The 72,089-nt window shown below is 42.0% G+C and overlaps 1 long non-coding RNA gene and 2 pseudogenes across 1 annotated transcript; 1 reads left to right on the top strand and 2 right to left on the bottom strand.

Annotated features, from left to right (window-relative positions):
- Positions 1–3,181: 3,181 nt before the first annotated feature.
- On the top strand, positions 3,182–4,543 carry LOC139006324 (integrator complex subunit 12 pseudogene; annotated as a pseudogene).
- A 13,883-nt stretch (positions 4,544–18,426) lies between these two features.
- Positions 18,427–65,401, bottom strand: LOC139005294 (uncharacterized). Its single transcript, XR_011470658.1, has 3 exons — positions 65,343–65,401; positions 59,344–59,462; positions 18,427–18,439 (listed from the first exon to the last, which is right to left on the bottom strand). It is a non-coding gene; the product is annotated as an uncharacterized lncRNA (long non-coding RNA).
- LOC139005196 (protein tyrosine phosphatase type IVA 1 pseudogene) lies at positions 50,799–51,811 on the bottom strand (annotated as a pseudogene).
- Positions 65,402–72,089: the final 6,688 nt, after the last annotated feature.

The raw sequence follows: 72,089 nt of genomic DNA, 5'->3' as shown, positions 1-72,089 counted from the left end.
AGGGTAATATGCCTCCCAGCACCGGGATCAGCGGAGCCGAGAGGTCTCCTGGCACCAGATCAGCGTGACAGGGTGCAGCACCCAAACCCCCTGATTGCCCTGCGGCTCTGTGTGTGACAGGGTGTGGCATCCCAACCCCCTGATCGGCCCTGCTCTGTGTGTGACAGGGTGCAGTGCCCTAAGCCCCTGATTGGCCCTGCTCTGTGGGTGATAGAGGGCGGCACCCCAACCCCTCCCCCCCACCACGGGCCCTGCTCTGTGTGTGACAGGGTAGAGCCATAACCTCCCCATCGGCCCTGCCCTGAGTGTGACAGTGGTGGCGCCCCAACCCCCTGATCCGCCCTGCTCTGTGTGTGACAGGAGGCGGTGCCCTAACTCCCCTATCGGCCCTACTCTGTGCATGACGGGGGAGCTCCCCAACCCCCTGATGGGCCCTGCTCTGTGCGTGAAGGGGGGGGTGGGGGGAGCAGTGCTCCAACCCCCTGATTGGCCCTGCTCTGTGCGTGACAGGGGGTGGTGCCGCAACCTCCCCATTGACCCTGCCTTGAGTGTGATAGGGGGCGGTGCCTCAACCCCCCAATCAGCCCTACCCTGAGCGTGACTGAGGGTGGCATCACAACCTCCCAATCCGCCCTGCTCTGTGCATGACAGGGGGCGGTGCCCCAACTCCCCAATCAGCCCTGCTCTGAGCCCGACCAGGGGCTGCACCTAGGGATTGGGCCTGCCCTCTGCCACCCAGGAGCAGGCCTAAGCCAGCAGGTCGTTATCTCCTGAGGGGTCCCAGACTATGAGAGGGCACAGGCTGGGCTGAGGGACCCCCTCCTTCCCCCCCGAGTGCACAAATTTTTGTGCACCGGGCCTCTAGTAGTAATATAAAATTAAAATACAAAATATTTTAATGTCGTTATTTGCCCTTTCTCTATAATAGAAGTGTCAGAGATGAAAGAAAATTAGTAAAATGTATATGAAAATAATATATAAACTAGAGGCCTGGTGCACGAAATTTGTGCACGGGGAGGGCCCCTAGGCCTGGCCAGCAATCAGGGCCGATCAGGGCCTTCCAGCTACCAGCCAGGGCCTTCCTTCATTTTGCATCGCCCCCTGGTGGTCAGTGCACGTCATAGCAGGCTATCGAACTCCTAGTCGAACTCCTGTGGGGACACTTTGCATATTAGCTTTTTATATAGAGAGATTGATTAATAAATAAACAATAACAACATGATATAAAAACAATGAAAACATGATACAAAAACGTTGATAAAAACAATGACTGATAAATTGATTAAACTTATTCTAATATCTCCCTGTACACCACATTAAGAGTAAAAACACTTTCAGAGTGCTTGACTAATTTCCCTTGTGATGAACTATTTACAACTTTAACTTTAATGTCACACGTTCTTTGAACTCAAGAGAAAGCAACATATAACTGACCATGTAGGAAAATGGGTTCAGGTAGGAATATTGTAGAGTTTGTCCATGTGATTTATTAATAGTCATCACAAATGCTGGCATCATGGGAAACTGTCTTCAAATTAATTTAAATGGGAGGCAAGTGTCAGGCAGGGAGAAATCAATTCTTGGAATCAGAACAACCTCTCCTTCCGCAGATCCTGTTAATACTTCAGTTTTTGATCATGTTAGATTATGTTAGCTCACAATCTTTTGATAATGAATCTAGTACCATTACAAAGACCCCAATTACTATTAAGATTTCTCAGTAGCATGACAATTGCACCTACTTTCAATTTTAATTTATGACACAGCATTCCAGAAGGAGTAATACAATTAAGAAATTCGCTGGGAAAATTTTCCTTGCATGAGTCAACGTTTATTTTAAATTGCCAGTGTGTATCATATGTACTGGCTGGTCAGCCACACGGAAGGATGGTTGGTCACTTGGCCTTTTTTATATATATACTAGAGGCCTGGTGCACTAAATTCATGCATAAGGGGGTCCCTCAGCCCATCTGCACCCTCTCCAATCCGGGACTTCTCAGACATCCCTCTTGCAATCCGGGACCGATGGCTCCTAACCACTCAACTGCCTGCCTGCCTAATCACCCCTAACCCCTCTGCCTGCCTGCCTCATCGCCCTTAACTGCTTCTGCCTATCTACCTGATCACCCCTAACTGCCTCTTCCTGCCTGCCTGATGCCCCTAACTGCTCTTCTGCCAGCCTGATCGCCCCTAATCACTCTGCCTGCCTGCCTGATTGCCCATAACTGCCTCTGCCTTGACCCCCGCCACTGTGGCTTTGTCCAAAAGGACCTCTGGAAGACGTCTGGTCTATCCAGTCTAATTACATATTACCCTTTTATTAGTATAGATAGATGTTGAAGGGTATTCTTTAAGAAGAGGAAGAAGAAGAAAAACAAAAAATATGAACAACAAAATGGCAACAAATACATACCTATCAACAATTGAATTTAAAAATCAAAATAAACAAATAAGAAACCTAATAAACAGAATAAACTGGTGAATAAAATAGAATCAGAGGCATAGAAATGGAATAGACTGACGATCTCAGAAGGAATAGGGGTGGGGGACCAGGAAGAGATTAAACAGAGATCTTATATGCATATATGCATTACCTATGGACACAGACAATAGGGTGGCGAAGGGCTGGGGCAGGGCGGAAACCGGGTGAAGGGGGACAATGGGGAGGGGGGGAGAGGGACATCTATAATAATCTCAACAATAACGATTTTTTTTAAAAGCAGTTTTAAAATTCACCACCCCCCCCAAAAAAAATAAAAAATAAATGGAAATATAGGCCATGCTCATGTGGAACAACCTAACAATTGTAAAGATTTTAATTTTCTCCAAAGTAATCTATAATTTTATATTAATACAATTCCTACCAAAATTGTAGTAAAATTTGGAGGTAAGGGAGTATTTGCTCAGTTTACATGATAAAAATGTTTTTTATTTGTTTGTTTTTATATTTTAGGGGAAAAAAAAGAACAAAGTCTAAGGGGAACAGGAATTCCCCTACCATATATTAAGACATATTATAAAACCAATGTAATTTAAAAACAATAATTTGTTAGTTGCACAATAAAACAATGGGATAACTAGAGTCCAGAAATAGACTCCTGGATCTTGATCTGTGAAAGAGGTATCATCAAAACTTAGTAGGCACGGGGAAAGGACGGAGTAGCAGGACAGAGTGGTGTTTGCAATGGCTGCCACCATGAACTTGGAACTTGATCCCATTTTTTTGAAAGCACTAGGCTTCTTACATTCAAAGAGTAAGGATTCTGCTGAAAAGCTAAAAGCCTTACTTGATGAATCTTTGGCTCGGGGCATTGACTCAAGTTATCGTCCATCTCAAAAGGATGTAGAGCCACCCAAAATTGCAAGCACAAAAACTATTTCCAGTAAGCAAGAGCCCAAAACATCATCCAGTCTTCCTTCTGGCAGTAATAATGGCAAGGTTCTCACAACTGAAAAGGTAAAGAAGGAAGCTGAGAAGAGACCTGCTGATAAAATGAAATCAGACACCACTGAAGGAGTTGACATTCCAAAGAAACCTAGATTGGAGAAACCAGAGACACGGTCCTCTCCCATTACCGTGCAAACCAGCAAGGATTTAGCTATGGTTGACCTTTCCAGTTTTGAGGAGACCAGTGCAGATGATTTTGCCATGGAGATGGGATTGGCTTGTGTTGTTTGCAGGCAAATGACAGTGGCATCTGGTAATCAATTAGTAGAATGTCAAGAGTGCCATAACCTCTACCACCAAGATTGCCATGAGCCCTAAGTGACAGACAAGGAAGTGAATGACCCTCGCCTTGTGTGGTATTGTGCCCGATGTACCAGACATATGAAAAGAATGGCTCAAAAAACTCAGAAACCACCACAGAAACCAGCTCCCACAGTTGTTTCTGTAGCGCCCGCTGTCAAAGATCCATTGGTTAAAAAACCAGAAACTAAACTCAAACAAGAGACAACTTTTCTAGCATTTAAGAGAACAGAAGTCAAGACATCTGGGGTTATTTCAGGAAATTCTTCTAGCACCAGTGTTTCCTCTTCAGTAACTAGTGGCCTAACTGGATGGGCAGCGTTTGCAGCCAAAACTACTTCTGCTGGTCCATCAACAGCAAAATTGAGTTCAACAACCCAAAACAACAGTGGGAAACCTGCTACCTCAGCAGCTAACCAGAAGCCTGTGGGTTTGACTGGTCTGGCAACATCATCCAAAGGCGGAATAGGTCCCAAACCATTGAAACCACCTCCACCTCTAACTTTGGGCAAAACTGGCCTTAGTTGCTCAGTTAGTTGTGACAATGTTAGCAAAGTAGGTCTTCCTAGTCCAAGTAGTTTAGTTCCGGGAAGCAGCAGCCAACTAAGTGGAAATGGAAATAGTGGGACAACGGGGCCTAGCGGAATTACCACCAGCAAAACCACTTCAGAATCAAGCAGCTCTACCTCGGCACCCCTTAAAGGTCCAACTTCACATGAATCCCAGCTCAATGCCATGAAGCGATTACAGATGGTCACGAAGAAAGCTGCTCAAAAGAAACTCAAGAAATACTGAGGCCAAGTAGATTTCAATACCACATTACCCTAAAGATTAAAATCTTGTTATTAGGACATAAACTTGTGCTATACTGTAATTTAATAAAAATTTTCATAATGAAAAAAAAAAACTTAGTAGGGAGAAGAGAAGTTGTTCGGTAAATAATGTGGAGAAAATTGGCCCATCCTATGGAGGATAAGAATTAGAACTCTAACACACACACATGCATAGCAAAAGACGGGCAATGGTCTGTGTTTCTGGTTGGAATTGATCTGGGGCTTCTGATCCAGAGCCAAATCACAGAGAAGGAACAAACCCTTCTCAGCAGGTTGGCTCCCCGCATGAGCACTTGAGATTTACCACCTACCTCCTTTAATGACTTTCTCCTGGCCTTGTAATTCATGGAAATGTCTCTGAGGCACTCACAATGGGCCAGCCCTTGTAGATAGTCCCAGGATACCGCATTATGAGTCTCCAATATATTTTTGTCTCCGTAAGTATTTTATTGTAAAGTTGGAGAAAGCCTCATTAAGAGCTGCTGACCAGACGCAGGTAAAACTACACTCAACTTTTTGATTTTTGAGTCTGACACATTAGTACTTTTTCTAACTTTCTGTGGTCTACATATTTGATTTTGAGATCTCTGTTTTCATTATATTCACAATAAAAATATTTGAATTTGTCAGGGTCATGGACAAAGGTTTCAGAAAAATAAGAGATTTTCCACAAAGCTGATATGTGGCCATTGATTAATAACAATGTTTGGGTAAGGCACTTCCTGATTCCCTGTCTTGTATCTCTGTCCTCTCTATAGCTGAGGCTACTTGACGTCCATCTATGAGCTTCCCCTCCCCGTTATTTCTAGAACAATCTTAGGAATTTGAAATCTCCAGACCAAAACTGGAGAACTCAGCATTGGGTCATGTTTCCTTCTAGTAAACTACTGGCCCTCATCCAAGGTGCAACAGCTAGGCTTCTGCCATGTGGCCTATTCTTAAATTACTGTCTCAAGGACCTGCTTTCTAACCCCTGTTATTCTATTATTAGAGTGCTTCCATTTTTAAAAAGTAGTTAAACTTGCAGTCTTTTCATCTTTTTCTCCTAAATCCCCATACGAGAACCACCACCCCCCCCCCCCCCCCGCCCCGCCCATTAAACTCCAATACAAAAATGAAAGCCTATAACCTATCAATTTTTCTGTGGTGCCAACTCTTACCTGCCTAGGTTTCCAATTATAATTTGCACCTGATTCTCAATACACTGTCCGTCTTTTAATATGCCTCACCATTTGTACTGGACATTTGTCAACATCTTTCATGCTACTTACTTACCAGTACCATCACCTGTTTGTTATGTAACATAGTGCCTTAAAATGCCATAATCTGCCAACTAATCCATCTTATCTTTCTCTAGAAACTTGCCTTTCTCTAACATTGTATCTTCTCCCCAATATTTTTCTAATCTTTTTGACCAAAATATTATAAGCAATTTAATCTGATGTTTGCTGAAATCAAATATTTAATGTCCACGACTTTCTCTGATATCTACTTGTTCTATACAAAAAGAAATAATTTTAGCTTGGCACACTTGGTGTTATGGAATCCAAAGAAGATCCTACTATTCAGTATTTCTTTTTCTAGATGCTGGCAAATGAATGTTGTTTCAAACTCTGAAATGACTTTTATCTGGATATGGAGACTTGAATGTCAGTCCCCAGCAAAATTCTGGACAAAAAGCCACCATTATAAACAATAAGGAACATTTACTACCTCATTCAGCAAGAAATCCTGGGATAGGTTGGTTCCAGGTTTGTTGATTCAATGGTTCAATAATATTATCAAAGACCCATATTCTTTCCATATCTATGCTCTGCCATCATTACTAACTATATCGCCTTGTCCTTGGCTGGCTCCCTTCATGAATGCAAGGGAGCTCCCAGAGCTCCAAGTATCATGCTCAGCCAAAACTCAGGACTGTTTTTGTTTTGTTTTTGTTTTATAACTCCTCTTTTACAACCTTTTCCAGAAGCTCCCTCTCGCTGACCTCTCATTATATTTTATTGTGCAGAACTGGGTCACCTGCCAAACCCATCACTGGCAAGCTCAGACTGATTAGAATTTAATCCTGAGACACACAGGAAATGGATGGCAACTCTCAAATGGGTTCTTTACTGTTGGGAGAAAATGAGCAAAGGCTCTTGGTCAGGCAACTATACTGTCTGCTCCAGACAGAATGAATTACTCCCTAATTTGGAGGGCAGGGATTTTTGAAGGCAGTTACTGATGAAGAGCCATTAAAATAGCTTTTTATCTGTTCAAAATAGTCTAGAGCAGGATTGTGTCCAAAACAAAGGGTAGATTAAGTTATCTCTAACATTCCTTGCCAGCTATTTAACGCTGTGATCCTGCTCTCATTGTTTTCACTGGGGAAACTGCTTTGCAACTTGGAATTGTTCACATCAGCAATGTCTGTGCTGCCAGCATACGGGCATAGTTGCTGATCCGTGAGCATTTCCCCTGTTAGCACATTTGCGGAAAACTGAGTCACAGGGATTCGAGAAACTGTTACTCCACTGTCTGGAGAGTTTTCTGAATGCTTTATGTCTCAGACCCTGGCAGCTTCCCTGTAAATACACGAACTATCATGAACTCATTGACATATAATGTGAGGTTGGGCAAAGCAAATAGGTTTAGCTAACTGTTTTTCCCCCAATGATGTTCCTTTTTATCTATTTTGGGCTGAAACAAGGGTTTGTGTTATATAAGGCAACAAATTAGATGTGAATGTTAGTGCTGCAATGGAAGAAAACTCGAGGAAAAGTTGACCTGACTCATTTAGTCACGTGCAGAGAACATTACTGTGTGACATGGTGAGCCATTCAAATGATGTACAGCCCATATGACTTCCACCTGTGCAGCACAGGTCCTTCCAGAGCTGACTGGGGGAGGGAGGCAGGGGAGAAACTGGGTGGAGAAGAAAGTTATTTCTGTGACAGTCAAGGTATGATTACTTATAGATCCATAAATTTTCAGCCAAGGCCCTCTTCTATCTGGCAGTAAGAATAGAGGAGTGACTGGATGTAGTGGCACTACAAGGGTAGAGAGAGTCTTCCAGGCTCAGCAACTGATTGGATTTGGGAGGAAGAAAGAAGAGGTGAAGATAATGTTGCACTTTCTTTTTGGAAGATTTTGCTAATATTATCCAGCAATTACTGCATGATGGAAACTATACTAAGTGCTTAATATAATTATTATGCCTCTTACTTACCCAACTGAGGAGGAAACTGGTCTTGCAAGGTGTGTCAGGCGATAAAAACTGTGAACAATGCACTGCCCTGGGGGGCGGGGGGTGAGGGTGGGGGGAAGGTCATTATTGCTGGCCCCAGGACAGATCATCAACACCTGGGGGCCTTCCTGTAAGGCCAAGAAATGGGGCGGGACCATATCTGCAAGACAAAGACCCCAGAAGGTTATAAAAAGTGAAGCCTCTGCGTGTTACTTCACTCTGATTAGGTCTGATTAGGAAATTATTCCCAGAGTCCACTAGTGTTAATAAACGGGGTCCCTCCCTTTCTCTAGGAAGTGTGCTTGGTATTTCTTTGGTCTTCTGTAACACAACAATTCTATTAAGTAAGTCCTATTAAATTATTTCTATTTTATAGTGAAAGAAACCCAGGTTTCATGGACTTCATTTAGTAAATAGCAGAGATAAGATTAAAATCTAGATTCCAATTCTGAATTCTTTGCTACAGTCTGCTTTTCTGAGTGGGGAGGAGGAAAATGAGGAGTTTCCATTTAGACAAACTGAGTTTTCGGTATTGGCAGGGTATTTGATTACAGATGTCAGCAGGCTACAGGAAATGTGAAACTAAGTTTAGGAACAGATTTGGGATGGAAGATAGATTTGGCAGTCATTCGCTGAGAGATACAAGTTAAAGTCATAAGCATGCCCCAGAGATAGGCTCTGAGCTTGCCCTGGGGTCTACCTGCTCTGTATTGCTGTGTGGATATCTTTATGCACCTCAACCATCAGGAATTAAAAGAAAAATTGATTGATCCATGAGCTCATCTTATTGGTCTGACTAGCCCACCGACTGCCTATGTGATTTTTGTGCAACTCACTTAACCATCTGAGCCTCTGTAAAATGAAGTCTCTTCCAGCTCTGAAATTCTAGACAAGTGAGGGCCTGCACTACAGCATTTGCAGTGAGAAGGAAAAAGCAGATGAATGCAAGTTACTGCAGAGACAATTGACTGTCAAAATGTGAGAGAGAAGCAACAGAAGATGGAGAGAACTTTTCCCATGTAAAGTTTAGGAGAATCAGCTCCATTAACCAAGGTAAAAAGGTGGGAGTAACAAAGATTTTTGGAAGAATGATAATGAACTTTTTTTGGATATAAAGAATTTGGGTGTAGTCCATATGGTATTTCTTGGGTGTTGGTATGTAAATTGCTGGACTAGAAATATACACAGAACATAGATTGGAAGGTAAGAGGGTGGAGTCAAGTGACATTAAATAACCTACGAGATCTCTTCTGTTTCTCTGCCTCTCTGACATTAGTCTCCATAGCAACGTGACTCACAGTCCACGCTGGATTACCTCACAGTGGATTAGCTGGTTTTCCCCTGTCGGACAAAGGACAAAGCATCCTCAATATTTTATGAATCAGTGGCAATGCAGTTCAGGGTATTTCAGATATTTTTTCATACCTTAGTTTATTGCTTCTTCCCTTTCTCTTTATACTCCTTTCTAATAATCCCCACTTTTACACATCTAGACCTCACTCCCCTTAATTTTTCTCTTTCTACGTACTTGTCCCTTCAGTAGGCAGCTCTTGACAATTTAATTAATCTTTTCCCCCCATTGCTTCCCAGTCTCATTCATACCCTTTGTTATGCCCCATGAAAAGCCTCCTGCCTCCTTAATTACCAACCAACCATAATTCCTCCCTTTGATCTCTTGCATCCTTATACTACCTTGAGTTCTTATCATCGTCATTAATAGCTAATTTGACCTAGGCCTTGAATTCTACATGCATTAGCTGAGTGCATTAGCTCATTTAATTGTTACAAAAATCCCATGTGATAGGAGGTACTCTCAGTCCTGCAAAAAAGGGAAGAAACAGGTTTGAAATGATTATAGTACTTGCCTGAGTCCCACAGTGAGTGGGGAGCAAGGAATGAACTCGAGATTGCTTAATATCAAAGCCATAGCTCTACCCACCACCTATCACTGCCTTCTCCAGCCAAACTAGTATTTTGTCTTTCTTACTTTTGATCAATTTAATTCCATTTTTCTAAAGAGTTCAGTATTTTTATTGAGTACAACAATTATTTAAGCAACTAATCTTTAACTACAGTTCTATAGAAAGCCCTTTTAGCTTTGCATTATCACTACCAAACCAACTAGACCCACACATCATATTCTTTCAAACATATGTATACACAGAACATTCACCTGCTTTTTTTTTTTTTAAATCATTTTCTTTCCTGCTCACCTCAATCTGATGAGGGTAACAAGGAAGTAGATTTTCCACATTGGGGGAGGGGGAGTTTTACAAAACAAGATGAGGCAGAGCCCCAATTTTGTTTAAAATAACCCCAACAATTTAGACACACATAGAGCAGTTAAATAATCTACAGTGAATGAATAGGTGTCCCACAGAAAAATACAAGCAGTAAACACTGCAGGAACCCATGGGAAAGGAACACCTTGAGGATGAGTGGGATTTGGTAGGCGGAGGACAGAAACAGAGTGAAGGCAGAAATCAGCATCTTTATCACTGACAACTATTTGTTAAGTACCTCAATGTGCTGGACATCAAAGTTATTGGAATAAAAAGATGTATAAGCTATTGTCTTTCTCCCAAATACTTGGTTTTATGGGAAGGGCTTAACTTATAAAAAGTGAAATAAACAGCAATCTGAAGAGGCACTTAATACACAGAGCGAGAGTTTCAGCAATTCTGAAAATGAAGGGAACTTAACCGCAACAGGAGTGATGAGCCCAGGGACAGAAGGTGAGTGTTTGGGTGGAGCAAAGGGCTCATTCATCATGAGGAAAGCCTTCTAAAAGCCATGCATGCAATGCAATGGGCCTGAAGAACACAAAGTCAACAGGAGGAACCAGAACTCTAGTGTAATGTGTTATGAGGGAAGGGCCCAGTCAGAGGCATCAGAGAGGGCTTCCTGGTGGAGGAAGTAGGAGTAAGAGTCACATGGAGCTATAATGGGCAGGCAGGATGGTCAGAGGACACTTCTGAGCACAAGCACAGGTTTGAAGATGCACTTGGTATGTCAGGAGAAAGAATGGAACCCATAAGCTGCTGTGAAACCATGAAATACGAGGCCAGGAGTGGTGAGATAACATGGAAGAGCTGATAGGTAGAGGATGGATTGAAAGGGCCCTGATGACCACATAAGGAAGCCTGGGCTTGATCTTGAACCATGGCCATGTTTTTGTTTGTTTGTTTGTTTGTTTAATGGTAGTTTTTTTTCTTTATTGATAAGGTATTACATATATGTCCTCATCCCCCCATTGCCCCCCCCACCCCCTCACTCATGCCCTCATCCCCCTGGTGTCTGTGTCCATTGGTTAGGCTTATATGCATGCATACAAGTCCTTTGGTTGATCTCTCCCCCTTATCACCACCTTCCCCTACCTTCCCTCTGAGGTTTGATGGTCTGATCAATGTTTCTCTATCTCTGGATCTGTTTTTGTTCATCAGTTTATGTTGTTCATTATATTCCACAAATGAGTGAGATTATGTGATATTTATCTTTCTCTGACTGGCTTATTTCGTTTCATATAATGCTTTCCAGTTCCATCCATGCTGTTGCAAATGATAAGAATTCCTTCTTTTTCACAGCAATGTACTATTCTAATGTGTAGATGTACCGCATTTTTTAACCCACTCATCTACTGATGGGCACTTAGGCTGTTTTCAAATCTTAGCTATGGTAAATTGTGCTGCTATGAACATAGGGGTGTATATATCCTTTCTGATTGGTGTTTCTAGTTTCTTGGGATATATTCCTAGAAGTGGGATCACTGGGTCAAATGGGAGTTCCATTTTTACTGTTTTGAGGAAACGCCATACTGTTCTCCACAGTAGTTGCACCAGTCCGCATTCCCACCAGTCTGCATTCCCACCAGCAGTCCATGGCCATGTTTTAAGCATCCTTTAGATTGGGGAGGTTGGGCAGGGAAGGGGAGGGGGCACTGTAGAAATTAGATTCAGGTTGGGCCCAGGTTTCAGGGAACTTCATGTGCCAAACGGAAAGTCCTTTCTCAACTTAAGTTTGCTATGATACTGTTCTTATAATTCAGAGAATAATTGAGCACTAGATATTCCAAGAAAACAGCCCAATTCGAAGTAGAGCTGCTGAAAATTTAGCAGTGCTGAAGAGCAAAAGATGCTTTTAATGGATGCTTTTAAGTACCTCAATGTGCGGGGCACTAAAGTTATTGGAATAAAATAAAGGGCTGTAAATAAAAGGTGAGAGTTCTCTGAGGTCTAATTTTAAAATCCAGAGCATCTCCCTCTGTACCTCTCCTACTTGTCAATTTTAAATAAGTCTAGAGAACTTTCTTTACTTCCTCTTCTTCTACCTTTTCTTCTTTTTCTATCATCAACCTTTCTGTTCCCTTGGGGTTTTTTTCTTTTTCTTTCCCCACTTATTATGACCACTGGGTCATAACACAGAGCTGAAAGCCAGTGCTGTCCTTTGGGTGCCTGCTGTGTCCCAGGCGCGGTTTGGGGCACTTTAGAGCATTACCTCATTTAATCCTCATAACAACAGTATAAGGTGAGTGCCATTTACAGATAAAGAACCCAGGGCACAGCCAGGGTAAATAACTCACCAAATTCACACAGCTACTAAAGGACATAGGTAGGCATCAATAAGTTTTCAAGCAGGAATTCGAACACACCCTTCAGTTTTAAACCCTTGGTTCGAAATCATTTCCCAGTGCTGTTAGGATTAAAAACAAAAACGGTTGATATGATTTACAGACTTCCATGGTGATTCCTGTCTCTCTCACCCTAAACCAAACCCAGACAGCTGGCATGCAGGGCCAAAGTCCCGAACACTCTAGCATGCTCTCTCTGGGTTTCAAAAACAGTTAAGTTTGTATGGCACAAATTATCAACCACACTCTGTGAGTTTCTGATGTAAATTAACAGACAAAACTCCTTTCAAAGGCTCCCTCAGTCTAGAATGGGTTCCTCATCTCAGTGTTACCGAGTCCTTCAGTGTGTCCCACCCTCCTCGGAGGCTGTGCTGGTCTGCGGCAGAGGCTGTCGCCTGGACAGGGCCCTGATTTTCTATTTGCTGTAAGTTTGTGGTCTTTCCTTCTGCTACGTTGGCTTTATCATTAAGCGGCTCTGAGGTCTTCGCGCTGTCAGGTACGCTTCCTCAGTCTCGGTTTCCTCCTCTGCCCACAACACTGCAGTCAGACTGTCATCTCTAAAGTGTGGCCCACTTCAGAGATTAGCTTCTATGCAAGGGCTTTACCCAGCGGCGCAAAGAGAAATAGCAAGTTCATTAAGTAGGGTCCATTTGTGTCATTGTCCGGAATAATTATTTAAACTTTCTATCTTTATGACGTTTATCATTACTTTTTGTAAATAACTGGTGGGAAGGTCGTAAAGTTACTCAATGCCTTTAAATCTCATCCAAAGGTACTTTCCAGCTGAAAAAATTCCATGGTTCTCAGTGTGTATCAGTTTCAGGTCAGGCAGGATCAGAGGCTTGGTCAATATTATTTTTTCCACAATGAAACTGTGTAAGGCAGGAGATCTTACTTAAGCTAACACATGTGTATCCTTCACAATGGAAGAATAAATAAAAGCATAATTTGTGAATCTTCTCAGGATTCTTTTCTGCTAAAAATATTAACCCCCTCTATTCTTTAGCAAGAATTTAATACATACATATAATTTTAGGTTAAAATGTTTGGGAATCTGGGTGTCTTGCAGTGTGCTTTTTAAAAATTTATTTCCCATTTCCCATCTCTCTTCTCCAAATGTTCTTGATGCTATTTTTTTAAAATTTATTAATCGTCACTAAGATATTTTGTTTCTTTTCTACTGTGGTTTGACCTCACCAATTTTCCTATATTTCCTAAATGACTCTTTTCTCTTTACAGAGAAATTTCCAACAGGCATTTCAATATTCTAAAGTAGTTAACACCAATAAATGATTTGTTCTCTGTTTACTGGGATATACTAGTAAGCTTCCCAAAATTAAGACCTTACATCATTTCATCTAATTATTTGTAATAAAATCAAATTGTAATTAAGTTGTGACAACTGCAACCTGTTGTATCTAAGTAGCCATTTTTAAATTGTAAAAACTAAAGCCCCAGTAAATTTTGGAATGCCCAAGTAACCTAAAGGGGAATGAATTTTCAAAAACTTTTGGGCAGAATGATGCACATTTCAGTCTCCTGTTGGGCAGGGAATCACTCACTAACGACCTCTTCTAATTTTACTATCAGTGCAGGTTGATTGTAAAACCATGTGCTGCAGGTGAAATGCAGACTCTGGAGATGGTCTCCTTCTGAAACTATAGGTGCCACGGAAACTGTGTTTTCCTTCCACAGTTTATTGAAATGGAGATGGGATCTGCTTTCTAATGAGATTCTTTTGAATTGGGATCATGCAGTAAAATGAAGGGAAAATCCAACCAGTGCCTCATTTTTACTCCCTTAGGATGTCTGAGCAGCTGGGCCGAGCACAGCTACACCCTTGCTCAAGTAGGATTCAGGAGGAAATTATTTTCAACTTTTATGGAATGGCTCTATTGGTTACACTACACAATGTAAAGGGGGGAAATTGACTAAACTCAGAAGCACATTTCCATATTTCTTATTAACTTAGTTTATTGAGACAGACATAAGAAACCACTCCAACCATTATAGATATATTTTGTATCTGCACTATTGCATAAAATTTGTGGGACAGCAAGGGCAAAAATATCAAAGCAAACACACACATGCACACAACAAATGAAAAGAGCCCACGACAAAACCTTCAGAGTACAGAAATCAGAGAAAAATATATATTCTGAAGAATTGTAATATATGATACCATGTAGCTATACTATATCCCACCCAGTGTCTACCATTTCCGTTTTTTTTGTTTGTTTGTTTGTTTTTCAAGTAACCTAGTATTGTGGTCAAGGAAAGTGAAATTTTGCACAGTGGATTATGTGAAACACAAACTAATAAAACTAATTAAATTTTATGAGTTCTTAATTTACATAGAATTCTTCCAATTTTTGTCTATTCAACTCTATAGTTTAGAATAATAACATTCTTACAGTAGTGGTTCCCAGACTTGCAATTTTCAGGACAGTAAAACATCCCAAAGCCATTAAGAGCACTAACACAGAGTTGCCAAACTGTTCATTTTGCCAGTAACAACAATAACAAAAGCTATCATTTCCATCATTTCAGAAAGGAAAGTATATTTCAACACCAAAAATGTAAGAAGCCCATAATTTCAGAACAAAAGACAGCTCTTCCAATAAATATTTGTGTTAACCATAAATTTAAAAAAATAAATTTCTAGTTTTATATAAATGCAGAAACATTTACAACATCAAAGTTTATTTTGTGAATGGTGCATGCCATGTTTCCTTGGTATGAGTTTTTCTCGAATTTGGTAGCACTGTATGTATTTGATAGGCCTACGAGGAAGGGTTCTAATGTGAATTAATTTTGGTGTTTTGTTTTTATCACTGCCACTATCAAAAAGTCCATTTCACACTGATGTAAACAAAAATGAAGACATCAGTCATAATACTGTTTCAATTAATTTGAAATAGTCTAGGCAAACCAAGAAGCTAAAAAACAGCAGCTCCCATGTTCCCCTGCCCTTCCTTCTTCCTTGCCCACAACATGCAGGTAGGAAGCCCAGGTGGGTGGCTGGGGCCCACAGGAAGTAAGTTATGGCTGCTCTTTTAAGACAGAACCCTTATGGTTCTCCCTACCTTATGGAGGGAAGCTAGACATTTCTACAATAGGAGTTCTAAGGGCAAGTATAAACTTTGTTCTTTACCAATATAGGAAACCACTGCTGTGAGCCATTAGTCTTTGAATCTCCGAATGTCACGTGGTCCAGAACAGCCTGAGGGGCAGTGTGGTTTCAGGTTGAGTTCATGTTCATTTAAAACACCCTTATGTTTGTAAGTTAAGCACAGCAGAAAAAGCACTGGCTTTAGGGACAGAAACACTGGGTCCAAGTCTCTATTTAGCATTTACCTGATTTCCTAATGTTTTCTAATGCTTTTCTCATGCTTTGACTGGGGTTATGAGTTTTGGGTAGGAAGACTACACAGGTGAAGGACTATTCTCATCACCTCGTATCACGGGTATGTACTGTCAACATAACTTTATCACTGCAGTTATCAACCTGGATTACCTGGCTGAGCTAGTATTTGTTAGATTTCTCCTGTGTGAAGTTACTTCCCTCCACCTCCTTTCCATACTGTCCTCTTTGGAAGGAAGACACTATGTGTAACCCACACTTAACTGGGGAGTTATATACCACTTTGTAGAGGGTGGAATACCTATTTAAATTACTTGGAATTCTGCATGGGAGACTTGTCTATTTCCCTCTATTTATTTATTTATTCAACCATTTATTTCTGTTAGTATGTTGTCACTATTTTTTTATTTTAGTTGCTCTTATATGTGGTATGGTGATGGTCTTAATTCATATTTCCCTTAATGGCCAATGATATTGAAAATATTTTCAGGTGCTTAATTATCATCCATATGCCCTCTGTGGTGAAAAGTCTTTGCATATTTTTTGGCCAATTTTTGGGTTTGAAAGTTTTTTTATATATCTATATATTATTCCTTTGTCATAGATGTGATTTGCAAACATTTCTTCCAGCCTTTAGCTTGTCTTTTCATCCTCAAAAGGGTCTTTTGCTGAGCAAAACTTTTTAAATTATGAACTTCCATTTTCAAGTTTTTTTTTCATGGATTGTGCTTTTGCTGTCATATCTAAGAACTCTTCACCAAGCCTTTTGCCCCAAAGACTTTCTCCTATGTCATCTTCTAAAAGTTTTGTAGTTTTACATTTAAATTTATGATATATTTTTGAGTTAATTTTTGTATAAGATGTGAGATTTAGGTGAAGGTCCATTTTTTACTAGAAATACTCAGTGAGCAAAAAATATTTTTAAGGAGGTGGTATCAATGGATATGGACTCTAAGCTGGATGAGGAAGAAAATGAAGATGAGAGGGAGCTTATAGATAATTCTTGTTAAATGGTAGAATCTAACTTGTAAGGTAAAATAAGTGTAGCTACAAAACAAGTCAGCTGATTACTACGAAGAAGGTAGTGGGTAAAGATTTCAGAAAGGAAGCAGATACTGGTGACGTGAACAATGGTACAGAGGCCACCAAGAAGGTGGGTGGCTGAGCTGGGGTGGAGGGCCAAGAAACTGGGACATCAGAGTGTAGCGAGGGTTACCTGTGAGAGCTGAGGTCACAGAATGACAGCAGGAGTGGGGTAGAGAGGAACACACAGTCAGGGCCCACGTATTCCTTGAATGGGCAGAAGTAAGATCAAGTCAAGAAAATGACAGGTCCAAGGTAGGGGCAAAAGGGAGCAGTTTCAGGTGGGAGGGAGACAAATGCTTTGCGGTGAGCAATAGGGAGCCAGGAATATGCCTTTTCTACTTCTCAGCCTTGATGTACAGGGTGTAAGGAAGAAAAAAAATTATCCTACCCTTCAAGAGGTTGTGGAGGAAGAAATGTCCTCAGGGTACTTCTAGGTCTCTATTAAGGCAAACCAGTGAAGGGAATATTTGGACAAAGTGTTGCATTAGCTGCTCTATTGGTGAGGGTAGGAGGGTAGCTTCAGAATCCCAGGGTGCTGGGAGCAGAGAGTGGCTTTGTGTCTGATCAGAGAGCAGAGCCGAGGTGACAGACAGGCTTGGACACCATGGAATTCTTAGGGACACACAGTTTTTGAACTGGGCCTGGCGAAAGTTCAAGAGAGGAAGTTCTGGGGGTCCTCAGAGAAGAGGGGAGTGAGCAAATGTTCAGGCCACTAAGTAAAATCGCTCTGCGAAATTACTTTGCTCATAATACTGTATCTTAAAAAGCAGGAAATTACTAGATATAATTTAATAGTGAAAGACTTCGTGCAAAGCAAATTAATATGTTATTTTCATTATCTAGAAATGATTTATTTATTATTACATCTACACACACTACAGTATTTTAGAGTATTCACTGGCATAGATATAATGATTATATCTGTCACAGAAGATAAATGTATAAATACATAGTTAATCACAGAAGATAAATATATAAATACATAGTCAATCACAGAAGATAAATATATAAATACACACAAACACAATTGGGCCCAAACCAGCAAACCCAGCAGTTATAAAATGAACTGCAACCAGACATCTTCTACACGGCACTTTCGGGCCCTGGTTGCTTCAGTCTATCTTCTCACAGTTCCTGCCTCTTTCTCCTTTGTTCCACTTCCACTTTCCATCATGTTTTGACAGGTGAGGTTGTTCATGCAAAGGGATCCAACAAAAATATAGGAATGCCACCTTTGCCTTCTCATCCAGGACAGAGCAACCCTCCCTTTCCTTCTTGCAACAAAGCAGGTCAAACACATACTCTCTCACTGCCCCTCCACCGAGCCCAGTGATGAATGACGCTGGCACAGTTGTTTTGCTTGCAGGGAGGGAATTTGTGTGCAGTCAATAGGCCACCTGCCCTCTCGGCTCAGGATCAGCTCTCCGCCCAAACCCCGGTGCGTTTCATTCTTACAATACTCCAGGCTGCAGCCAGCACAAACATGTCACAGCAAGAGGGACCGTGATGGTATTTGCACATGCAATTGGTTTAAACATGGCTTTGTTTGATCCTTTAAAAAAAGAAAAGTTTTATTATTACATTATAGCCCAAAGAATTTAGCCTTGTAACCTGCAGTTTCCCTATTCTCAGTAATATAAACTTTCTTTTCCAATAATAGGTGAGGCCTGATGGAATTTTCTTCTTTTCCCTCATTCGTGGGGGTGAGGTGATGAACTCACAACTGCTTTGGACTCTGTTTTATACCAACTGAAATAATAAAAAATGGGTCTTTGGAAACATGGAGAAAAGAAACTCTTGGCATCATAACACAGATAAAGACACGATAAGAAGTAATTAATGTTTGTAAGAGAAAGGTACTTACCTCGTAGCTGCTTCACCCTGAGGACATGCCTGGGAAGCCAGTTTCCCGTGTGCCCCTCAAGTGGACAGAATGGAAGAGACTTGAACCCTTGCTCCAGTGCCCAGCTCCACTGAGGGCTCTAGAGCGAGAACTCCCAAATCACGTAAGGATGGGGTACATCCTGAGAAATACGACCCTTGGTGATTCCATCGTTGTGCAAACATCATAGGAAAAACTTACACAAACCTAGATAGCAACTAAATCACCTGTAACACATTTCTCAGACTGTAACTCCATCATTAAGCGATTCATGACTACATTAGTTTTCTATGCTGAATATCAAATTATCCCAAACTTAGTGAGTTAAACAACACATATTTATTATCTCACAGTTCCCGTGTATTTGGGTTTTCACAGCTTAGCTGGGTCCTCTGCTCAGAGTCTCACAGGCTGCAGTCAAGGTGTTGCCAGAGCTGTGGTCTCATCAGAGGCTTGACAGGGGAAGGATCTGCCTCAAAACTCCCTCAGGCTATTGAATGCATTTACTTGCTACTGTGGGATTCCTAGCAACTTGCTTCTTCGAAGTCAGGAGAGAGAGAGATTCTAGTGTGAGTCTACTGGCAAGATGGGGTGTTACATAACCTCACATAACCGTGGGGGTGGCACTCCACCATTTTTGACATAATCGATTGGTTAGAAACAAATCACTGGTCCTGCTTATACTGAAGGGGAAGGGATTACATGAGAGAGTGGGACAGCGGGAGGCAGAGATCATGAGCCACCTTAAGGCTTGTCTGCCTCACTCCACAGCTCTCCAGTCATAGAGATGAAGGGCATGGCTAAGGAGTAATGGAAGCAACATTTTTAGGAGAACCGTAAATGGGGGGAGATATTTTATATTTACACACATATTCATATACCCTAACATAAAAACAAAAATAAAATTAGGAATTTTTCTTAGTGGTTGATGGCATGAGATTTTGCAATCAAAGAGCTATGAATTTGAATGCCTGCCTATGGCTTAGTAGTTGCTTAACCTACTTAAGCTTCAGTTTCCCTCTTTAAAATGAGAATAATGATACCTACCTTTGGGGTTATGGGAGAATTAAATTAGATAAAATAGATAAAACACTTAGCACAATAGAAATGCTCAATAAATGTTCAGCATCACACCCAGGTAAAAGCCTTGGGTACCTCATGCAAGATGGAATTTTTACAACACGCTCTAAATACGGAGAAATTAATCCCTAAAGTGAGCCTGCCCTTCTGAAGCTTGAGAGGGTTTGGCACGAGTTTGCTTCCATGTTTCCCACAAAGCTCTGGATGGCTCTGCCAGGGGTCTCTAGTCCACCTTCTCCCACATCTTCATCAGGAACCAGTGAGTTTTTGCAATGCTGGATTCAAGATCCCCTAAGACCTCCAAACTTCACCACTGGAATGCTGTCGGAGGCTGGCCTCACCCCAGATGCCTGTATCCTCCTGGTCCCCAGGCAGAAACACTGGTCATAGTTGATGCTCTAGCGCAGGGCTCCTCAAACTTTTTAAACAGGGGGCCAGTTCACTGTCCCTCAGACCATTGGAGGGCCGGACTATAGTTTAAAAAAAAACTATGAACAAATTCCTATGCACACTGCACATATCTTATTTTGAAGTAAAAAAACAAAATGGGAACAAATACAATATTTGTATTTGCATGTGGCCCGCGGGCCGTAATTTGAGGACCCCTGCTCTAGCCAAGATTCCTATCTCCTAGACATGCTTAGTCCTTGTACCCTGGTTTCCAAGATGGATTCACTTAATAAGTCACTCACTGAAAACTTTTATTCAACACCTACCATGTGCCGGGCATAGGGCTAGCTTTGGAGAGAAAATGGCAATGAACACAGAACCCTCCCCTCAAGTAAACCATCAGCCAATTCAAAGGCACATCCAAGCCAACAAAGTAAAGTTGACCCTTGACTTTGGGCAGAAATATACCTGACACCCTACACCAGTCCCTCAGTCTGTGAAGTCGGCACGATCAGACAGGCCCCTCGCTCTCCTCTGTATTTTAGTTTTGTTAAGACTCACACTTCCTGCACTCATCTCACACCACTTTTCTGTTTCCAACTTTCACTACAGTTTCATGTCTCACTTGATAGCAATTTCTATGCTGACTGAAGTATTTACTAAAACAGCTTTACAAACCATGTTTTCCCTTTTTCATCAGTCTTGGACACTGCCCAAACTAATGTTCCACTTTCCATTTATCCCAAATTTCTGGTGACTTTCTGGTTAAGAACCATCACTTTCTCAGAGCTCATTACTTTTCCTTTTCTTGTATCACTGGCCCAGTTGACATCCTCTTTAAAGCTTTGCTTTCACAAAGACATGAAGTGTCTACTATTTTAGAAGAGTTGTTCCATATACATCAGTGAGTACAAAAAACAGAGGCATGCTGAGGTTTGTGTGCTCTGTTGTCAAAGGTTCTGTCCCTGGACTCACACCAGGCTGCTCACTGCCCAAGGCACATCCATGCCTTGTCAGTTATTTGTGTCTTACTAACACTAATATCAATTCTAATAAAAGTTAAGATATATCTAGAGACTACAATGTGCCAAGCAGTTATATTGTTATGTTATTTAATCTTCACAACCACCTTTTGAGATAGGGACTAGTACCAGCATTTAAGAGATCAGGAATCTGAGGTTTAAAGATCAGGTTACCTGCTCAAGATCATACACTATTAAGTGTAGTATGAGATTCAATCCCCAGGAGTCCAATGCAATGCTATCTCCCAAGTGTGAAGAGAGATGTGTGAGCCTGAGGAAAAGTTAACCTACTTATTACTTTGTCCAAGATCACCCCTGGCTCCAAGTCCAAGGAGACAAGAAGAGATCAGCAGCCACAAAGTTGAATGGTCAGCCAGTCACCCATACTTTTAGGGGATTCATCACAGCTCAGCTCTGCACACAGACACAGAGAAGGCAGCAGTGGATCTTTGTGCAGGGAGCTAATCTATCTATATAAAACCCTAATATGCAAATAGACCAAACAGCAGAACAACTGGTCATTATGACGTGTGCTGACCACCAGGGGGCATGCGTGGAAGATAGCAGGCATCGACAGCAGGCAGCATAGCGTGGAACATGGCGGGTGTTGGCTGTGGCAGGATGGTGGAGCAGGTGAGCATGGGTACCAGACCAAGGTGGGCAAGCCTCTGGTGGTTGCTGAAAATTCTTTGCTCCTGCGTGCTGCTGTCCCACCTGGCACTTGCACCTGCTGCTCGCACTGGCCCTGCTCATACCCGCTGCTGGCATTGTAGCCGCTGCTTGTACCCACTGCCAGTGCCCAGCACTGGTCCAGATCGTTCAGCACTGTCAGTGGGTGCGAGTGGCGGCTGCCGGCCCCAATCACCCCTGAGGGCTTCTCCACCTCCCCCTGCTCCTGAGGGGCGATCAGGGCAGCATCGCTTGCTCGCACCCCCTCACAGTGCCAGCCCCTTGCACCTGCTGCTGGCGATGGCCCCAATCATTCTGCGCTGTCAGTGGGTGTGAGTGGAACCAGCACCATCAGCGGGTGAGAGTGGTGGCAGCAGCAGTGGGAGCGGGGCTTCTGGCAGACAGGGGACCAGGGGCTGCAGTGGGAGGGGCTGGGCAGGGGCACAGAGGATGGGCCGAGACCTGGCCCTGTGCCCACTGCAGTCTCACAGCCCACAGTTCCTTTCAAGGTGCACAAATTCGTGCATTGGGCCCCTAGTGTAGAATAATCAAGAACAAAAGAGAGGGGAAAGATGGAGCAATGAAGGCCTGAGAACAGAGACAACTTTCAGATAACTCACTCTTTGCTTTGAGGAATAAATGCCTTTCTTTTGAACAAAGGTTGTAATTCTGACTGTGAGTCTAGGGTCCCTAACAATGACAGAGAGTGATGGCTATGAAGGGCACTAATCAAAGATTGAGTAGACTTGTGTTTACACGGGGAGGAACCGCTGCTCCTACATCGGCCTTTGAAGCCATCCTTGCTCACGTAGATCATGATGCACTATGCATGATAATTCAAAGAAAAGGGGTGAGTTGAAATAAACACATCTGGCCAGTTATTGCACTGAGGCACTTCAAAGAAACATTTCCTTTGATCATTTTGACTTCTCATTAATAACCAATGTAAATATATTACTCATAGAAATTACCCAGAGACTTCTGGCTGATGGAGCTTTCCGTTTGACCCATCACCAGTGCAATGGGGAGGACAAAGTAGGGAATCACACACTGGCTCCTAAAGTGTCCACCAGGAAGTGGCACATAACGCCCCACCCAGAGGTCCCTAGCCAGAGCAAGTCCTACAGCCCACCTAGTTTCAAGGGGAACAGGGAAGAAGGATCTTGCCAGATGCTGGTAAGGGAGGGTAGGACACTGACAACACCTGGTGAACAGCACTGATGACTAACACAAAGGCCAAGTGAAAAGTAGGTATTTTCAGGTGGTCAAATGAAGGAGTATGTTCAAGAGAATAAAGCACTTAGGAGCTTTGTTACATTTTCATAATAATTTCTCAGCTGGAATATTTCCACAGAGACCTTCACCATGAACATTACAATTGTTTAAGGAAACAGGTGTCCTGATCTGACATAATTATCAAGGAAAAATAATACTCAAAAAATATGTGGAATTTATATAATTGAGACAAGAGCAATTTCCTCATGCATAAGAAGAGGATGAAACTGTCTACCTGCCATTCTGGATCTTTGGTGGGATCTTTGGTGGGAACACTAAGGAAACTCACTGTAGGACTCTGCAAAGGTAAATTACCAAACCCAATGGCACTTTTTCCCCCTTGAACTTGCCTATTGACTTGACATTTCTCCAAGCAAATTCAAAGCATCTACACTAATAAAAGAGAAACATGGTAATTAGCATACGACCACTACCCTTCCCATTGGCTAATCAGCATATCCTTATGCAAATTAACTGTCAGCCATCCACTGAAGCGAACAGGGAGGCTTGCTTGCTCCAGTGACTGGCAAACTCCAACGTTCCCCACCTAACTTGCCCGCCTCTCAGCTGCAACTCTAAGCAACTATGTTGCAAATATAGAAGCTAAACAAAGCCCCAGAAACCTGCATTAGTCAGCCAGGCTTCAGCCAGCCGGACCGCAACATTGTATCAAATACAGAAGGTAAAGGCCAGAAACCTGCTTTCAGCAGCCGAGGCCTCAGAGCTAAAGCTGGCCCAGAATAGAAAAAAAAAAGAAAAGAAAAAAAGGAGCGGTTGGGAGCTTTAGTCACCTGGCAGCCGGAAAACGGCCCTCAGCCCCTCAGCCAGACTGGCCAGGCACCCCAGTGGGGACCCCTACCCTGATCCAGGACACCCTTCAGGGCAAACCAGCCGGCCCCCACCCGTGCACCAGGCCTCTATCCTATATAGTAAAAGGGTAATATGCCTCCCAGCACTGGGATCAGTGGAGCAGCGAGGCTCCCGGCACTGGGATCAGCATGACAGGGGGCAGCGCCCAAACCCCCTGATTGCCCTGAGGCTCTCTGAGTGACAGGGGGCGGGGCCACAACCTCCCTATCCGCCCTGCTCTGTTTGTGACAGGGGAAGGCACCCCAACCCCCTGATCAGCCCTGCTCTGTGCCTGATAGGGGGGAGCTCCCCAATACCCTGATCGCCCTGCGGCTCTGTGTGTGACAGGGGGCGGCGCACCAACCCCCTGATCGGCCCTGCTCTGTGTGTGACAGGGTGCGGTGCCCCAACCCGCCCCCCCCTCACGGACCCTGCTCTGTGTGTGACAGGGTAGAGCCATAACCTCTCCATCGGCCCTTCCCTGAGTGTGACAGTGGCGGCGCCCCAACCCCCTGATCGGCCCTGCTCTGTGGGTGATAGAGGGTGGCGCCCCAACCCCCCTCCACGGGCCTTGCTCTGTGTGTGACAGGGTAGAGCCATAACCTCCCCATTGGCCCTGCCCTGAGTGTGACAGGGGGCAGCGCCCCAACCCCCTGATGGGCCCTGCTCTGTGCGTGACAGGGGGTGGCGCCGCAACCTCCCCATCGACCCTGCCTTGAGTGTGACAGGGGGCGGTGCCCCAACCCCCCAATCGGCCCTACCCTGAGCGTGACTGAGGGTGGCATCGCAACCTCCCGATCTGCCCTGCACTGCGCATAACAGGAGGCGGTGCCCCAACTCCCCAATCAGCCCTGCTCTGAGCATGACCAAGGGCTGCACCTAGGGATTGGGCCTGCCCTCTGACACCCGGGAGCAGGCCTAAGTCAGCAGGTCGTTATCTCCCGAGGGGTTCCAGACTGGGAGAGGGCACAGGCCGGGCTGGGGACCCCCCCCCCCCCCCAGTGCACAAATTTTTGTGCACCGGGCCTCTAGTTTTATTATATAACATCATATTTGGAATTTTAAGCAATGTAAAAAATGAGCATTTTTGTTTCATTTACTCATTACTTTATTCCACAAACATTGATTTTGAGGGCCTATTATATGCAGATACTTTCCTAGATACTCAGGATGCAAAGGTAGAGACCTAACCTTAGGGTACTCATAATAAATCTAATGAGAGATAAAGACTAGTGATTAGGAAATTATAGAATATTAGATGCCCGGTGCATGAAAATTCATGCACTGGAGTGGGGGGGGGTCCCTCAGCCCGTCCTGCCCCCTCTCACAGTCCGGGAGCCCTCAGGGGCAGGAGTTGATCCGGCGATCAGGGGAAGGCGATGCCCCCATCACACCTTTGCTGCTGCCACTGCTGACAGCGCAAGCCTCAGCCAGCCCTGGTTATCTGAGCCTCGGGAGGCCCTGGGTGGCTGGGCAGCCACCATTCGAGGCTTTTCTGCTCCTCGGGCCGGCCCTGGGCGGCTGGGGGGCTGAGGGGACTGGGGGACTCCGGAAGCAGGCACACAGAGCAGCCGGGCCCACCTGAGGGCAGGCCCAGCCTTGCCACTCGCCTGCCGCCCCAGTGGGGCTGAGGGGACTAAGCACTGCTATCTTGTGGCTGTGGGCACCGCCATCTTTGAGGGTGAGGCAGTCAATTAGCATATTCCCTCTTTATTAGATAGGATTGTAAAACTGAAGCTATAGAAATATACAGCAGCTATCATGGGAGAGTTATTAGTACTGACATTTATTAAGACCATCACCTGCCTTGGAGGGAAGCAGTGAATCTGTGTAATCCATCCATTCCTTGGGCCACCACCTGGAGTTGTGTAAGGCGTTCATTGCACAACTCCAGGACGCATCATCCCCTTGTAGGCTCCTTAGATTTGTATGGATACCGGTGTTTTGAGCCAGTGATGCCTCTATTTCCTCCAAAGTCACCGTTTGGACTAGCAACAAGACTACCAACATCTAACCGACATTTAGTACTCTTAAATATTTTCATTATATGCTTACTCTTATTACTACTGATGTAATGATAATCTCTAACTCACTGAACTTTCTTTTCAGTAATCCTCAATTATACAGCTAGTCTGACTAAGACTGTTCTAGCCATGTTGGAAGTCCTAGGTAAATATAAGCTGCTATCCTTGACCTTAAAAATCTTTTAAACTAACTGGAGAAGAAAGACAAAAGCACATAAATCAACTAGAGATTAATAATCTCTAACCTGTGTAACACTAAGTCTAAATGCAATCTGAGTTGTAGGAACCAAGATAGCAATCTTAGATGGGATTTCATTTTGAGCTTGAAGGATGTGTATTATTTAGGTAGACTAGAGGAAAGAGACTGATGAGAATGTATATTCTCCTTTCCATATCTCCAGTTACCTTGTGTCATTCCACCAGTTTCCTCTTGGACAGAGCAAGTCCCTTGTAGTAGTTAAGTTCACATAGGCTAGTTCAGTGGTCGGCAAACTCATTAGCCAACAGAGCCAAATATCAACAGTACAATGATTGAAATTTCTTTTGAGAGCCAAATTTTTTAAACTTAAACTATATAGGTAGGTACATTGTTATTAACTTAATTAGGGTACTCCTAAGGCTTAGGAAGAGCCACACTCAAGTGGCCAAAGAGCTGCATGTGGCTCGCAAGCCGCAGTTTGCTGACCACAGGGCTAGTTCACTGATTCTCAAATTGTGGTACTGAACCAGCAACATGAGTACAATCTGGAAACTTAGAAATGCAAATCTTTGTTCCCTGTCCCAGACTTAGTGAAACTCTAATTGTAGAGCCCAGCAATCTAGGTTTTAACAAGCCCTCCAGGTGATTCTGATACATACCAATGCCTGAGAACCACTGGGCTCATCAAAAATCCTGGCTTTCAATCCTAGCTCTGTTAGCACTTTCTGGGCTCCATGGCTTAGGCAGGTGGTTAATTTTGCTAAGTCTCAGACAAGTATAACAGTAGTGCCCATCTGCCTAAACCAGTGCTTACTAGTACTACTTGCTAAGGATTACACTAGAGATTGTATTAACTCATTTATTCTTCACAACTAGTAAGCACTCAATAAAGTCTTGCTATTAGCACCTGGCAAGACTTCCCTTTACTTTTAAATCATATTCATGCCATAGCATGGTTGGAAAACCTTAGTTAGAGCTGTGTTTCTTCACTCCTCATCACCTTTACCACCTTCACTACTATTTGGCATATACATATATATGCACATACTACATATATGTATCATCATAAAATGTACCATTTAAACCAGGGGTGGGCAAACTTTTTGACTCGAGGGCCACAATGGGTTCTTAAACTGGACCGGAGGGCCGGAACAAAAGCATGGATGGAGTGTTTGTGTGAACTAATATAAATTCGAAGTAAACATCATTATATAAAAGGGTACAGTCTTTTTTTTTTTTTTAGTTTTATTCATTTCAAACTGGCCAGATCCGGCCCGAAGGCCATAGTTTGCCCAGGGCTGATTTAAACCATTTTTGAGTATACAGTTTAGTGACATTAAGTACATTCACATTTTTGTGCTCCCATCACCACCATGCAGCTTCAGAATTTTTTTCATCTTCCCCACTGAAACTTCACAACCATTCAGCAATAGTTCCCCACTTCCACCCTCCCCCCAGGCTCTAAGTACCTCACATGAGTGGAATCATACAGTATTGTCTTTTTGTGACTGGCTTACTTCACTTAGCACAATATCCTCAAGGTTGTCACAGAAGTCAGACTTTCTCTCCTTTTTAAGGCTGAATAGCATTTTATCGCATGTGCGTTCCACACTTTGTTTATCCATCCATCTGCGAATGGACACTTGGGTTGCTCCCATGTTTTGGCTGTTGTGAGCAGTGCTGCTATACAATTAGCTCTTTGAGTTCCCGCTTACAGTTCTTGTGCGTACATATCCAGAGTGGAATGTCTGGTGGTCTATCTTGGCAGTTCTCCATCTTTATCAGAAAGCCTTACTCTCCTGTCTCCTCTCTCAAGCTGGTGCAGCCATGGCTACCAGAAAGCAGCACACCATCGCCCTCCTGTATCCAGGAGAATGTCATAGGATTGCCTTGCATTCTTTAAAAACCTGAAACTGAGTGAGCAAAGAGAGATAGTGTTCCCCCAAACCAGTGGTTCTCAACCTTGGCTGCACATTAGAATCACCTGGGAATCTTTTTAAAATCCTGATTTCTGGGTCTCATCCTCCGGAAATTCTGTTTCTTTGTTATGGGGTGGGGCCACAACATTAGTAACAAAGAAACAGAATTTCCGGAGGATGAGGCCCAGACATCAGGATTTTAAAAAGATTCCCAGGTGATTCTAATGTGCAGCCAAGGTTGAGAACCACTGCCCTAAAATATACCTTCCTCCTCCCTAGACTCTATTTCATCATAGTGAAGGATTTTTCTGTCCTACCTACAAATACAAAATACTCAAAGAGAAACTTTCCTTCCATCCATTGGTGACAAGGACCAGAGAATAAAAAGAGATTACAGGGTAGACTGTCTGCTACGATAACTTATTTTTCCTGTAGTTGTTTCCAACCAGACACACAGTATCATTAACTTTGACTGTGGTCATTTCTTTGGCCTCAGGTTTAATCTATTTTGACTAGGAATATTGTCCTCGGAAACACTACAATTTCCTGAAGAGACTGCAAATCAGCAGTCTTGCCTAAAATCATACATGGCCATTATCTTTGCTCTGCTTGAAAGATGTACAAAGACAGTATGTCATTGTGAGCTGGGAGGTTTCCTTTCTTTAGAGTCTGCCTTCTGGCTGAGCTATAAGGTAAGGCAATCAAATACCCAACATTTATAATAGACATGTTTAACTTCCCTGATATGTCCTGCAGAGGTTCAGCAAACACAAAGATAATGTACTGTAACTAGCAGTTAGGAAGTTCAGACTCCAAACCTTTTAGACTGTATAAACTATGATGGCGAGACAATAGACAACGTGCTCATTTACTGCTGAAAACCACCTGTAGCTGCAATATTTAATGTAGAATCATTCCTACCTGTGAGGTCCACAAGAAATGGGTACTAAACATATTTTTATGCAAGGCTTTTAGTTTGAGTTTTGTCAAGAATAAGCTAGACCAATGTGACCCCTCTGGGAGGCAGTGTTGTGTAGTGAAGATGTGGACTGGATTCAGTTCAGCGAGGTTGCTAGTAGTCTCTACCTCTCACCAGCTATGTGACCATGAGCCAATTACTGGAATTCTTCATATCTCAGTTTAGTACCTGCAAAGTATTTCCTGTTATTCACTGGTAACTGGCACCTGAAAGAGGCCACTTAAAATGAAGGTACCAAAACGTTATTGAAAAAAATAGGTGTTATCACAACATTTTTCTTGTAAAATGAACTAAAATTTTACAAAGTGTAAAGTTGTCTTACATTTAACTAAATGTAGTGCAAAATTTAAACTAGATAGTTTTTTCAGAAAACAACAATAAATTACTTGGGATGTTTTTGTTAAATTTTTCAAGCAAAACTATATGACAGCACAATGTAACATCCTTCATTTCATATTTGACCTTCACAGGAACATTAACAGGATATACATTTTGCAAAGCTATTCTGGAACTTAATTGGTTTCCAAGGACCTTTCCTGTTCCTTTTGTATTGAATCCTTTCTTCTGAAACACTTGTCATTATTCCCATAATTGTTTTCTTCAATTGTCAACAAGTAAAATCATGCCAAATCCACACTTGTCGATGGCTTTGCAAGTCATTCTTGTAGCTTTTCTTTCTTCAACATCATGAAATCCTACGTGTTTGGTAAACGGTGCTTCTTCCCTTTCTGATTCATCTGCTTTGTATTTTCCTTGTGCAATCTAGTGTTGTAAATATCTGACAATCGATGAGGCTGTGACCAGCAAAGGTGACTGACACACCAGTCAGGATAGATGTTAGAGTAAAACAAAAAAGATATTAGATTGAAGACTGATTTTCATAAATAGCCAGCTCATTATGACAATTTTTGTTTTCCTGATATATCTTAACTTCAGAGACTTGGAAAATGATAACAAAGATCCACAGTTTTTAATTAAATTGCTAAAACCATGCCACATGCTCAGCACAGTGCAACAGCATGTGCTTTAGTGGTTAATAAATATTCTCAGTATTTACTTAAGAGGACCCACATATTCACAAATGTGTTGAAGGCATTTAAACACGCATTGATAAAATTGGTGTAAAAGAATGTTTTCCTTAAACAAATTTCCCCTTTTATAAGTAAGCATATGATTAGAGAATTTAAAAAAAATCCCTCACTCCTAACCCTCCTCCATTCCTTAGTCCCCCTTCCCCTTATTTTGTTTAATTTTCTCTCAATAACACTTAATTCCCATCTGGCATGCTATATATTTACATATTTGTGTTTTGTCTGACTCCTACCACTCCAAAACTCCAGAGGCCAAAGACTTGTTTTGCTCATCTATGTGCTCCCAGCACCAAGAACAGGGCCTGACACATGGTAGGTGTTCAATAAATATTCGCTGAATAGACTATAGTGGAAGACTTCTCTTGTCCTCCTCACCCCAGGGCCCAGGTGCTCAGGGGCCATCACAATGACTCTGTTTGGGGATTCTAGTGCACTGTGGCCTGAAAGAGCCCCGAGTGTGAATAAGAATGGGCCCTGTGTAATCAAAGAAGGAAAGGCAGGCAGCATGGAGAGCCAAGAAGCACAGAGTAGAATGAAAGGCTGTGGATGGTCACTGCAAAGCCAGGCCTCCCTGTCCCTAGACTACGTCCCGTTGTAATTCTATTCAGAAGGAAGAGAAACGGGTTCTCCTGTGGGGCAGAGGAAGGAAGCCGGAATTCTCCCTCCTACAAAGGAAAAGATGTGTGTTTGAGTCATGATGTGGTGGAAAGAACAACCCCGTGAGAATCAGGAAACCCGTGTGCTGACCTCACCTCCGACACTAATTGGGTCTGGAAGTCAGGAAATTCACTTCAGACTCTCAGGGTGCTACAACCTCACCTACATGATGAGTGGGTGTGGCTAGACCAGCATTTCCTAAACCACGTTCCTTAGACACTTGACCCTCTTCTGCCCCAGTGGGGTAACCACTAGCCGCATGTGGCTGTTGAGCACTTGAAATGGACTTAGGGCCACCTTTTAAAATGAAAAAACTAAAACACTATACAGGGGGAAAAAGTAAAGTATCTCATTAATAAATTTGTATTGATTAATGTTGAAATAATTGTTTTATTTATTAGGTTAACTAAAATATATTATTAAAGTTAGTATAGTATGGGTATTGTGGAGGCAGGGGACATAATCAGTACTTTCTGGTCAATTTTGCAGTAAATCTAAAATGATAGATAAATACATACTTGTATAAAAAAAGAAGGCCCACGCATATCTTTCTACTTTTAAAAACACGTCTACCAGACTTTTGAAATTATAAATGTAATTACAGATGTGGTTCCGAGGATATTTCTGCTCTACAACTTGAGAGAAAATGTTTTTCTGATCAAACACTGCATATTGCATCCCCACCCCCACCCTTCCCAGCCTCATGCTATGTCATGATGCTCATTAACAAAGTGAGCATACTAGCCTTCTTGAAGTATACAGTATATAGAAAGCTGCTTATTTGTCATTTTCAAAACATTTTTAATCATGGAACCAATTTTCCACTGAGCACCTATTAATACCCCTCGGTTCTGAGGAAGACATTTTGGAGAACAGTGGTCCAGATTTTCTGCAAAGTCTTTTTAGATTATAATAACGTGTGATATTATAAATCTATGTATGTGGAAGGGAGCAATGAGTGGGTTTCTAAGCTGCTTGTTCAGACAGAAAGAGTTTTAAGGAGAAATCATGTTCTTCACCAACACCTCCTGGGAGAGATCACAGCTAATTGAAAGCTGAAAGAAGAAAGTTGGGAGACTGGATCATGGAATTGGGTAGAGGGGGAGGGAGATGAGTTCAGATTCCGAGGGTTTTCTCAGAGCTTTGTGTGAAGTTATACTCAGTAAAACCTTGACACTCTACTGCTTGAGATGCTGATACTGTCAAGAAATTAGCACCACAGAAAACATCCGAATCCCAGGTGGAACATGCAGTGCAAGGAACCTAGAAAACATGGCATTCCAAGAAGAAACACTGAGAGTGGCTGGAGGGCTGCAGAAATGGCAGTAAGAGGACACATTATGCGTCAATACCTCGCACCTCCAGGCCTCCAGGGAGCAGATGAGGAGAAAGCCTTAAGGGTTTATCTAGCCAGATAAAGCAGTGAAACCACAGCCTTGGCCTCTGACAGAGATTTCTGTGTGGGTGATAACAAACCTATTTCTGGGGGCCTGACATTTCTGCCTGTGCTTCCAGAAGGTGTCACATCACCTAGGGCTTCTGGGTTCCATTATGAATGGAAGTTTTTCCTGGATCCATCTCAAAAATTCTCCTATTGCTCTTTAACTTCTCCCTTGTCCTCTGTAAGTGTGAAATATTGCCTTTTAGAATGTGCTGCTTTCTATGAGCTCCAAGCATTTATCCCGAATTAACAGTTTTCACAGCTTAAGGTATAATTTATATACAGTAAAATTCACCAATTTTAACTGTGAATGAATTTTAGAAAAAGTATCACCATGCAACTACCACCACAATCAGGTTTTAGAACCCTTCCACTCCCCCTCCCCCCCCCCCCCCCGCCCCACCAAATTTTCCTCGTGCCCCTTTGCAATCAATTTCTATTCCTACCCCCTGCCCAGGAAACCACTGATGTGCTTACTGTCAAAATGAAATCATATACACCCCAGCTGGTTTTGCTCAGTGGATAGAACATTAGGCTACAAACTGAAGGGTCCCCGGTATGATTCCAGTCAAGGGCACATGCCCGGATTGTGGGCTCAATCCCCAGTGAGGGGCATGCAGGAGGCAGCCAATCGATGGTTCTCTCTCATCATTGATGGTTTTATCTCTCTCTCCCTCTCCCTCTCTGAAATCAATAAAAATATATTTAAAAAATTGAATCATATAGAACATATATGGTGAAGGGTTTTTAATCCTCACCTGGGAATATTTTTTCCATTGATTTTTAGAGAGAGTGGAAAGGAGGGAGAAGGGGGAGAAAGAGAGAAACATCAGTGTGAAAGAGACACATCTACTGGTTGCCTCCCGCACGTGCTTGCATGCTGTCAGGAGAAGGTCAAAATACTTTTCTTAATCTGGATATCTAGTTATTCCAGCACGATTTATTGAAGACTACCCATGTCTTATCTTGGCAACTTAATCAAAACTCAATTAACCATGTAAGTGTAGGTCTATTTTTGGACTCTCAACTCTGTTCATTAATCTATGTCTATCTTTATATCCTATCACACTGTCTTGATTATTGTAGCTTTTAGTCTATTATTGTTTTTATTTCTTTTTTATTTCTAATTTTAAGTCTTAAAATTAGATAGAATAAGTCCTCCAAACCTAGGGGTGGGGGTTGGGAGCTGGAAGATGGGGGGTGGGGGGGTGGGGGGTGGGGGGTGGGGGGGGGGGAAATGGGAGATATCTGTAATACTACCAACAATAAAAAATATATTTAAAAATAATTCCTCCAACTTTATCATTTTAAAAAACTGTTTTGGCCATTCTCAATCCTTTGAAGTTTTGCATTTTGAATAATGCTTTCATGTCTGGAAGATAGAGTATAAATAATGCTATCCAATTTTATAGACAAAGAAGCCACAGACAGAGAAACATCTGTAATCTGTCTGACTTCACGTTATGAGGTCGGGTTCCTGTCTCTTTGTGGTCACATCTCATTTTCCTACCGGAATGTCAGCTCCACAAGAGCAGGAACTGGGTATGTTTTCGTTACTCAGAATCGCCAGTAAAACAGTTATTGTGGTAGGCTTTCAACAAATATTTGTTAAACAGACAGAATTGTGTCCAAGAGAAATTGAGTGACTTGGCTCATAAAAGTCAATAGCTGAACTGCCTCTAGAACTTCAGTTTTCAAACTCTTCATTAATATCGTTCCATCTTACAATCTGAGTGGAGGAGACAGAGAACAAGGGGAAAGGAGGGAAAAAAAAAGTGAATGAAATAGGAGCTAGATAAGAGCATTATTAGAAGGATTTTTAAAAAGCTTTTGTTTTAATACATCTCAGCCTATAGACTGCATCTTCCAACCACTGAATATTTACAAGTTTATTCTTTGTTTAAAATACTTTTAACTTGCAGAGGAATACCCGGATGATTCACAGACCCAAAACCACAGCCTAAGCAGGAGACAATCACATTTCCTTCCTGAGCATGGTGCTAAGAAAATAGAGAAAAGACACACAAAGCCAGAATGGATCCCTGGGGTCAGCAGAGACAGACCCTGGCTGAACCATTCTGGGCTGACTGTCCTTCCAATTAGGAAAAATCTTCAGGGCGCAATATTTGGCAAGATCTTTCCACCTTTCAATTTAATTCAGAGAGGACTTTCATCTTCTAAAAAATCCCTAAAACTGTAGTTCTTGCTTTTAAACCTAGAATACTAGGTGTCAAAAAGAATAATAATAACCTGGTGTTAATCTGAGGAGGAAAGTAACTAGAGAACAGGATAAGGAATATACAACTATCAAAATGTGGAGGTGGCTCAGACACCACAGCCTCTAATTCAGGTGGCATGTAATCTTCTTAAACAATGATTACAGACACTAAGTGTGCATTTGGAGGGACTGGAATTGGCATTAATTACTCTGCAATATTCTATCAACCAAATTCTTCCTTCAAGTAAATGCATGGGCTTCCATTGAAATTGGTGGGTGTCACAGGTAGCTGAGAGGAGAATTTGACCTCAGAAGGCACTGTGAAGATTTTGGCTTATAAACAACGACTCAGGAAGATTTCTACCAGAAGCAATCAGCGATAGGGAAGAAATTAAATACCTTTATTTCAATGAGTCAAGAACATTTGTTGAGTGTAGACTTTGTTCAGGGCAAGATGCTAGGTACTGTTGGGAGAACCCAAGGTGAGACATAGACAGCGTGCTTCGACCTGCTCTTGCATCTGCAGGCGAGAGATCTGACCAATATTTCTTGAGTCTAGTTCATTCCCCTCAGTTTTTAGTTTATTATTGTTTTTATTTCTTTTTAAAAATTATTATTATTAATATTTTTATTGATTTCAGAGAGGAAGGGAGAGAGAGATAGAAACATCAATGATGAGAGAGAATCATTGATTGGCTTCCTCCTGCATGACCCCTAATGGGGATCGAGTCCTCAACCCAGGCATGTGCCCTTGACTGGAGACCCTTCAGTCTCAGGCTGATGCTCTATCCACTGAGCCAAACTGGTCAGGGCAGTTTTCAGTTTAGATGTCACTTTCTGAAGATTAGATTAGGTCTTCCTGGTATAAGACGCATCATATTTGTAATTACTTGTTAATGCCTGTTTCCCCCTCCAAGAGAGGCCATGTTCATGTTATTCTCAGAGTCTCTGCATGTCTTTTTTTAAAAATATATATTTTATTGATTTTTTTACAGAGAGGAAAGGAGAGGGATAGAGAGTTAGAAACATCAATGAGAGAGAAACATCGATCAGCTGCCTTCTGCACACCCCCTAACTGGGGATGTGCCCGCAACCAAGGTACATGACCTTGACCGGAATCGAGCCTGGGACCCTTCAGTCCATAGGCCGACGCTCTATCCACTGAGCCAAACCGGTTAGGGCTTTCTGCATGTCTGTATGAGAACACGGTTCTGGAGCCAGCAGCCTCTGTTCAGTTCTCAGCTCTGTTGTTCACTCTCTGAGTGATTTGGGGTAAATCACTTATGCTTTTGAAGCTTTGGCACCTCCATCAGTAAGACAGAGATAATAATTCTGTAGTACATACCTCATAGAGCTATTCATAGAGCTATTCTGAAGATTAAATGAGGTCAAGTCACTAACGACCTGGCCCATATTAAGCCCTCCATCAAAATAAAAAAACAAAAACACAAAAACAAGAAGGGCTGAGAAGAGATAAACCAAAGAACTTATATATTTACTAGAGGCCCGGTGCACAAAAATTTGTGCACTCAGGGGGGAGAGGGAGTCTCTCAGCCCGGCCTGTGCCCTCTCACAGTCTGGGACCCCTCAGGAGATAACGACCTGCTGGCTTAGGCCTGCTCCCGGGTGGCAGAGGGCAGGCCCAACCCCTAGGTGCAGCCCCTGGTCCGGCTCAGAGCAGGGCCAATTGGGGAGTTGGGGCGCCACCCCCTATCATGCACAGAGCAGGGCGGATTGGGGGGTTGCAATGCCACCCTCAGTCACGCTCAGGGTAGGGCCGATTGGGGGGTTGGGGCACCGCTCCCTGTCACACTCAAGGCAGGGTCAATGGGGAGGTTACGGCAACACCCCCTGTCACTCACAGAGCAGGACCCATCAGGGGGTTGGGGCGCTGCCCCCTGTCACTCACAGAGCAGGGCCCATCAGGGGGGTTGGGGCTCCATACCCTGTCACACACAGAGCAGGGTCGATCAGGGGGTTGGGGAGCTCCCCCCTGTCACGCACAGAGCAGGGCCCATCAGGGGGTTGAGGAGCTCCCCCCTGTCATGCATAGAGCAGGGCCGATCAGGGGGTTGAGGGGCTCCCCCCTGTCACTCACAGAGTAGGGCCGATAGGGGAGCTGGGGCACCGGCCCCTGTCACACACAGAGCAGGGCGGATCAGGGGGTTGGGGTGCTGCACCCTGTCACACTCAGGGCAGGGCCAGTGGGGAGGTTATGGCTCTACCCTGTCACACACAGAGCAAGGCCCGTGGAGGGGGGTTGGGGCGCCACCCTCTATCACCCACAGAGCAGGGCCTATCAGGGGGTTGGGCGCCACCACTGTCACACTCAGGGCAGGGCCGATGGAGAGGTTATGGCTCTACCCGGTCACACACAGGGCCCGTGGAGAGGGGGGAGTTGGGGCACCGCACCCTGTCACACACAGAGCCGCAGGGCAATCAAGGGGCGCCGCTCCCTATCAAGCACAGAGCAGGGCTGATCAGGGGGTTGGGGAGCCTTCCCCTGTCACAAACAGAGCAGGGCAGATAGGGAGGTTGTGGCCCCGCCCCCTGTCACACATAGAGCCGCAGGGCAATCAGGGGGTTTGGGCGCTGCCCCCTGTCACACTGATCCCAGTGCCGGGAAGCCTCGTGGCTCCGCTGATCCCAGTGCTGGGAGGCATATTACCCTTTTACTATATAGGATAGAGGCCTGGTGCATGGGTGGGGGCTGGCTGATTTGCCCTGAAGGGTGTCCTGGATCAGGGTGGTGGTCCCCACTGGGGTGCCTGGCCAGTCTGGCTAAGGGGCTGAGGGCCTTTTTCAGGCTGGCGGGTGACTGAAGCTCCCAACTGCTCCTTTTTTTCTTTTCTTTTTTTCTATTCTGGGCCAGCTTTAGCTCTGAGGCCTTGCTGCTGAAAGCAGGTTTCTGGCCTTTACCTTCTGTATTTGATACAATGTTGCAGTCTGGCTGGCTGAAGCCAGGCTGACTGAAAGCTGGTTTTTGGGTTTTGTTTAGCTTCTATATTTGCAACATAGTTGCTTAGAGTTGCAGCTGAGAGGCCGGCAAGTCAGGCGGGGAACGTTGGGGTCTGCCATCACTGGAGCAAGCAAGCCTCCCTGTTTGCTTCAGTGCATGGCTGCCGGCCGCCATCTTGGCTGACAGTTAATTTGCATAAGGATATGCTGATTAGCCAATGGGAAGGGTAGTGGTCGTACGCTAATTACCATGTTTCTCTTTTATTAGTGTAGATATGCATAGCCCATGGACATGGGCAATAGGGTAGTGAAGACCTGGTGGGCGGGGGGGGTGGGGGGTAGGTAAGGACTGGAATGAGAAGGGTAAAGGGGGGGGATATCTGTAATACTATCAACAATAAAAAATATATTTAAAAATAAAAATAAAGGAGACCTCACAGAGTTCCCTTGATTTTGGACTTCCCAGGCTCCTAACTGTGAGAAATAAATTTTTGTTGTTTATAAGCAAACAAACAAAAAAGAAATAAAACATCAGTAGTTAAATGAGGCTTATCTCTTTAATTAATAAATAGAGACAATGGTTGCCATTCTCTGGCTATTAAAATGACAATACAACAACCATAATAATGGCTACTATTGAGAGCTTATTGTGGGGCAGGCACTATGCTAAATATAACCAGCAAATTTAGGAGAAATAAACATCAAGCTATCAACAACAACCTGATCTTTTAGCCTCTTCTCTCTGGGCATATCATTATTTTTAAAGACATAAGACCATCAAATCAGTCTATGGGTTGGTGACATATGAGTGGCTGTTTCAGTCAGTTTTAGGAAATAAACAGCATGATCAAAGAATTAATTGAGGAAACATAAAGGGGCTAACTAATTCAAGGATTTGGGCAGGATCAAGAAAACTGGGAAGGGATTGAGTTTCTCGCTATGACTAACAATAATGGGGAGCTGTTACCTCCCTCAGACTTGAATGTGAAGGAAAGGAATGGTGCTGCAGGCACCGTGAGGCCTATGGCCAAGGGAGTAGTGCTGCCCTGCAGAAGCTGAGGGGGTAGATGAAGGTTTGGGCCACTGCCTAATCCATAGAGAGGCAGGGAACAGGAGGAATACCCTACTGCTCTCTTCCTACCTTCTGATCTGCTGCTGCTGCCTCCAAATGGCCAAATCCTGCTGGAAGCCAGAGAGTAACACAGCCCATAATCACTGTGTCCTGGAGCAGAGAACAGGACCGAGAAGGGCTGAGAATGGATCTATCCAGAAGACAAGCAGAATAACCTGCACGGACCCAGTGACCATCTCTAGTCAAACGTAAATAAATTCATGTTGACTACATTCAGAACATTAGAGGAAATGAAATATCTAGACAGTTAAATTAGACCAAACTGCAGAGCTATTGCTATGCTAAAAATAAAGGCAGACTTTTTTTTTTCTTGCTACAGTTAATGAAGATGCAGAGAACTAAGGGGCTTCAGTTAACAATCCATTATTCCTCCTTCTCAGCCTTCAGTGAAAGACGAATGCTCATATAGTTAATCTCCATGTATGAATATGAACCAATTATTGTATTTAGTTGAATTTAAGAACCTTCGCTAATGAATTTGAATCATGACAGCAAATCATCCCTCCCTTTACATTTTTCCAATATCAACTAATTAAGATTTGGGCATCTTCTGTTTCTTCATTGAAGCACCAGTCTACTGGAAGATATCATTTTAAAATTTTAATGTTTTATTGGGTTGAAATATACATAATGTAAAATTTACTGTGCACTTTAAGTGTACAGCTCAGTAGTGATAATATTGACATTTTTGTGAAACAGAACTCCAGAAATTTTTCATCTTGCAAGTCTGAAACTCTGTACTCATCAAACAACAACTCCCCGTTCCTCTCTCCCTGAGCCCTTAGCAACCACCATTCTACTTTCTGTTTCTATAGATTTGAAAGTACCTCACATAAGTGGAAGCATACAGTATTTATCTTTCTGTGACTGACTTATTTCATTTAGCATAAAGTCCTCAAGTTTCATCTATGTTGTAGCGTGGGTCAAAATTTCCTTCCTATTTAAGGCTGAATAATTTCTTATTGTATGTGTACACCTCCTTTTGTCCATTCATCTGTCAACAAACACTTGGACTCCTTTCACCCATTGGGTATTGTGAACATAGTTGTACAAACACCCACTCAAGTCCTTAATTTCAGTTCTTTTGGGTACATATGAAGCAGTAAAATTGCTCAATTATATGATAATTCTATACTTTATTTTTTGAGAAACCAACATACTATTTTCCATAACTCCTCGCCATTTTGCATTCCCACCAACAGTTCACAAGGCTTCCAATATCTTTTTCTTTTTTTGTTTTTAATCCTCACTCAAGGATATGTTCCTATTGATTTTTAGAGAGAGGGAGAGAGAGAAAGAAAAAAGGAGAGAGAGAGAGAGAGAGAGAGAGAGAGAGAGGAAAAGAGAGAAAGAATCACCATCACTGATGTGAGATAAAAACATCTATTGGTTGTCTCCAGTACGTGTCCCGACTGGGGATTAAACCAGCAACCTGGGTATGTGCCCTGGACTGTAACTGAACCCACAGCATGGGACAACACTCCAATGAACAGGCCAGGGGTCTAGTTTCTAAAACAACACGTTATTTTCTGAGTTGTTGTTTTTTGTTTCTGTTTTGTTTTTTTTAGTAATAGACATGATAATAGGTATGAGGTGGTATCTCATTGTAGTTTAGGATTGCATTTCCCTAATGATTAGTGATGTTAAGCATCTTTTTATGTGTGTATTGGCCATTTGTAAATCTCCTTTGAAGAAATATATATTCAAACCCTTTGTCTATTTTTTAAATTGGGTTGGTTTTCCATGTTGTTAAATTGCAGGAGTTCTTTTATATATTCTGGATATTAATCGCTTATCATATATGAAATCTGCAAATACTTTCTTTTATTCCATAGATTGCCTTTTCATTCTGCTGATAGTGTCCTTTGCACAAAAGCTTTTTTTTTATTTTGCTGAACTACAAATTGTGTAATTTTTTTCTGGAAGATATATTTTAATATAGGCTTTGCATGACTAAAACTTTTTGGCGGGGCTCAGAGTAGATGTGGTTGTGGTAGAGCAGAGCAAAAAGAACAAAGACTTAAGTTTCATAACTCATAAAACTGACCTAACAGATCCGGATGCTTTGGAAAACCCCATCATATGACCAGCATTTATATTTTTCCTCTTGGCAATTGAGGAGTACAGGTCTCTCCTCATCCTCCCTCCTTATAATGCTATAGAACCCTGCTTGGAGATGCCCGCTGGGAGTCACATGAAAAATACTCTTTTACTTGCAAGTGATAGTACCCAACCTAACTGTCCCAAGCAACGAAAGAAAATTATTTTTCTCAAAATTCTTTGGCTCACATAACTGGAAAGACCACGGAGAGACATTGTGGCTCCGGGTTCTTAAGCAAAGCCAAGCTCTGCTCTCCTCCAGGTTGACTCCATTCTCAAGTAGTACTTCCCCTTAGGACGACAAAACAGTGTCCATCAGCTCTTGAGTTACTTCTTACAATCTCAGCAGCTCCATGAAGAAGACAGATTCTCTTTCCCTTACGGTTCAAAGGAAAGCTCCTATGTGATCTTTTATATTTAAACTGACTATATGGTTTGCCCAGTGGCTGAGAACATTGGTGGGTGACCTGGAGCATTTTCCTTGTTGAACAGATGTGTTCTCTGATGAGCAATTATGATCAATATTGACACTTGTTACTACTGTGGATTTATTTCTTCCATAATTACTTGTTTCCACTTGTAGATGGATGAACTACTCAAGTTGATGGTCCATTATCCAGGGGCCACATAATGAGCTCTCCTACTCACAAGATGCAAGGGACCAGTAGGCTGAGAGTAATAGAAAGAAAAAGCCACAGAAACCATTGGCTTGGGGAACTAACATTTAGGCATAAGTCACTGTCTCAGGTAGTATTTTAAAATAAATGGGATCAGTTCCAGTAATCACCAAATTGCCTGTTTTGTAAAAACAGGGCAATGTGATAGAGTACTGAGTATGAAATTGAAGACCTAAATTTGAGTCCTGGACTCTCCATGTCGCTACCATTGCCTTGGACAATGAGTTTTATTCCCTCTAAATTCCTATGTTGAAGCCCTAACCCCCATTATGAAGGTATTTGGAAATGAGACCTTGGAGAGGTAATTATGTTTAGGGAGGCAGGGGGCATGGAGGGATTGAGCAAAACAACAACAAGAAGAAAAAAAAGAACTCGTGGACATGGACAACAGTCTGGGGATTGCAGGGGTGGGGGAGATGGGCAGACATGGAAGAGGGTATAGGGGTATAAATGGTGATGGGGAAAAATAAAACAAAATAAACTTTAAAAATTAATTACTTTAAATTTAAAAAGAAGAAAAAACACCAGAGCGTGTTCTCATTCCCTCTCTCTCTCTCTCTCTCTCTCTCTCTCTCTCTCTGGACCATGTGAGGACACAGCACAAAGATAGCCATCTGCAAGCCAGGAAGAGAACGATTACCAGACTCTAACCACGCTGGCACCCAAAACTGTGGGAAATAAATTTCTGTGGTTTAAGCCACGCAGTCAGTGATATCGTGTTATGGCAGCCTGAGCAGACTAGGAGCAGTTGCTTAACATCTCTGAGCCTTGGGTGTCTGACCTATGCAAAGTGTAGGGATGGGGTGCTGCACACCAGTGAGGCTGAAGAGTTGCATAGGATTAGTATATGTGTAGGTAATGTGAGGGAAAATGCAGTGATTAGAAGAAAAATTCCCATTCTTCTGCTTTCTGACATCTATCCAAACAAACAGAAGAAGGTGAAGGCAGAAGAGAACTATTTTCAGTCTGCAAAGTACTAGAAACAGAAATAAAAATACTCTGGATCATATGAACCAATGATCTAGACTCTAAGCAGAACTATTAGTTTCTTTAAAGCATAATTTTTAAAATATATTTTATTGATTTTTTACAGAGAGGAAGAGAGAGAGATAGAGAGTTAGAAACATCGATGAGAGAGAAACATCGATCAGCTGCCTCCTGCACATCTCCCACTGGGGATGTGCCCGCAACCCAGGTACATGCCCTTGACCGGAATCGAACCTGGGACCCTTCAGTCCGCAGGCCGACGCTCTATCCACTGAGTCAAACCGGTTTCGGCTAAAGTATAATTTTTTAAGTTCTTTTACAGAGATCTGAAGGTTGGGAGATTACTCAAATCTTTCACTTTCTCAAAATGCCAGGCTCAAATGTTAACTCCTCATACCACCACATCACTTTCTCCACCAGTCAGTTGTAAAGATAGCATATTCCTACCTCAGGGCCTTTGCACTTGCTGTTCCCTCTACCTGGGATACTGTTTCTCCAGAGAGCTGAATGGCTCACTCCTCCCTTCATTCAAGTCCCTGCTGAGTTGTCACCTTAGTTTAGGAGATTCTCCAATTATCCCATCTAAAATAGCCTCTTCTCACCCCATAACTCTTTTTTTTTAAAATAAATTTTCATTTTTTACTTTCAGTACTTTAAATTTATTCATAAGAACATTCTAAAAATGTACAATTTTTCCTTTTTAACAAAGTATAATAAAACATAAAGCCCCCAAAACAATACTTGACACTTACATTTCAAAATCAAATTAGCAGGATATTAAATATTTACAAAACTATATTTAAAAAATATTTATAAAGTTACATGCAATCTTGTAGAATTGACATAAAAGAATGGCTTAAGAATGGGAGACTTTTCCTGCATTCCTAAAAAGAAAATATGTTCAATAGGAGCTTTGATGATTCTTAAGTATGAGGTCTTCAGTTCCAGTACCAAAGCCTTTGTCTTTGTGCAGGTAAAAACTTATGCATGTGAGGGGCTTGTTATAATACCCGACTACTACTCCCCTCCCTCCATTGACAGTGTAGTAACATTGACCTTTGGCCTCAACCAGCACAGTATTTAGGTTTGTGAATGTTGGTTAAAGATACTTTCTTTCATAACCTTAGGACTTGTCAATAATTGAGCCTCTTCAGAACCCATGGCTTTAAATGTCACCTGACTCACTCTTTGGGAGTCATCTGTACTTTGGAGAGGATGCCAATGGGATCAGGCTCCACAGGCCCATCTTCTGAGATGCCACCCCATAACTCTTTATCTGCCTTTTAAATAATATTCATCCCTACCTGACATTTTGTACATTAACTTATTTTTATCTCTCTTCCCCAGTAGAATGTGAGTACCGTCAGGGCAGAGATGTTTCTTTGGTCACTGCTATGTCTCTGGCACATAGAACACTGCCTGGTACATAGTAAGTGTTCAATAAATGGTCAGTATGAAATGAACAAATATCACTCTTCTTTTCTCATTGTGATACACATAACAGTGTTGTTTTTATGCAGGGTACTCTCCTGTGGGGGAATATACAGATCATGGCAGATTTTAAAATTAATTTTCTGGCAGGTTAAATAAATAAGGCTATTGTGCTTTAGATGGGAATGGGGAGTGAAATTCAGAAGCATTTTACAAATGTGTGAGTGATAAAATCAGCCTTTTAAAGATCACAAAGCTCTTATAAGGGGAAATATAGCTATACCTTATAAGAAAATATAGCAAATGAAAGTAAAATTTTAAACTATATTTTGCAAAAATAACCTGGATTTTTTTCTAGATTTGTTCTCTGTAGGTAATATCATAAGTCGATATGTTTTTCATTCTTTGCAACTCAACTTAGATACAACTTCCCTGTTAAAAACTTCCTCATGAATCCCTCAAATTGAGGTTATGTGCCTCTCCTTATGTGCCATCATGGGACCCCAAACTTACCCTACTAAGGCTCTTAACACCATGTATTATAATTGCCTATTTGCTTATCTATATCCCTGGCCTCCTCTCCCTCCGCCCCCCAGTCCCCTCTGCCCCAGTCCCCACTGTCATCTCCTCCCACCCCCACCTCCCCAGCACAGACAAGCTCATGTCTACTTTATTGACAATTTTAAGTCCAGCACATAATGTGTGAATAAATACTCACTAAATCAATGAATGATATGTTCCATTTAAGAATAAACACACAGAAATCATTGTTTAAGATAGAAGAATTATAATATACAGATTTCTGATAAAGAATAAAAATGGTGGTGTGAACTTTCAGGCACAACTTCGTGCTGGGGCCTGTGGTTTGGTAATCATGACTGTCAGTTCTGGGAAACCATCTTAGTTCCCTTGCTCCTCCTGTATTACAAAATTGCCCACAAATAAAATATAAAAGAAAATGAGTGTTGTATTGGTGAGCACACATGCCAAACAAAACTTACAGTGTAGACTAGGGAGATGGGAACATTCTTGAAGCCGTCAATAACTCACATCTCAAACTCAGGGAGAAAGAAATTAAAAAAAAGAAACAACTGAAAAAGCCATAAAGGCACAGCTCATAAGCACTGCAATCATTGGTCATTGCCACCACTGTGACTATCAGCAAGTCACTCACTGCAGGGTGTTGCTTTGACAAGGCAACTTCAGGTTAGATACAATTTCTAGTTTTATAATTATCTCCCCTTTCTCTCCCATTCTAGAAAGCATATTAAAAGCAGTAAGCAAGAATAGTATTATGATAGGAGTAACCTTGAGTCCTTATTAACTTATACAGAAATAAAAATCCTTCACAAACTTGGCATTTTAATTACTAGTAGTAACAAATCATTTGCACTGGACCTCACAGTTGATGACATCAATCATGGCATGAGAAACGCAGATCTAGAGCTGTAGCTCTCCAAATTTTTTGACTTAAGTCAGCATAGGCCAGGCAAAAGTTCCTGTGGTCCATATATTCCAGCAATTCCACTTTCCAATAAAAAACAAAACAAAACACAAAAACCTCAATAATAACAAAGACTAAAAATTTGAAAATATTAGTTAACTCAAGAATAGCAATAATTAAAAATCATGATCAACTCAAGATAGAATCTGTGATGCACTGATAACAAAGACCCTTCCTCCATATAATGCAGTGGTTTTCAACCTTCTGGCCCTTTAAATACAGTTCCTCAAGTTGTGACCCAACCATAAAATCATTTTCGTTGCTACTTCATAACTGTAATGTTGCTACTGTTATGAATCGTAATGTAAATATCTGATATGCATGATGGTCTTTGGCGAACCCTGTGAAAGGGTCGTTCGACTGCCAAAGGAGTCGCAACCCACAGGTTGAGAACTGCTGATATAATGGAAAGTCCAGCTATTTGCTTGAATTTGTGCACATGTGCACATGCGATGGGAGTTTTGCAGTGTTGACTAGTATTGCATAGGAGTGAGCATCTTAGGAGAGGAATACTCAACATACTCTAGAATTCTCTAGTGGAATATTTAACAAAACAAAAAAATTATGAGTACTTGATTTTAGAAACCTTTAATAAATGCACAGATTTTCTAGAAAGTAGGCCATAGTATGTAGTGAAATCCAGGAACTCCAAAATAGAAGGTCTTGTATTGTCTGATTAATTCATTTGATGCTCATCAGATGGGTCCTTTCAGATCTTAAGTGGAGCATGCAGTTTACCTTGGGAAACATTGCAGTAAGACAGTCACCTAATCAACTGTTAATTTTAGCTTCCAGTATGGCCTAACACAGCTGACTGCTCATTAGAAGGCTATCTCTCTCTCTATATATAAAAGCCTAAGTGACCGTTATGACTGATCGACCAGTCAACAGATCCCTATGACATGCACTGACCACCAGGGGGCAGATGCTCAATGCAGGAGCTGCCCCCGTCAGCGTGCTCCCACAGCCAACCTCCTGCAGCCGGCTAACCTCCCGCAATCCCTCCCCCCAGCTGGCTGGCCCTGATCAGCCTCTATCAGGACTGGGCTAGATGGCCCCAATCAGCCCTGACCGCCAGCCAGGCCAAGGGACCCCACCCATGCATGAATTCGAGCACTGGGCCTCTAGTACAAATATAAACAGTCCTGAGGAATTTACAGTCTACTAGGTTCTCAATAAATAGAGATCACATTAAAGATCAAAGAGACATATATGACTAGTATTGTTGGAAAGAATGAAATCTTTCTTGTACAGTGTTTAGAATAAATACAATCCTTTTAATACTCTGGTCTCAATATTTGCTTTACCGTATCAAAAACCCAATGACCTGTATCAGCAAGTCACCCATAAACAAGATACATTGCCATAGGAGCAGTGTCTTGGAGACCAGATATAAGTCTGTGGTAATAAAACAGACCCAAAGTCTAGGTTTTCAGTTTATTTATTTTTTATGAGTTTTCGGTTTATTTAATACAAGTGTGGATAAGCATGAACCATAATTCCATAATATGTGAGCTCAAGGCTCGGGAATATGTGCATTGGTTAAAACGTAACTGTAAAACACTACACTAGGAGACTTGATTCAGCTTTTTAAATTTTTTACACCTGCTCAAAAATAGCTTCCATAAAAGAAAATCAGATACGTGAATAATTCACAACACCAATGCTCTTGTGTGGGTGGAAGCTAAGTGGTGTTTGCCTTTGTCTCATTTTATATGGTTAAATCTGAAATTATAACATAGATTCCTTTCTAAAATGGCAAACAAATTCTAAATCAGCAACAGACAGCTGCAGGACTGATGGGAATTTGCTGGTTGCCTGATAGCATCACCAAAAGATACAGTAGGCTGCAGTAGGTGTTTTCCCCAAGTCTTTTCATTGTCATTGTCTTTCTTTTTCTTTTCTCTGCCTAGACTGTGAACAGATTGTAAACTGTGTGACATTACAGAACCTGACAGATAATTCAAGGCTATTTTTGTATTGTCCACCAGAGCAAATAAGTCTTGCTTTTCAACCAAAAACTGCTTAACATGTGCACTTGACCTTGATGCCTATGACTTCATCTATTTTTTCAGAGAAACTTGAAGTTTTGGGAACCAGGGAATGATAGTAGGGACCAGATAAATGGGTGCATTAATCATGTTTTCATTTTTATTTTCTGTGTCTTATGTTTTGACATTTTGGGGACCTTACAGATCTGGGGAGAGACGGCCCCTCCCAGGGCCAGCTAATTCCTAAAGATAACATTTTACCCATGAACATAACTTTCATATACAAACCAACCAATCCTGAGCCCATATCCCTCAACCACCTCCTTTATCTAACTCTCATGTGCCAAGCCAGATTCCTCTTCTCTGAAGTGTCCCAAGGCCAGGTACCAAGCAACTAGAGACCACTCCTGTAACCCAAAGCCAGCCAGAATTATTGAAACTCATCAATTTTAGCTGTTTATTCTGCCCTGCCTTGCCTTTTCTGCAGAAAACCCAACAAAGGTATTGGCCTGCGCTTTCCTCTTGTTCCTTTCTGCCTCCTGACCAAACCTGGTGCTCCCCATGTGGCCCTGTGTGACGTGGCACATCCACTCGTCTCCAGAATTGTAAGTGATAAATCCTTCTTTCAATAGTATTGGCTTCTCTCAGTCAACTCCATAAATTAAATCCTATGGGCACAAATAAGACAAAGGACTTTTGTAGTCACTTTTAAGAACGTGGCAGCTTGGCTTCGAACTGGCTCAGAGACCAGTCTACTTTCACGAAAGCATCACGAGTGACTACAGCACACAGCCCAGGATGGTGGCAGGCATTCTCCCTTCATGTCTGCCTATTTCCTACGTGGCACAGGAGTGCATGGGATGCACACTCTCTTGTTGACTTTCTATCTTGACATGAAAGTCTAGAGAACTCATGTGGCCTTCTGAAGAAAGTAAGAATGCAGATCGAAGAGGAAGTGAATATATGGAGCCCTGTCCTCATGATTCATCACATGGAGCCACCAGAGTAACAGCACTGATGATGATGACAGCTGTGAACAGGCATTTACTGAATGCCCTGGCTCTGTGCCCGCGTGTTACATGCATCATCCCATTGAACCCTCACAGCAAGGCCATGAGGTAAGTGCTATCATTATCCCATTTCAGAGAATTTAGAGATGAAGGTTACTGGATGAAGGTCACATATTTGATAACCAGTGCCCTGGGACTAGAGAGACCAAATCTAAATCCATAGCCTATGCTCTAAACCCCTACTCTATACAACATCAGTCAAAACTGAACGAGGCTGCTTCTCCCATGACACAGAATTCAGGAGCACAGTCCTTTTTGTGAATGAAATGTCAGTCTGAAGACCTCCACCCTTAGCTAGCATTTCTAATTGTCTGGTGGGTGGTGCCATGTTGCCTTCCAAACCAAACATATTTCTGGTAGATATCCTGAAGTGGAGCCAACTCAAGGCAATATTGCATAATAAGCAACCATCTTGATTTCTACTGATTGCTTTTCCTGGAATTCAGTGCCCTTGCTACTTCCGCAGCTGACCCAGATGACTCCACTCCCAACACTGCCCTCTGTGATCTGGGCCTTAGGCCCCAAATTATTTCTCTATATAACTAAACCCATCAGAATTCCATCCCCTCTCTTTAAAACTTTATTTCATTTTATTTTAATTAATTTTATTGGGGTGACATCTACATTAATAAAAGACAAATATGCTAATTGACCATACCTTCACTATGCCCATCAGCCAATCAGAAGAGTATGCAAATTAACCCAACAAAGATGGCCGTTAATTTGTATACTGCAGGCAGGGTGGGACAGCACCATCCTCCGCCTGCCCCGCCGCCATCCAGACCTGCCATCTGCAACCCAGGGCAACCAGGCAGGACAGCAGTGATCCGCCACCCGGCCCTCCTGTGTGCGACCCGGGGTGGCCAGGTGGGACAGCAGCAGAGACGGGAGGAAGCCAGGCAGCGGAGATGGGAGTGAATGAGATGAAGGAGTGACCTTCATCTCCACTGCTTCACTCCAGCCTCAGGAAGCCCTATTCTTGCAGGAATCTTCCTGCAACGGGCCTCTAGTTGGTTAATAAAATTATATAGGTTTCCCTATTTTTAATTTAAATCAATCAAGGGCTCTAGATTCAAATGGACCTGACTTCTAATCCCAGCTGTAGGTTTTTAACTGTGTGACCTTGATCCGCACTTTCCTCATCTGTAACACTTCCATAGTAGCATGAACTTCCTTAGCTGTTTTTAATGATAAATTAATCTCATTTACTTAGATGGTTAGCTCTCAAACTAGATTTTTACAAGTTGGTGAACACTGGCAAATTATTTCTCCCACAGAACTATAACCACACATTCCCAGAAGAGCATAGATATATGGTTAAACTAACATTAATACACATCACCATTGTACCAATTACTACTAATAAAACCAATTGTCAAGTATCCAAATATGTTATACAGCTAAATGGCATATAAATATTAAATGTGTGCTCAATTCAATAGAAAAATTCACTTCTTTTTATTTACAAGAGAGGGTAGGAAGGGGGAAAAAAATCTCAGTTCAAACAAAAATAAGTTGGTAAGCAACTTCAGAAAGGATTAAAAAATACCAGAATTTCAGAATTTTTATGATTACTAGTAAGAATTGTTTTAGCTACAATAATAAAGCATCTCCATCTTTAAAAATATTTGTTATATTAAAGAGCATATTCTGCACAAGACAAAGGCAACATTTTGCTAAAAATGCTTTATAGCCCCCTCCCATACTTTTCTCAGGGCCTCCCCGTAAGTTGCACCCCAAGTGCAAACATTAAAATTAACCGTATGGCTTTTTGTCTGGAGACATTAAAGACATGTGCTTCTGTACAATGCAAATTTTCAAAATAGAGGCTTTCCATAACAGCACAAAATGAGATTTATAGAAAAACATTAATTTCTGAGACTTGAAGTAAAAAAAAAAATGTTGAGCAAACCTGATGTATACTTGCATGAATGTGGGGGATGGGAACATCCAGTGAGCAGGCAAGTAACCATATCAGTCCCACTTTCTATGTTTGAAATGACTAAAGGGCTAAACCACATAAGGTCCAGAGTGTTGAGAGTTCCTGGGATTTTAGTTCTGTATGATACTAAAAATACACAATTATTACGCTGGGTGTTTTAACATCTAATCTTTCTAAATTTCTTATATATTGATAAGATTCTGGCATGGGAATAGATTTAAAGACATAACTCAATACCGCTGATTTCAGGAAAAGTCAATTGGTATAGATGATAAGCACATTTTAAATGCTGAACAGTAAGAATCTTCTGTTAAGTGTCAAAATAGGTGAATCATAACCCAAACATAGAGGTTGCAATTCTGTCAAACTTGTGGTCTGGTAAAACTGCTTTTCAGTACTCCTATGGGAGCGTCATTAGATTTATTCACCAAGCCAACATGTTGGCTAATATGTATGACAGATTAGATCCTGCCTCATGTTCCACTTCCAAGGCAATGGCATCAGGCACCCCTGTTTTATTGAACGCAACAGTTGTTTCTATGATCGTTGGAGTCTTTGAAGTGTGGCCACGGTTTAAGACAATACTTCTGCAAACACAAAAGTTGCTTGCTGTTAAAAGCTCCATGGGCTTTTGTCCTATGAACTTTACTGCACCTCATATTTCATTCCACCTTGATTAATGCCAGGGCAACAAGCACTGGCACTCTCCCAAGGCCTGCAACACAACGAACAGCAATACAACAACCAGGTTCTTCAAGAAACTTAATATTTTAAAAATATGTTTTTATAGGAGGTCATGGTTTGATTCTCAGTCAGGGCACATGCCTGGATTGTGGGTGAGGTCCCCAATAGGAAGCAGCCGATCAATGTTTTCCTATCATCGATGTTTCTCTCTCTTTCTCCTTCTCCCTTCCTCTCTGAAATCAATAAAAATATATTGAAAATAAAAATAATAAAATTAAGTGATAAAAAATACGTTTTTATTGATTTTTTTAGAGAGAGAGGGAGAGGGAGAGAGAGATAGAAGCATAGATGATAGGAAAACATTGATCGGCTGCTTACTACTGGGGACCTAGCCCACAATCCAGGCATGTGCCCTGACCGAGAATCAAACCATGACCTCTTAGTTCATGGGTCAATGGTTCAACCACTAAGCCACACCAGCTGGTACAAAACTTAATTTTTACAAGACTTTACCATCTATCAGCAGTCTGATTGGTTGGTGGCACACCATCATCAAAAGGCCAGTCAAGAACACAGATGCCTTCTTTCTCCACAAAGGTAGTATCATAAGTTGCTTCACATATTCTTACTATTGTGGTAACTCTGTACTTAAGTTCCTCTATAAAATTGTTTAAGGTCATATTGGTTGGATTGTGTGTAATAAAAAAATCTCATGTTCTTGTATGTGACTTCCATAGGAGCTAGGCAGTTCATTTGAACCTTGTTAATTTAGTTACAAAACAATAGGGTTATGAAACAATTTAAAAATTAAGTACATAAATGATGCAAAGAAATGGAGTCTACTTCAATATGCTCCACTTGACATCCTCAGTGCTTTGAGTATGAAGTTGGGAGTAATGGGAAATGAAATGAATCTCCTAATAAGAAGCAGCAATTCTTCAATCCAATAACACTTGTTTCATATGTAACAAGTTTACTCCAAGGAATGACACTAGTTTCTGGAGCCAAAAGGGAGTCAGCCTCTTTACACCCTGAACAAATATGACCTGAGAAACCAGCCGTAAAAGAAAGCGCTGGCCTGGCACATCCGCTAGGAATTCAAAAGAAACGCAGGACATTCTGATACAACTAGACAGTAGACTAAATGAAAGTTAAGCAACGGAGCTAAAAGAGAGTGCAGTCAAGGTTAATGGGGGGGGGGAAAGGGAGGGCCTATGTCAGTGATGGCGAACCATTTGAGCTCGGCGTGTCAGCATTTTGAAAAACCCTAACTTAACTCTGGTGCCATGTCACATATAGAAATTTTTTGATATTTGCAACCATAGTAAAACAAAGACTTATATTTTTGATATTTATCTTATATATTTAAATGCCATTTAACAAAGAAAAATCAACCAAAAAAATGAGTTCGTGTGTCACCTCTGACACGCGTGTCATAGGTTCGCCATCACTGGCCTATGTAATACTGTAATACTTTCAAAAATAAAGATTTTTTTAAAAGCAGAGAAAGTTAAAAAAAGAAGAAGAAAAGAATGCAATCTACAATTTTGCCAAATGTTTGCAGCTCTCGTGTCATAAAATTCTAGAAAGATACTTTTAAAAAAATTCAGCAGAAATGACACAGACTTTGACTCCACCATTGCCCCTCCCCTTGTTCTCTGGAGATATTATTGCCACAATCATTGCAGTTACCCACAAGTAACATCATATAGCAGAGTCTAGTCACGAACAGGAACTCCAGACACTGTGACTGTGAATGCTAATCCCTCTGTGGTCACACCACCATTGAATGACCTTGGGCAGGGCACCTAACTTCACCTACCTGATTCAGATACCTCACCAACAAAAACCTCCAGGAATTTACAGGATAAGTTTCCAACTCCTTACATGCACAAGCTGCCCTCCAAATGCCTTTACAATGCTTAACGTGGGATCACCCAGGACAAATGAAATTAGTCTTGTTCCCTAGAACAATTCTGTCATGATGTGTTCTGACCACCAAGATAGAAACTCATGTCTTTCAATTCAAATCATAACCACCTTTTAAAATATATTTTTTATTGAGTCCAGAAAGGAAGGGAGAGGGAGATTTAGAAACATCAATAATGAGAATCATTGATCAGCTCCCGTTAGAGATCTTATGTGAATAGAGAGGACCTAGCCGTCTGCATGGTGCCAGGTATTTTGGAGGGTGTGAGACTGGAGCCACTGCAAGCTGATTTTCTTACCACTCCAACCTCCAGCCTGCAGGGGCACCAACACTCCTATGAGGACTCCGCTGCCAGACCACAGGTCTCTTTCTAACAAAGATCTCCCGGAAGGAACTAGGAGAGAGAAACTAACCTACTACAATGAGGCAATACCAGCTAGAATAACGGGGAATATCTGGGGTAACTACAACCCCCTTATGCTGCAAGGAGTTTCTCCATACAACATGTTGGGTCTAGGACAAATGCAAGCTACAAACTGCCTTTCAAAATCACATTTATCAGTGAGTATTCACACAACCTTTGAACTTCAATCTTGTGACAAAACCGTTTCCCAATATGCATGTGTTTTCCTCACTTTGTACCTTCTGGCTGTCAAGCGGAGCATGTTGACTGGCACTTGGACACACTTACTGCAAAACAGTGTGTGAACAAATCCAGGTGACACTTCTCCAAAGCTGTCAATTTTAATCTTAGATAAAGAGCAGCCCTGGCAGGTGAGGGGCAGGTGGAGATGGATAGTAGTAGAGAAGGCAGGGAAATTATTGCGAATTTTAGGTTTTTCTCTCTTGCAACTAAGGTATCTTGTATGTTGGACAAAGTTGGCAAAACGTTAACACAGGGGTGCTAAGAAAAAACTGCTTCTTCCCCACTTCCCTATTTCTTAGAGTTCCGACAACCACACTCTGCTTAAAACACTCGAGGCCCTCTCCCATTGGTCCTTGCATCTTCCTACTGCTTGTTGATGCTTTTGTTTTCCACAAGCATAACTTCCATCTGTGTTGAGTCTCTTCCACTTCTCTCAGAAGAAAAAAATCACAGTTCAGTGATTCTCAGACATTATAGAATATGTCCCTGATATGTATGGTATAAGCAATAAAAACCTACAGTCTCTGAACTAAAAAAGTAGAATAATGGAAGCCAACTCAATGTCTTCCTCCAAATCTAAACACAAGTATTATTCAGTAAAAAGCACATACTAAGGCTTGTAACCAGTTCAGCATCCAAAAGGCAGTAAAGAGGAATAATTCTATGAGAATCAGGACAGTCATCACAAAGACATCGACAACTTTCCCTTGGCAAATAACAAAACAAATAAAAATTACTTCATGTGCTCACTGATGCTTTGGATTTCTTTGATAGGAATTAAATATTTCAGGGAAAGTTACTATGTTTTTTTAAAAATATATTTTTTATTGATTTCAGAGTGGAAGAGAGAGATAGAAACATCAATGATGAGAGGGAATCATTGATCTGCTGCCTCCTGCATGCCCCTTACTGGGGATCGAGTCCGAAACCCTGGCATGTGCCCTTGATTGGAATTGAACCCAGGACCCTTCAGTCCTTAGGCAGACACTCTATCCACTGAGCTAAACCAGCTAGAGCAGAAAGCTACTATCTAATAGCAAAATTTCTTTAAAAATGCATACTCTCTGACCTAACAATTCAACTTCCAGAAATTTGTTCCTAATATATAATCAGAATTTATTCCTAATATATAATCAGAAATGTATACAAAGATCTATGTATTTCAAATTTCATTATAGCCTTAAAATACATTTATAATGTAAATTTTCAAACATATACAAATGTAAAGAGAATAATATAATGACCCACCATGTATTGTGGGTCACTATCCAACTTTATTGTTTACCAACATTTTGCCGAGTTTTTGTTTCATTTACCTCATTATTATTTCTGCTAAAATATTTTAAAGCAAATACCAGCCATCATATCATTTGACTCTTAAATACATTGGTTTGAATCACTAAAAAAAAAGGATTTTAAAAATTAACATTATCCTCATATCATTCTTTTACCATCCAAGTTAGCAATAATTTTTAATATCATCTAATACCCTTTCATGTATAATTTCAAAATGTGAAAAATTGCTTTTATAATTTATTTAAATTTGGATCTAAAAAGTTTCATATATTGGATATCATTGTTATTTCTCTTAAGTCTCTGTAATCTATAATAATTTCTTCACTTTTTATTATGCTACTTATTTGTTGAAAAAAAAATCAGGTCATGTTGACCTGCAGAATTTCTCATATTCTGGATTTGGCTTATTATATTTTTCTTCTGTCATTTAATATGTTCCTCTATCCCCTGTAAACTGGCAGCTAGAGCTAAAGTCTTGATGGGATTCGGGTTCTTTTAGGGAAGAGGCAAGAATGCTTTATAAATGGCTGTTTGTGCTTCCTATTAAATCACATCAAATGCCCTTAAAGCCTATTTGCTCCATTTTAGTGATGTTTACATTGCTTAGTGGATTCAAGTGTTCTCAGTCTAGTTCCTCGATTTTACATTTTCTCATCAATTTTTCACCTAGTGGTTTTAGCAATGATTTGACAATAATTGCCTAGATCTATTATTTAACTAGGAATTTAAAATGGTGATACAGTGTATTGTAATTTTATAATACCTAATTGTCTTACTAGATCTGTTCCCTCTACAATGAAGCAGCTTTTGCCCACCACCCTGCCTTATTTTTCTTCCTCTTTTCCTTTTCTGCTATTCTTCCACCTTTTCCCCACCTTTGTTTAAGTCTTAGACCTAGAGTTACATAGAATCAGTGCTCATTATCAGTGTTTTTGCTGCTATTTCCCTCATCATCTCAGGATGGAATCATGAATACCTATATTCTGACTTCTTCATGTTTAAAACTATTTGCCTATTGCCTGGATATTTAAAGGACAGCTGGGGTAGATACCACAGCCTTGTTTTTATTTATTTTCTCTTCTTTATGTTTTAGTTACAATTTACTTTCAATATTATTTTGTATTAGTTTCAGGTGTACAGCATAGTGGTTAGACAATCATACTTTACAAAGTGTTCCCCCCATTATTTCCAGTATCTACCTGGCACCATACATAGTTACTACAAAATTATTGACGATATTCCCTATGCTGTACTTTACATCCCCATGACTATTTTGTAATTACCAATTTGTACTTCTTTTTTGTTGTTAATCTTCACCTGAGAATATTTTCCCATGGCTCTTCAGGGAGAGAGGAATGGAGGGAGGGGAGGAGGGAGAAAGAGAGAGAGAGAAACATGGACTGGTTGCCTACTTGCATTCGCCCTGAATGCAGCCAGGGAGCAAACCAACAACCCAGGTAAGTGGGCTGATGCTCCAACCACTGAGCACACTGGCCAGAGCCAATTTGTACTTATTAATCCCTTCACCTCTTTCATCCAGTCCCCCCAACCCCCTTCCCCTCTGGCAACAACCAGTCTACTCTCTAACACTTGGTTTTAAAAGTGGGAATGAAAATGGTCCAAGTATTCAACAATCAGGGAGTGGTTGAAAAATAAATTATGGCCAGTTAAAAAATGAAACCCTGGTCCATACAGCCATTATATATGCTACAACCACTGGATAATAGAAAATGGTATATAAACCTTGAATGGTCAGATTTGTGTTTTAAAAGTATAAGGATGGTATGTGCATGTGTGTTCAGCAAAAAGCAGGTCAGACACATGATATAGTTAACAGTGATTTTCTCTAATAGAATTATTTTTTTAAATTAAATCTTTATTGTTCAGATTATTACATTTGTTCCTCTTTTTACCCACCATAACTCCCCTCCACCCAGTTCCCACCCAACCCTCCACCCTCACTCCCCACCGTCCTCATCCATTGGTGTATGATTTTTGTCCAGTCCCTTCCCGCATCCCCCACACCCCTTCCCCCCCGAAAGAATAGTCAGTCCACTCCCTTTCTATGCCCCTGATTCTATTATAATCACCAGTTCATTCTGTACATCAGATTATTTATTCACTTGATTTTTAGATTCACTTGTTGATAGGTGTGTATTTGTTGTTCATAATTTGTATCTGTACCTTTTTGTTCTTCTTCCTCTTCTTAAAGGATACCTTTCAGCTTTTCATATAATACTGGTTTAGTGGTGATGAACCCCTTTAGCTTTTCCTTATCTGTGAAACTCTTTACCTGACCTTCAATTCTGAATGATAGCTTTGCTGGATAAAGTAATCTTGGTTGTAGGTTCTTGGCATTCATCACTTTGAATATTTCTTGCCACTCCCTTCTGGCCTGCAAAGTTTCTGTTGAGAAATCAGCTGACAGTCGTATGGGTACTCCCTTGTAGGTAACTGACTGTCTTTCTCTTGCTTCTTTTAAGATTCTCTCTTTGTCTTTTGCTCTTGGCATTTTAATTGTGATGTGTCTTGGTGTGGTCCTCTTTGGATTCCTTTTGTTTGGGGTTCTATGCGCTTCCTGGACTTGTAAGACTATTTTTCACCAGGTAGGGGAAGTTTTCTGTCATTATTTCTTCAAATAGGTTTTCAATATCTTGCTCTCTCTCTTCTTCTGGCACCCCTATAATTCAGATGTTGCTATGCTTGAAGCTGTCCCAGAGGCTTCTTACACTATCTTCATATTTTTGGATTCTTTTTTCATTTTGCTTTTCCAGTTGGGTGTTTTTTTGCTTCTTTGTATTACAAATCTTTGACTTGATTCTTGCGATCCTCTAGTCTGCTGTTGGGAGTCTGTATAATATCCTCCATTTCAGTCAGTGTATGCTTAATTTCCAGTTGGTCCTTTATCATAACCTCGAGGGTATGACTAGATTTCTTGAGGATCTCACTACATTTATCGGCAGTCTCTCCAGTCTTTTCGAGGGTCTTACTAAATTTATCGTTGGTTTCTAGAAAGTTCTTGAAAAACCTTAATAGTGTGGTTTTGAACTCTATATCCAGTAGTTTGCTTTCCTCCATTTCTGTCATTTGTGTCCTGTTTCTTTGTCTCTGCATTTTTTATGCTTCCCTGAGTTGATAAAGTGGCTTTCTGTGCTAGGTGCCCTATAGAGCCCAGTGGCTCAACTTCTCCAATTACCTGAGGAGGACACTCTTGGTGCACCCCCTTGTGGGCTTTGTGCACAGTCTTGTTGTAGTTAAGCTTTGATTGTTGTAGGTAACACTGGGAGGGATTGACCTCCAGGCCAATTGGCTGTGAGAATCAGCTGTGTCTGCAGTGGGAGAACTTCTGTACTGGAGACACCCCTCCGGGGCAAGACTTGCTTCAATGGGGCTTTGGTGCTCACTGAGTCTGCCCCCTGAGTGTGTCCTTTATGGATCCGAGGAGTTGTAATCTGGATGGTCCCACTCTGACCACTGGTCACACTGGCTCCTGGATCTCTAGAGAGGTGCTAATTTAGCCTCTGCCTGAGGCTATCCAGCAAAAGCCTCCATGCAAGGCTTGGGCGGGGCAGGTCCCATGGGATCAACAGGGCGGGGCTAGCAGTTATGGCTGCCCTCAGAGACCCTGCTTCTCAGTGTCCTGGCAATTGCTGCAAGTACCTCCGAGAGAAAGCTGCCCTCGAGTTCCGACTGATGCCAGACAGTCCCGCTTCTCCCCTATGAGTCTGGGTCCCCAGAGACTTGCCCGGAACTGGAGCTCAGAGCCTGAGACTCCCTCCCGATTGAAAAAGACAACCGCGCCCTCAGCCGCCAGCCAGCTCACATGCACCTCTGTACCTTAGTATTTTACTTCTGCACCGCACCTCCTCTGCGTCTCGGTATGCTTTTCTCTTTCCTTCTAGTTGTAGAATTTCCACTTAGCCAGCCTTCCTGTGGTTCTGGGTGATGTCCTTTCTGTCTTTTAGTTGTATTTTTGAAGTGGTTGTGCGAGGCAGCAAACTCCGGTGTTTACCTATGCCGCCATCTTGGTTTTCTCTCTCTAATAGAATTATTGATAATCTTTAGATTCTCCTTTGTGCTTTTTTCATTTTTAAAATTTTAGGACTTGTGGAATTGAAGCAAATACACTATATATTTTTAAAGCTAAATAAAGATCTAAGTTTTCAAGGCTTATTTTTAATGTGGTGGTTTAATCAATACCACAAGCCTCAGTATGCTGAAGAAAGAGCAGCGTGGTCTAATTAGCAAGCTCAGGTCTTGGAGTCCGACCTGTGCTAGGTGCTCAATCAATGTTTGCTGGTGATGAAGAAAGCTAAAATTAGTCTGCTTTGAGCAGATTCATTCTGGGCAGTACAGTTAACTGTTCTGAGTCAAGCTCCCGCCTCCCGGGGTTGAGGAAATGAAGTAGCATACCTGGAAAACTGCCTGCCTTCTGTCTGGCACATAATAGATTCTTCTATCATTCATCCAGGACAGGAAGATAAATTATTAGCACCTTGTTCTTGATAACTAATTGGGATATATTCAGTTTCCTGAAAATATAAAAACAACATGGACAGATATTCAGTAAAAAGAGCCCGAGCTAGCCTATTAGAGAGTATTACAAATACGGAGAAGAAAGAAAAGCCCAGAGAGACAGAGAGAAAAGCAAGACAAGTTTGTTTAAAGACCATTAGAACCTATAGTAGTTAGGCCTTCTGCTCACTTGTAAGATGGAAGAACTCTAAATTGTTACTGTGTTACAATAAAAAGAAGTAAATAAATATACACCTACTTCTTTAAGTAATCAATACAGGATAGTAAACTCATCACTGGTCTTACAACAGCTGCCGCCAGTGGGGCTGACCATGTACGGCACCTGAGCAACTGAATCAGAATTTGAATGTGGATTGGTAATCCTAGAATATTTAAAAACATCTCTTCACGTGACTGTGATGGCTAGTCAGGTTTAGGAACTACTAGTCTATACTAAGGACCACTATCTATCCCACCTACCAGGACAGACCCAGAGTACTTATTACAAGAACCCCCCTACTCTTACACAAATCTCTCAGCAGAGATGAGCATCATGGGTTCTCCAGCCTCTGCCTCACCCTGAAGGCACTCTCAGAAGGATGGCCTTGGACCATTACTTCCATTGTATGACTGAAGACAAGAAAAACTACCCCTTAAACTTAAATTCACATTAAAACATTAACCAATATTTAGATTCTCCCCGGGAGTGGAATTTGATGAGTGGGGAAGACTAAGGCATAAACTTAAGTGGGGAAAGAAAATGGGCAACCTGGAGCATCTCAAAGACAATTGCTTGTGCTACTTCACTGTTTTGTTCAAGTCAACTGAGAAAGCCAGAAATAAATACAGATTTGACTTTATCTGCTGATTATTTAAGAACTTTTGCTCATTTCTTCTTTACCTCTCTTTGGTCCACAGTTTTTAGAAGAGTCAAAATAAGAAAGTTATTTGATAGTGAGGTAACATGGTGGAAGAAAATTCCAGCAGGGCATAATAAAATGCAAGAAGTTCATCAAAAGGCTGATGAACCTTGGGGTTTCAGCAGGGCTGAAGATCTGCATATATTATTGCCTGCTGCCAGACAGCTGAAGGCAGTTCCCCCAACCTGATAATCTTTTACTGTTTACCAAACCTTACCTTTGATATGTATATCTGCTTTGCTATAGGGCAAAATGTGTGAATAAAAAGCCCAGGGTACAAAGATTCGGAGATTCGAAGAACTTAGTTGCTAAAGCTAAGCCTCCCCTGGATCCCCCAAAATGCCTCCCAAATTTGTATTTCATGTCTAGTCTCTTTATTAATTTGCATGTCAGCCCTTTCTCCAGATTCCTGAACCCTAGTAGATGCGGATAAGACCCCGGCAGTAACATTGCACAACTACTGAGAAACCAATCAATACTTTCTACCAACGTAATGTGTCATCCAACTTATGTTACCTTGTTCTGGTTTAATCCTGATCTGTTACCTGTAAAATAAGGACATGCAAAGATAAAGATAAGGACTTAAATACAGTGGGGCCTTGACTTACGAGTTTAATTCGTTCCATGACGGAGCTCGTAACTCAAATTACTCGTATGTCAAATCAATTTGACAAATGAATTTGCTGGGCTGATGTTGTGGCGTTCACTGTAACGTTCGTTGAGACAACTAGCGGTGGGGTATCTGAAGCTGGCTCGTAACCCGAATTTTAGCTCGCAATTCAAAGCAAAAATCGGCCGAGAGACGGCTCGTATCTTGAAAAGCTCGTTAGTCGGGACACTCATAAGTCAAGGCCCCACCGTATTCTTAAAAGTAATCATAAAAATGAAAGAGAAAATATTAAGTCACAACCCTCATTACGGCGCGTACACTCTGGTCTCGGCATTAAATCTGCCATTTCATGCCAGGGGCATCACTTTTCTGCAGACAGCTCTCCTCGACCAGACACTCCAGACATGTTCATCCTTCCTGTGTTGGCTTTTCCTGTTCATAATGGGGGCCTTGTCAATAGGAAGGAGTAGTTACTTGGCTCTTAAATTAATATTCAAGTGACCGAAGTTACAAATTTTAAAACCTGACTTTTATTACTTTCGGTCTAAGCTATGACAGTATTTACTAGTATAAAACAAGTAAAATAAGAATATAGCTTTCAAATTTTCTCTGACAAGTTTTTAGAAGCTCCAGTTGACAAACTAAATTGCTTAATCAGTCCCATTTATAAATTTAATTGATTAAATAGTCTTAATTTTAAACTGCATTTATAAATGTAATATATTGGAATTTATTTTTACATGCCTTCAAAAAGTTTCCTAGCATTTAAAGGTATCCTGTTACAATTCTAATCAAATAAATTTTAAAATATTGTAAATTGAGTTTTGTTACATATTCCAGTTCTCTTTACAAACTTAATCAACATCTCTTATGCCTTTCAACTTAAAATCTCAAGATTAAAATGTTACCCACTTTATAATGAAACCACAAGAAAATCTTCTAGGGTCAGAATGTGCTACATTCTCCTGAAGTAGCAAACATACTGGCCCTTTTTAGAGAAGCTTAATTTGGGTAGATGGAATTCAGCAACCCCTAGTCTAGGCTGGATTCAGCTAATCTCTTTGCTGCCTGATTGAATTCTGCATTCTTTTCCTACTTTTTTTTGTCTAGCTCTGTCCACAAAAGCCCCCTTTTTTCTAAACCAATCAGCCTTTTATTATGTAGTCCAAATTTTGTCCAAATCACAGTTACTCCTTAAAGTTGATGATTTAAACCCCCAAAATCCCTTTGAAATGCACATATACTAACTTGGATGGAAATCACATCACTGATTTAATCCTCACAACACCACCATCACCACACACACACAAGAAGAGGCACAAGGAGAGAACAAGCTATTATGCAATAAGTCTCAATGTTTTTTAAAAACATTTTTGTTGATATTTGTTTAGAATGCTCTGTGGAAAGAACATGAGCCTTTTTGTGAGCAGTTTTTGAAAGGCTTGTCTCCAAGGTGGTTACACACAAGATATTGCTAGGAGAAACTTTGTTGTACAAAGACAGTTAGAGCTGAAAGGAATTTGATGATCATTTGGTCCAACCTCGTGATGTACAAAAAGAAAAACTAAGCTCCAAAAGGAGGGAAGGAGGGAGGGGGAATTCCTTTGCAGAATGTCTTCTATGTTCCTGGCACTGTGCAAGTTAACCTTCAATTGGGATGCACGGGTGGTGCTTGATAATCCTTTTCCACTCTCTTTCTCCCTCAGACAGTTTGCAAATGTTACCATGCAAAGGGTGAACTCACTCAAGTCCACCCATCTCCTTGCCCTGTATTCTTGTAGACAAGCTGGCCTTCCCTTCCACTGAGTCAGTGGAAGTAATCACACATTCACTACCAAGTTTCGGTCAGACTCACATGTACCTAAATTCTTTGTGAAGAGAAGCCAAATTTCGGTGGACTGAGAGGTAAAAAATAAAAAGATAAGTAAATAGAGACCCTCTTTCTAGAAATTCAGAGAGGGGGAAGGAGCAAAGTGGGACATAAGTGGAGATAAGGGTGCAAGGTCAAGGGAAGGATGGAGAATGGAGAGAATTGAGCATGTTCATAGAAAACTAGGCAGAGGGTGCAGATACAGAGCAGAAAGGAAATGATTGACAGAGCAGGACCCCAGAGAAAGAGGGTGGGGCATAGGTTGAATTTGTAGGAAAGACAGGCATTTCATTCTACAAAACAGGAGGAAAGAAGGTGGAGATGGGTGTAAATACTTCTGAGGAGGTTAATGAAAGAACTGGTTCAGATGATGACCCTAGGGCCGTGGTCGGCAAACTGTGGCTTGCAAGCCACATGCGGCTCTTTGGCCCCTTGAGTGTGGCTCTTCCACAAAATACCAAGTGCGAGTGAGCATGGACAGTGCGATTGAAACTTCATGGCCCATGCGCAGAAGTCGGTATTTTGTGGAAGAGCCACACTCAAGGGGCCAAAGAGCCCCATGTGGCTCACGAGCCACGGTTTGCTGAGCAGCAGTTTTCTGACCACTGCCCTAGGGTCTGGGTTAAATGAAGAGGGGAATATAGAATGGGTGAACATGAAAGAATCTAGGATCCGAACACCTCCATGGAATTGAGGGCATAGATGAAATGGAAGGACAATGGAGCTTAAAATTTCAGGATGGGACAGTCCTCGGTGATGACACCATAGGGCAGGGCTGTTAAAAGTCTAGCATGGCAAAGTAGAGGCCAAGTAAAAACACTGGGCTTGAAGGTCAAGATCAGAGGAGCCAGTGGGTCAGGAAGGCCATTGCCTAGACTCTGAACTCACCCAGGTTAACAGTTTGCAGAATTTGGGGGAGACAAAGATCATGAGCCTGCTGCCAAAATCTTTCATGGATGCACACATTGATCAGCAGGTTAGCACATGACAGAGATAACATAAGCATGAGATGTGAGCCTCAGAGTCAAAGATAATTTTATAGGAGAGGGTGGAACAGTGGTCTGGCAACAGCTTTGGAGAGCAAGGGAGACATTAATTCCAACTTCCAGCCTGGGGGGTGAAGGGTACGTGAGAAGGAGCCCCTTTTCCTTGAGAAAGATACAAGGGACAACTAAGGTCTTATTTGACAGAAGAAGACAGGAAAACTTTGGTAGAAATGGTAAGGATATAGAGACTCTGTTTATAATGGAACTAGAAGCCTGGTGCATGAACTCGTGCATGGGTGGGGTCTAGCTGGCCCACCCCAATCGTGGCCAATTGGGCTGGGCTGGCCAGGGGGAGGGGACACGGGTGGTTGGCTGGCAGGCCCTGACCCCTGGTTGAACTCCTGGTTGAACTCCCTGTTGAGGAGACAATTTGCATATTAGCCTTTGATTATATAGAATAGGTTCCAAAGGGCACGGTTGAAAGGTGAGGGAGATAGGGGACAAAAATCATCCTGGGATGGTATGATGTAATAGAATAAACACTAAAAAGGCCTGCATCCAAGGCAGTGGCTAAGGATGTGAGAGACAGGAGGCAGAGAGACCTCTGGCCTCAACTTACTAGTTGTGTAACCTTAAGGGAGTTTTTTGCTCTCTCTGTGCCTCAGTCTCATCATTCTGAAATGAAGATACTGCTAGTACTTACCTCAAAAGGTTGTGGCTTCTTTGAGGAGTAAATGTGTTAATATACATAAAGCACTTAGAAAACTTATCAGCAGATAGTCAGTCCCAAAGAAGCACTTGCTTTAGAAGGAAAAACATTCCCACTCCACTCCACACTTTCCCTCAAGTGATGGGCATCCCATTATATTAAATCCTGAACAATACACCTCCACTTCCTGTCACATGCAGCAAAAACCCAGCACGCAAAAAAAGGAAAGAAAGAACAGAAAAAGGTCTGTCAGAGTCATTGACAGATCTAATTTTTTGCAAATATATCCAATGGCATTTAACCATGATCTGTCCCTTAAAAGGAAAGAGAGATGAAAAAGTTGGTTTAAGACAGTAAGAATCTACAGCTATAAATGTTAAAGGTGGTCAGTCAAGAGAGGTATCTAGTATACAACTCAACAACAGCAAAAAATATCAAATAACTGAACTAAAATATGGGCAAAGAACTTGGATAGATGTTTTCCCAAAGATGATATACAGATCGCCAATAAGCACGTGAAAAGATGCTCAGCGTCACTAACCACCAGAGAAATGCAAATCAAAACCATAGTAAGTTATCACCCCACACCCATTAAGTGTTAGCAAGGATGTAGGTAAATTGCAACTCTTGTAGTCTGCTGGCGGCAATGTAAAATGGTGCTGCCACCCTGGCAAAAAGTACGGTAGTTTCTCAAAATATTTAAAATAGAACTTCCATGTGATCCAGCAATCCTACTTCCGGAATTGAAAGCAAGGACTAGAACAAACACTTGTACACCAATGTTTATAGCAGCATTACTCACCATAGCCAAGAACTGGAAACAACGCAAATGTCCATGAGCAGGTGACTGGATAAACAAAATATGCTATATACATAAAAAAGGATATTATTCCACCTTTAAAAGAAGGGAAATTCTGATACAAGCTACAACATGGATGAACCTTGAAGTCATTGTGTTAAGTAGAACATCCAGTCACAAAACAGCAAGTACGGTATGATTCCGTTTACAGCCCAGGAACAGAAGCAGTCAAATACATAGAAACAGAAAGTTGAATGGTGGCTACTAGGGGCTGGGAGTTGATGCTTAATGGGTATAGAATTCCAGTTCCGCAAGCTGAAAAAGCTCTAGAGCTCTGTTTCGCAGCAATGGGGTGACATTAACACCACTGAACTGTACACTTCAAAACGGTTATGATGATGAATGTTCCATTGTGTTTTTTACCACAATAAAAAAAAAGGAAAAAATAGTCATCTACCATCGCCTCTCCCCTCCCTTTACTGATGAGTAAAGTGAAACCCAGAGAAGGTAACCCACTCATTTAAGGTCACACAGCTCACTGAGGCAGAATCAGGACCAGAACCCGAACTCTGACCGCAGCTGTGGGGACGGGGGATGGGGGTGGGGGGTGGGAGGATGGGGATCCTTCCATGACATCGTGCTCTCCATGCCAGGTGCTGAGCTGGAGGAGATGATGACATGCTTGGTTTACGGGTAGTGACAGTGACAGACTGGTGAACCCAAAAGGGATAAAGATTCCACTCAGCGCTTGTCCATGCTCATGTGCTGTGCCCTTCCTCCATATCTTTTCAGGATGATTCCAACCAGCAGGTCTAAGAGGCCACACTGGAAATCTCAAGATACGCACAGCTCCTCTCCGGTTTGCGGCAGGCCCGAAAGCAGATGAGAGCAGCTTTTCTGTTCCTGGGCTGTTCCCCCTGTAATTTAAAGTCCAGACAGTTGCACCGGAAAACAGGAAGAAAATCTCAGGCCCAATTAAAAACAAGCCCTGTGTGGGGTCTCCAATGTCATGAGCAGAGCTGCTAGTTAAAACTTGCTCCTTTGAAACCGGTTCACTCCCGCCTGTCTGGGCTCAGAGAGGAAGTCTTTCCCCTTTTAGGAGTTTTCCTTTAGCTCCTTATTCTAAATTCCATAAAGGAGACAACAGCAAAAGCTGGCCCCAGCTCAGGAAACGGAGATGAAACCCAGACCTTTTTTTTTTTTTTTTAAAGGGTGAGGTCCATAGATTAACTTCTATTTTAATTCAGAAATTTCTATTGTATCCATGGAAACAATGAGTGTGGCTCAGGACCCCCACAGGACCTGGCTTGGTGATTCTAGAAATCTCTACAGGTTTAAAAATGTCCGAGCTGCAGCCAAAGGCCTCCCTCCCCGGGGCCCCTCCGGTCTCCTTGACACACAAACATCTCATGCGCACAACCCCCCTCTGAGCTCTGAAGGTGGTAGGAAGATCCTCCTTGTATCAATATGCCCTGTGATGAAGAACTAAATAAAACATTTTGGCAAGGACACTTCTAAAGATCTTTCCACTTCGGAAATATTTTTATTCCAGCAACCCCAGCGAGGCTGAACCAGGATGCCTATAAAAAGCCTTCTGTGTTCCCTTGAGCGTTCGTAATGAATCCTCAGGGAGGATGGAATAAGCTGGGGGTCAGGGACTCGGAGCCCATGCTCGATGCCGAGGCTGCCAGCTTGGCTTGGTGCACGAGTGGCAGTGCCGAGTGCCCCGAGCTCCCTCTCCTCCCGTAGGGGTGGGGTCTCTGTCCACACTCCCTAAGGAATTGGCTGTGCTCCTGGCTTGTCTGCCAGTGGGTCTGCTAGTTATCAAGCCGAGGGCGGGGTTACTTCCATGCCCAGTTTTGCAGATGCGCACAAGCACAGAGCCAAGGATCAGCTGAAACAGAAGGCAGGACTGAGCCGAGAAGCCCTCTTGACAAGACTCGGCCACGCTTGAGCTGTTCTTCCTGCCACGAGGCACCCCTGCCGTGTAAAAGCCAATGAGCCATTCAGGAAACACCATGTGCCTCCTGTTCAGAGCTGACCCTGGGAAACGAGGACTTTCCTGAGATGGCGCCAAGCATGAAAATGGGGAGAAAAGCCGCAGGGTCCTTAGCCCTGTGCAATACCACCCCTATTTGCACAGACAGGAGGTCAGGAGGTAAGAAGGCTTTGCTGCCTCCAGGTGTCCCGCCCTCCCACCCCTCCAAGGTCTTCCTCCACTAGTACACTTTCCCCAAACTTCAAGGACCATCTTCACAGCCTGAAACTAGAGGAACTGGCCTCCTAATAAAAATTTCCACCAGAGCCCTGACCGGTTTGGCTCAGTGGCTAGAGCGTCGGCCTGTGGACTGAAGAGTCCCAGGCTCAATTCCGGTCAAGGGCATGTACCTTGGTTGCGGGAACATCCCCAGTAGGGGATGTGCAGGAGGCAGCTGATGGATGTTTCTCTCTCATGGATGTTTCTAACTCTCTATCCCTCTCCCTTCCTCTCTGTAAAAAATCAATAAAATATATATTTTTTAAAAATTTCCACCCCAAAGTAAATGTTGGAGAAATGCTTTCTCTGAGCTGAATGATGTCCTCCTCCTGGTTCATGGCAAACCTAAAGGACTTGCAGGGTGGGGTCGCCTACAAAACTCTTACACCACCTTCATCACGCAGATGCCCGGAGGCCAGTGGACTATTTGAGACTCCTCCAGCAGCTGTGCCTTCAGGAACTAATTCCAGATGAATTTAAAAATCAATTATTTACCACCTTATCTGAGGAAACCAGGACTCAATATCCAAAGAAAATTGTGGAAATAGGGGCCCCAGGCAATGACTAGATCCAAGGCAGAGGAAGGGTGAGTGTCAGAGAAAAGAGAGGGCCAAGAGAAAGATCATTCCAAGGCAGAAGAGAAGAAACCAAAACTATTGATTGGGAGAAGGTGGGAAGCAGAAAATGAAGGAGAGCTGTTGGAGGGTTTCCAGGGAGGAAATCATTTCTCTGGCACAAGGCGTGTGTTTAAGGGCTAGGGAGAGAAGGCACCGTGTGTGAGCACTGAGGGAGGGTGTTGAATATTTTTACTGACTAGCCCTTTGGAAGACAGGAAAGGGAGTTGGGTCCATAATTATGCCATCCTCTTTATAAAGATGAGGTTGAAAAAACAAACATGGTCATTGAATCAAGACTTTTCTTTTGTTTTTAAATAAAGCAATTCCAGGCTTTCACAGGTAAGAAGCCACATGAGTTACAATCAGTACTGACTTAGAGGTCTTCCCCTCTGTGCAGTATTCATGAGCCAAATCTGAAGCCAGTGCTATGGAGAAGGAAGGGACCTGCCACTTACTGAGCGTCCACTCAGCTCTGGGCACTGGGCTGGGCTTTACATTCAGGACCTTTGAACTCCAGACTAATATAAGCAGCTGTCCACCCATAACTCCACTTGGATGTCTAAAGAAATCTCAGACTCACCCCAAACAGCTTTCCATCTTTCCCCCAAACTCCTGGTCCACCCAGTCTTCCCCATTCCGGTTGACAGTAGCTCCATCCTTTCAATGGCTCAAACCAAAAACCTTGGAGTCATACTTGACTCTTCTATTGCTCTCTTACCCTGTACCCGATCTGTCAAGAATTCTGTTGGCTCTACTTTCAAAGTATAATGCAGAATATCTCTACTTCTCCCTACCTTTATTGGCACCAGCCTGGTCCAGGCCAGCCTCATGTCTCACTCGGATATTGTAATGGTCTTTCTCGATCCTACCCTTGGCCCTTTACAATCTCTTTTCACTAGACAAAAGATCTCAGAGGATCTTTTCAACATGTGAGTCAAATCCTGTCACTCCACTGGTTAAAATTGACCAACAGCTTCCCATTCTACGTGGAGTAAAAGTTCAAGTCCTACAGTGTTACAAGGACCACCCATCTGGACCACACACATTCTCTCCCTAATGCCATCTGATGACATCCTTTTGCTCACTATGTTTCAGCCTCACAGGCCTCTTCGTTTTCTCTGGAGCAGGCAGGTCTCCATTTCAAGGCCATTGCACTGGCTGTTCCTTCTGCCTGGAATCCTTGTCCCCTAAATCTCACCCCAAGTCTTTTCTCAAACCTTAACTCAGTGAGTCTTTCTCAACTACCCCTCTGTCAGGTGGCAAAACCCCCCAAACATACTTCTAGCACCCTTTCCTGCTTTGTCTTCCAAAGCCCTTACACTGTATCTGTTCCTTATATCCTTTATTTATTATCTGTCTCTCTTGTCCAGAATGTAAGTTCCTGGAAGCTGAGATTTTGCTCACTGCTATATCCACATTGCCTAGAATGGTAATTGGCACACACAAAAATGTATGATGAGTGATGTGACACAACCTTGACAATCACCTTTTTAAAAAAAAAAAAAAAGTGGGTTTTTTTTTGTTTTTTTGTTGTTGTTTTTTTCCAGAAAGGAAGGGATAGAGAGAGATGGAAACATCAGTGATGAGAGAGAATCATTGATCGGCTGCCTCCTGCACACCCTCTTCTGGGAATTTAGCCCCCAGCCCAAAAATGTGCCCTGACTGGGAATCAACCTCCTGGTTGATAGGTCAATGCTCAACCACTGAGCCACACCAGCCAGGCATCTTGACAATCATTTTGCCTTTCACTGGCACCAGTTTGATAGAGACTTAAGCAGTCATTTTTTTTTATCTCTTTATGTCTAATTTTATTCTCTGTAAAATAGTCTGTGAGTTGATCATTCTAACTCAAGTTTATTCTTCACCCAGAGGCCCCATTCCAGCTTTGGAAGTGTGCACTTGACATCATGAGCTGCCCATGTATAATACTACAGGGTGTACGGAGTTGGACCGAGAATCAATTTATTACCCATGATTATATGAGGTAAAACCTTATGAAACTGCCATCTTTTAAGTATAAAATTATCAAATACTGACCATCTCATATGGTTCAATGTAATACTATCAGTAGAGCTAGGACTTAAAGTAAGCCTTTTGTCCAATTGCTATGAGAAGTTCTTAGAAAGCAGCACAAACAGGTGATAACCTATAAGACAGATTTTCTAAGTACACAGGAAATAAAAAACATAGAGTAGAGACATGCTCCATTGGAATCAAGCGCTCATCAGAGTTTAAGAATTATATGAAAATAAACCTTCAAAGCTGAGTCCCAATCCAATTTTTCAATAGAGAGTTAGAGGTATTATGATCCTAGAGGAAAACTATTACTCTTAAGTAGAGCTATTACATCTGAGGCTTTGTTATCATTGTCTCTCCTGAGTAAATGTCTCTTATAGAATCATAGTAATAGTGAAACTTCATCAAATTTCATGTCCATGAACTTGCTTTCTCTTGTTTCCACCTTTGTTCATGCTCATCTCTTTGGAATACCTGTCATCTAGCTGACCTCTAATCATCCTTTCCACTCCTACTCTCATCCCCATACAGGCTGGGTTAAATGTCCTTTTCTACTCTTCATAAAATTCTGTACATATATGTAAAGCAGGTCTTAACCCACTGTAGCAAAATATGTAAGTATACATTCATTTCTCCCCCTAGATCATGAGCTCCTTGAGTGTAGGAACATTCTATTTATCTTTGCATCCTTAATATCCACCTTAGTGTTTGTCAAATAGTAGGGGCTCAGAAATATTTAACAAAGGATGAGGAGTGTATTAGTCAGAGTAGGCTAAATGCAAGTCTAGTAACAAACAAGCCCAATTTATGCAAAGACTCATGCAAAATCTGAAACAGATGTGCTTGGTTGAACAGCTCTTCTCCACATAGTAACTCAGAGATCCAACCTTTTTTAAACTTTTGACACTGCCATCTTCAACATGTGTTCCCTAAGGTCACTACAAAGAGGAAACAGGACATGGTGAAGTTACTACCATGGCCCGAAGTAACACAAATGATTTCTGCTCCCATTCTATTGACTGAAATTGTCACATGGCACCAATTAGTCACAAAGAGGAAGGGAGCTTGTTGGGCAAGAGCACATACAATGGAAAGAGAACATGCGCCTTTGGTAGTCAGATAACTATCTCTGCCACAGGGAGAAGGGAGGAAGGAAAGGAGAGAGAAGAAGAGGGGAGAACTTACTCAATGCCTAAATATATTGCGAGCACTACATTTTAAGCCATATGCAAAGAATTCTGTTCAAATTTACTGCCAATTGGACCCAAACAGCTGTAGAAAGCAATTGAACAATTAGCTCAAACAGAACACAATAAAAAAAAAAAGTAAGAAAAAACCCATGGCAGTTTCATGTGTTAAGCATAGTCAAAAAGAGAAGTAATGCTTCAGACAAGGGTGTGGGTGTATTTATATGAGTTCTGTGCCTTACCTTGATAGAGGAGGGAGAAGAAGAGAGTGTTGGAAAGCTGCCAGATTGGAAAGGCTCTAAGGGGTGGAGGCTTATGGCGCTAAGGGAGAAGTATTATCAAGGGATACTACCTACCCTGAAGAAGACTTACAGTCTTCAGTATGAAAACTAAACCAAGGGAATTTGGAGGACATGAATAGATAATGACAGAGAGTCATGTTCATCAGGATTTGGAAGTGGGTGATGAGAAGGAGGCCACTGCCCATGGGAAAGACAACCACTTTCCAGGTGGTTGTATTCAATGAGAAAATGTGGTGTCAGAAGAGAGGGAGTGACAGTAAGAACATCTGAGGTAGGGACAAATAACTTCCTCAAGATCCATTTCTCTTCTTCCTGGCACACGGCCTCCTTTCCAGTTCAGCATTACCAACTCGATGGAATATGAACAGAAA

Source organism: Myotis yumanensis, unplaced genomic scaffold (genome assembly GCF_028538775.1).
Source record: "Myotis yumanensis isolate MYYU_CA2020_CCGP unplaced genomic scaffold, mMyoYum1.0.hap1 SCAF_3, whole genome shotgun sequence".
In the NCBI taxonomy this organism is placed as follows: Eukaryota; Metazoa; Chordata; class Mammalia; order Chiroptera; family Vespertilionidae; genus Myotis; species Myotis yumanensis.
Note: the sequence above shows the minus strand (reverse complement) of the source record. Positions and strands in the feature narration are given on the sequence as shown.